The 72,089-nt window shown below is 33.0% G+C and overlaps 2 protein-coding genes, 1 long non-coding RNA gene and 2 pseudogenes across 3 annotated transcripts; 2 read left to right on the top strand and 3 right to left on the bottom strand.

Annotated features, from left to right (window-relative positions):
• Positions 1–11,676: 11,676 nt before the first annotated feature.
• Positions 11,677–25,404, top strand: LOC133173666 (peroxidase-like protein; annotated as a pseudogene).
• Positions 25,405–32,634: 7,230 nt separating this feature from the next.
• LOC133172889 (N(G),N(G)-dimethylarginine dimethylaminohydrolase 1-like) lies at positions 32,635–52,108 on the bottom strand (annotated as a pseudogene).
• Positions 36,239–37,772, bottom strand: LOC133173374 (uncharacterized). Its single transcript, XR_009719034.1, has 2 exons — positions 37,727–37,772; positions 36,239–36,384 (listed from the first exon to the last, which is right to left on the bottom strand). It is a non-coding gene; the product is annotated as an uncharacterized LOC133173374 (long non-coding RNA).
• Positions 40,170–41,072, bottom strand: LOC133173473 (uncharacterized). The gene has a single exon (XM_061308459.1). It carries the CDS (start codon positions 40,971–40,973, stop codon positions 40,170–40,172), a length of 804 nt encoding a protein of 267 aa, XP_061164443.1. The 5' UTR covers positions 40,974–41,072.
• Positions 52,109–56,516: 4,408 nt separating the features above from the next.
• On the top strand, positions 56,517–57,218 carry LOC133173607 (E3 ubiquitin-protein ligase TRIM71-like). The gene is made up of 2 exons (XM_061308585.1): positions 56,517–56,532; positions 56,648–57,218. Exons 1-2 carry the CDS (start codon positions 56,517–56,519, stop codon positions 57,184–57,186), a joined length of 555 nt encoding a protein of 184 aa, XP_061164569.1. The 3' UTR covers positions 57,187–57,218.
• The last annotated feature ends 14,871 nt before the right edge of the window (positions 57,219–72,089 follow it).

Here is a 72,089-nt window from a genome sequence, read left to right as displayed (position 1 = left end):
GAAGAAATCAAAGCAAAAATAAAATCTGTTTCTGATCGAAATCTGGCATTAAAAATACCACATAAAACTAGAGGAACTGTGAGCACTGAGATCACAAAATGATACCCCCGCCTCCCATATGTTTATAATGGCAAAGTCGACGTTTTTTTTTCTGTGTGAGATCCGAAATAAGTGTCCGATCAAAAAGTAAAATAGGGGGTGCAGAATGGCATTATGTAATAAAGATTCTGTGGAAGTCATATTAAATTTTAATCAGTGGTATAGGAGGAGTTACAGATAAGGGATGGGTACCCCTCCATATTATAGAAAGGATGACAGACTTCTCTCTACATACTGAAACTGATAGGAACACTGAATATTGATGCATCAGTACCAAGATGGATTTCAGCTAAATATATAACGTCAAAGCCTGTTTTCAATTTGTTTCAAAAAGTTTGATCACATAATTTGTCAATTGTCTCAGATTTCAATCCCCTAAGTTCCAGAAACATATCACAAACACAAGAAAAACAATAGAAATACTTGACTTTACTGTGAAAAGTTTATAGCAATGTATTTGTATCCAAAATTAACTTTCATGGTTACCAGGGAAACACAGTGTGGCCATTCAAAATTTGGGGCTATGTTTTGATTACTAGTAATACTATTTTAACTATCTTAAGGAAAGACATGGGAAATCAAGACTCTCAAATATTATACATTTATTGATTGGGTTCGGAGGCAACATGCATTTTGTTAGACCCAAGAATCAAAATGTTTGCCTGATACCGTTAAGCCAAATGTAAACAGTTTGGTTCGAGGGGTTGGCAAAACGCATTTTGCCGAAAATACAATCAATAAATGTTTTGTTATACCTTTTACGTTTTTTTTTTTTTTGGGGGGGGGGATCTTGTGTTGACCTCCATGATGTAAATTTCATTTTCCTGCACTGTGGTTTAAACTCTGTCAATTCCGTAACTATTCGGGCATCAACGAATGCAAATATGATATAGCTGATCCCACCCACAGTTTGACATAAGCAGTCCAATATATCATCGACAGGTCCGATATCATTCTCTGCGGTCTGACATCGATTTTTTTTTTTTTTTTTTTTTTTTTTTTTTGCACCGCTCTGTAAAACATTTGAAATTTTAGACTTTTTTCAGTGTAGATATAAATAGGAAGCAATTTTTAAAGGGATAACAAATATCTTTTTAGGCCCAGTAACACAGATTAAAAATCAGGATTTATAGATATATTCTAGTTTAGCCATGGAAACAACATTTCAGGTGTTTATAGTAATATCTTTGGGCTGCTTGAGGACTTTTAGTTACCTTTTAATCAAGAAACATTCTATCTTACTCACCTTGAATTCTTACCTGATAGAACCTAAAGTAGTATACAATAGATAGGCCAAATTTTTCCTCAAATTCAATTTTGTTCAAACTTTGATATTTTGTTCTAGGATACAAAATCTCTCTTTTTATATATAAAATGAAAGAAATTCAACCATACATATTTTGCCCACATAGTTTAATTTGAAATATGCCCTATCAGACCCCTGTAAGAAGATTGCGAATTCACACAGCCGACCTAAAATTGTGCATTATTTAAAAATAACCAATTGATCTATTGCAAACTTGTGTGATGCTGTTTATAAAGGCAACCTTTTTGTACTAAAATTTAGTAAAATATTTTGATACCGGTATATTTGAGTAAAATGTGATAAAAAAAAAAAATAGAACATACATATCCCGGGATTTGAAAATTCACATGTAAATATGCCACACGTTAAGTCCTCTTTAAAGGAAATGTATAATTCAATTTTTACAAAAAAAAAATCAACAGAATAATTGAAATAGAACCCAGATTAAAATACATGTACGTCTAAAAGAGGAAATTTGAACCAGGGGTTTCAAATATTTTGGCGATTTTTAATAAATCAAATGCAAAAATGTAAAGATTCAGTAGATGACGTCACTACAGACCTTTGACCTCTTTATATGACCCTGACCTTTATTGTACAAAAAGAATGGAGACTTCTTATAAATATATCCAAATATCAGGTCTCTACTATAAATGGATCAAAAGTGACTTTGCATTTAAGAACACACAGTCATATGGTATGTAGATGGCATAAACATGATCCGAAATGTAGGCTCCTGAATGGCCTATATATAGGATGTCTCTAATTTTTTCTTCAAAATATGGTGAAAACATGTCACAGCATATTAATTTTCTTACAAAGATTCTTGATTATTGACATTATAGTGAGATTTTTCTTTTTTCTGTGTACTTTATAAGATATGCAGTAAAAAGGATTTCACGGTTGTTGTGTACTACCTTAAGTTCAATATCATAGTAGGTCAAGTTTGATGAAGAAAAGAATATTGTTGCTATGGTTACCAAGAAAGAAAAATGTTCATTTTTGTTAATTTCATACCAATTTGAACTCTATGTGGTGGTTTTTTGCTTCCAGTTAGAGATTTTATGGTAGTCGGAATTGAAAATCAAGTTATCAATCAAAAAAGTTTGGGAATTTACATACAACGATACATGTACGTATCCAAGAGAACAATATATTTTTCAAGCACTGGGGTGATAAATGTGTTTGAGAAACAGTAAAAAACTAATCCTTTCAAAGGAGACATTTAAGCTGGTTTCTAACATACGAATGGAGGAAAAGGGGTGGTAACTATTAAAGTTTTTTTTCAAACTATATGAATCGTCTGTAAAATTTCAGGATACACTTACAGAGAGGAAAAAGGGAAACCTTGTTGGAAACATATAACTGCCCAGTCAACTTCATCATTTCCAAGGATCTATTTTGCCTCGTCGCGAAGTGTCACCCTGTTTTTTTGGGGTTTTTTTGTTTTTGTTTTGTTTTTTTTTTTTTGAGGAAGAATGTATTGGTTGTGGGACTGGCGATGCGTTTGTTTCTTAGAGTCTGTTTGCTGTGATGCATAATTGTCAAAAGTTCCTTGTTTCAATAATAACTGATTCATACGTTATATTTACTGTCTTAGAGTATTTATTTAATTTCAACTGTGACGTTCAATTCATGGTGTATTTTTTGATTTTCTTACAAACCAGAATAGAATGCATTGAACAGTAGACTGAAGTAAACTTTACAGAGTACATAATAGTATAGGGTTACAATATCCAGGTTGATCCCTTTTCTATTTCTTTTTCTTCTTTTGAAAAAAGTAGATTTTTTTGTATACAAGCATACAAGGTACCAACACAACTGGTCCGTCCTAATTTTTACTGACCAACCATTTACAGATCTGCAGCTAACGTTAATTACAATACAATACAATTCAATGCAATGCAATACAATACAGTACTTTTCAAATGTATTTATATCTTTGTAAAGAATATAAACTAAACATTGTTAAGAATAGTTCGTATATTTTTAAAAAGAAAAATGACAAGATACTTGAATTTTACGCAACAATATAAAACCTATTTTGAACAAACTTGAAAGGCAGTATCAAATGAATATTCAAACTATAATTTCCTGTAGTATATTATTACATCGCTTCATTCTAAAGTAATATTACAGTGGATAACATTTTACACATGATATATTTAAAATGAAATAGAAGCCATTTTTTCAAAATGACACTCCTACAATTTTATTTCGATTGCCATGAAACTTGGAACACCACAATACTACAACAAGATTTCTTAATGAAAAATGTTTCATATGGCTACTTAAAATATGATTACCTGTATATTTTTTTTTAATTTCGATGAACTTTGTTGACATAGTTACTTAAAATAGATTCTTTGAAATTCTTTAAAAATGCTACTCCTTCGAATGTTTGGGTTTGATTTCAGTAAAAGTTGGTAATAGTAAAGAAATCATCCGGATATATAGATATGTACATTCAAAACTTTTAAAGTGCTTCAGTTTGGAATTATCTCTTCTAATTTTAAAAAATGAAGGTGTAGAGCTACAGTCTTATCATATTTTTCTGGTTGCAAATTTATTACAATTTATGTTACAAATTTATTTCAATTTATTTCCCTCCTGGTGGCCTTTTTTCTATTCATAATGAAAATTGACATATATGTAATTTGTTTTTTTTTTTTTATTAAATGCCCTGTCACCCTATAATATTGTTGACGTGAAAACGGTTTACGTAAATAGAAGACTTCCTTTAAAATTGAAATACCAGAATATTAAGTTTTACACGCTTTTCCGTCCGGTTTAAATCAAAGGAGGAAGGTTTCTCGAAAAAAAAATGTAATCTCAGAGATTCCATTCACTATTTAGTTCTCAATATCTCCTCGTCTTTACAAGATTCTTTGATCCGCCTATATTCTAGCTTTTCTTCCTTATGGAGGTTAAAGACAAATATGATACTTCCCTGTCATCTAAATGAAAATCTGGACTGGGAGCAGGAAAAAAACACACGACATGAAGGTGTGTAAATCCTTCATATTATTTGTATTATTCAAAATAATTTGTGTTATCTGGAATTTTTTTTAAGGGTGGCTAAAAGTTACAGTATTTCATCTTTTTTGCTATCTCTATTAATGTGTACAATTACAAACTTATTTGCTAAAATATCGACTATAAAGCAAGAAAAGAAAACTACCGGTAGGTGTTTAAATTTTAATCAAAATTTGAATAACGAATAAAATTGGTTTTGAAGTCTGATTCAGCAACAGCATAGCTGTCCAATTATAACTGTTCATACTCTTTCCCCAATTATTTACTAATATTTCAATATGATCCAGAAACAAATTGTAATAATATTTTTATGTTAAGTAAAAGATATGTCTAAGACAGATCATTAGACATTTTAAGCGACAGGGAATTTGTTGATGAGGTGTTTTAAGGCACAAGTCCTCTCTTTCAGAATTAATCAAAGCAGCCTCTACTTCGTCAAATGAAGTAGTAAAAACGTAAAGTAAACAGAATACCTTTTGAATATAGACATTTATATCAGTATTTATTGGTTTTAGGGGATACACAAATGATTTTGAGCGTTGCTGGAAGCGTTTTTTATGTAAATGTTTATCGTTAAGTAGACTAGAAAATGCTTAGATTGATTGATTGTATGTTGTTCTAGATTTTCTCACTCATATAGAGACGCCATTGAGCATTGAGGGATCTTTATCACGCCAACGCCTACTGTGACACGGGGCCTCGCCTTTTAAGTTCTCATCCGAAGGACCCGCAACTTTCACTTCAAAGTTTGGCGAAGGAACAGTTGCTACCTATTTTTAATATATTCGATCAGTGCATACTATCTATTCAATATATAATACTAAAGCCAGGTACTCTTCACACATTTGCTTTGAAAAATATAGTCCATTCATGATCAGCAGATACAACATTACAACAAATGTTTAGAATATCGATGAGTATGTTATACATGGAAGAAAACAAAATTAACGTAAAATGATTTTAAGAAAATCATTTTATACCTAGAAATGTAGATAAGAAGTATTCTTATTCTCAGCCTTTTCCCCGAAAATATGTAGGTCATTCTTCGATTGACAATCTTTTCACCATTACTATACAATTTCTTATGATAGATAATGTTAATCATTAATTGTGTGTGTGTGTGGTTCTTGTTTCTTTTTTTAACTGTTTACTGACGGAGTGGTTATATAACAGCTGCAATCGCAACTTCTCGGGACTTCCCGACTAGCGGAAAAACGAATTTATATGCGATTGACTTTCTGATCGCACGTGTTGCAGATTTTATTTGACAAAATGAAATATGTCAGACAGGACACTAGGCTATTTGGTCTTGAAATCACAGATGTGTGCATTGTTTGCTAGTGACGCAAGACTGTTGACAGTATTTGCTACGGATCGAAGAACTAGTTTCATAACAAGTGCATTTTTTTCTTATACAGATGAGCTAAGCACAGTGAAAATTTGAGTAATTTAAAAGTCGAATATCTTGGATATGGGGTAACCCATATCCATTCTTGTTAATCGACTTAGGTCAGTCGCGGCCGTGATTCGAACGCACGACCTTCCGATCACGGAGCGAGCGCTCTACCGACTGAACTACCGTGACGGTCAAGTGCTTAGACAAACTCCTCTATGGCACCTGATCCCATCTCTGATGTTCTTAGAGGTCCGTGTGTGCTCTGCTCCCAGTTTTATTGTTCCAATGGTCTTTTGAGCTTGATGAGCTTGTCTTCAAATTCATAAACAAAGTGGGATTAGTTCCCAAGATTGGTATGTTGTTAAAACAAATGAAATGTAAGCAACTTCAGTGAAGTTATACAGGACAAATACTGGTTTTGTTCACTCGTAAAATTATGTATAGAAAACTGAGTATGTATGCTCATTGTTTGATTAATAAACATAAAAAGACTTATGGGCAATGTATTCACAACATTTTGCAGGATTTTGTTTATACGCAGTAAATTCATAAAGAATTCAAAATATCTTCCTGTTAATTGTATTTCATAATCAAAAGTCAGTTTCGTTCGTGAACAAGTAACTATCCATTTAGTTTTAGTTTTCTTTGTTTACTTTCATTCCTTTAGTTTATTGCAAAATCACGACAAGGCTTCCTGTTTCTAAGGTTATTACAAAAGCAAGCAATACAATCGTAAGATTATACAAAAATAAAGGGTGAAAATGTTATTAGCATTTAGCATTGCTTAAGGAGGAATGCCACACCAGAATTTTATTTAATAGATTTAAGACGTCCCTTTTAAACTATGGTTTCGGCATTGAAAGGCCGAAATTAGCTCTTAGCCATTTTATAAGATTTTGTTCCCAATTTTTCATAGAAAATGAAAAAAAAAGTTTTATTTGCAAATAAGATGCTTTAGAGTTAAAAATTTGCTGTTAATGAATGTATAATATGAATATCTAATAAAATATGTAAAGAAAAATAAAATACCACGGCGTATACGTGTCTTTTCAATTTTAGCAGGGGAAAATCATTTATGTCACATTTAGAAAAATCATTTTCGAAATCATTTGTACAATTTAGAAAATACTTTGTGCGAATTTTAAATAGTTGGTACAATTTACAAAAACTGAAGAAATACATTAATATGCAAATGATAATGCAATATTGAGTTATTTAATTCCTATATCCTTTTTTTCAGAAGTTCCCCACTACAACTTTCAAAATCGTTGGTTCGGGCCTATAGCTAATGATTGAAGTTTAGAGATCATATTGTGTAAGATCATGAAATAAGATCAAATTCAGAAAAAGTAGCCTGTAGTCAGTAATACCTTACGGACATGCGCAACGTTTTGTTTGTTGTTTAACCTCCCTCTCGAGAATTTTTCACTCATATGGAGACGCCACCACTTGCCGGTGGAGAGCTGCAAATTTTGACCTATACTCAGCACTTTAGGGCCATTGAGCAGTGAGGGATCTTTTTCGTGCCAACACCTATTGCGACACGGGACCTCGGTTTATACGGTCTCATCCGAAGGACCGTTCTCCACGTCCCACAGTGGGATTCGAACCCGCGACATAAGGATCAACTCCTTACTCCGCGACTATAGAGCAGACGCTCTAACCACTGCGCCACGCGGGCGACTGCGCAACGTAATTTTGGACTTTATTGTCTTATTTTCTGTAATTTAAGAGTTCCAGTAAGTTTTCGACTTTAATGATACTGTTTACCTCCTCTAGAACAAATTCTGAGGAAATTTCAGCTAAAATGATATATTTGGTAATTTTTGTATATTCTTTAAAGGTGCTTGGACACAGATTTGAAGTTAATATTTTCTCAAATTTTCTGTAAAATTTCATGACTTATATGTTGCTATAGCATTTCATACTAAAATATAATAAAAATCTTATTTCATCTCGAAGTTATTGAAACTTCAAATTTCTGGACGCGTTTGACTGACACATCCTTGCACTTTCACAAATTTTAATGTTATTCTTAATACTTAAGAAAAGTGGCAATTTTGTTGTGTATTAATGAAAAATATCAAAACTATATTCCAGAAAATTCAGAGTAGAAATGTTCGAAAGCAAAACCCACTCACAGTATTGTCAGTCCGTGCTCAGTGGTGTGTGCAGACTTTAACAATTGAACACACCCGGTGAATCGTAAACATTAACAATAACAGAGCTCGTGCCCTGTTTACAAAAACAGTTTACGTTTCACGGGTGTATTCAATTTGTTAAACTCCGTACACAACACTGAGCACGGGCTGACGATATTAGTGAGGGGGTGTGCTTTCGCACATTTCTGCTCTGAATTTTCTGGATTATAGATGTAATGTTTTTCATTAATACACAGCAAAATCGCTTCTTTTCTTAAATATTAAGGATAAAGATAAAATTTGTGAAAGTGCAAGGATGTGTTTATCAAACGCTTCCAGGAATTAGTAGTTCCAATAATTTCCAGATAAAATAAGTTTTTAATTATATTTTCGTGTGAAATGCTATTGCAATATATAAGTCGTGATATTATACAGAAAATTTGAGAAAATATTAACTTCAAATCTGTGTCTAAGCACCTTTAATGAAAAAAAGAAGGATTTTTATCATTTGATATCTTTTCAAAACCCCTGGTAATGTATGCTGATTTTTTGGCTATGAACATCTGATGGTACTATGATTATAAAGTGATAGTATCCTGGAAAATAACCAGTAGATTACAATTTTGTAAAGTACGTTGCCCATGTCCGTAACTATTCAAAAGTTCTATTTACTGAACACATCATGAAAAAAGGCTGTTCATTATAATCAGCAATATTGTTAATTGTTTATTTTTGCATGAACTTTTTTGTTGTATTTATTGTTATTACACCTTAGTCAAAACCTGGCATTTCTGTGTTTCAACGCAACCACGCTCCTTCACGAACGACTATGCCATCTACTTATATGTATACGTGGGTGAATAAAAAAAAATGACCACCAATTTGAAAGTTTTTGAAAAAAAATGAACTACCCATAACATATTTTTCACTTATATTATCATATTGTACATGCATTCTAGTTAAAATTCCTTAAGTTGCAATAGAATAGACAATTGGATAAAGTTATTAGCAAAACTTTATTTGAAAAAAGAAAATATCACTATATCCTAAAAGACTTTCTAAAATACATAATCAAAAGAAATTATAGTATCAGGGATATAAATGATTAGATCTAAACCTTGATTGAGTTTCTGCTCTTGTATATGTGGAAGAAATTTGGCTTTTTGATTGTTATTTTACATTATTTTTTCTATTCTGGTTTGAAAAGTTTTAATATGAAAGAAATATGAAAAAAAAAATCCCCCAATTCATTTTTTTTGTTCATTTAAGTCAGTTCTTTAAAATCAAGCCAAAAGAGAATTTTGACATACAAGTCTTCTTACAAAAATACTAGATTTTGAAGTGACCCTATGTTACATTATTATCTTGCACTCCTGACAACTGATATCGTTAATGGTAATCTAACAACCAAGCTTTATGATAAACGTGATGACTTTAACTTTTCAATCGGCAACTTCCCTTACTTATGCAGCAATATACCTTCATCACCTGCATACGGGGTATATATCTCTCAGTTGATTCGATACGCAAGAGCATGCTCTACGTATGTACATTTTCTAAAACGAGGTAAATTATTGACAAATAAGTTGATGAAACAAGAATATCAGCTGTCTCGTCTAAAGTCATCATTTCGTAAGTTCTATGGTCGATACAATGACCTTGTCAGCAAATACAATTTATCATTGAGTCAAATGCTGACTGACGTTTTTCATACTAATTGTTAGACCATTATTTACACACTGAATTGTCGACGGATTTTTCCGTTATTTCCCGATCATGACAAGGAGCACACGGCGAGTGTGACCGGTCGGCAGGGGATGCTCACTCCTCCATGGCACCTGATCCCACCTCTGATGTTTGGAGGTCCGTGTTTGCTCTGCTCCTATTTTGTATTGTATAATGGACTTTTGAGCTTGAATACTGTTCGTTATCTCCATATATTTCATTATGTAAAAAAAAGAAGAAAAAAAGAAGAAGATAAAATAGACATTTAGAAGATAAAATAAATTTTATAGTGTATTTTCCTTCACAGGACAAACATTGTAAGCTACTGAGGTCAACCAGAAACATTCTACTTATCAATTTTTCAATTTATTTATTCATATTTGATCAGTAATAATTCTAACATACTAGTATAAGATGCACTCCTGACCAAGAGCATGGGAGTCTTTAAAGTAGAATCGTGAAGCGAAAGTTATATCAGAACTTGTTCTGTTGTTACAGTGAAGTTGAGGTGGAATTACTTGAACTTTATAACACCATTTTTCAGTGTGTTTATTTTTCACATTTAAAAAAAAATCAAAGAGAAGATAAAAAATACATCTGAATTGATAAAATTGAAGAAGAGAAGAGTTTTAATAATAAAACTGTCAATAATTTAGTACAAAATTATTCAAATAGATCATTATTAATTAAAGAATGAAATATATGGATATAACGAACAGTATGCAAGCTCACAAGTCCATTAAACAATACAAAATAGGAGCAGAGCAAACACGGACCTCCAAGTCATTAGAGGTGGGATCAGGAGCCATGGAGGAGTGAGCATCCCCTGCAGACCGGGCACCTTGTCATGATCGGGAAAAAACGGAAAAATCCGTCGACAATTCGGTGTGTAAATAATGGCCTAACAATTAGTATGAAAAACGTCAGTCAGCATTTGACTCAATGATAATTAAATTGTATTTGCTGACAAGGTCATTGTGTCGACCATAGAGCTTACGAAAAGATGATTTTTAACAAGACTGCTGATATTTTTGATTCATCAACTTGTTTGTCAATAATTTACCTCGTTTTAGAAATTGTTCATACGTAGAGCATGCTCTTGCGTATCGAATCAACTGAGAGATATATACCCCGTATGCAGGTGATGAAGGTATATTGCTGCATAATTAAGGGAAGTTGCCGATTGAAAAGTTAAAGTCATCACGTTTATCATAAAGCTTGGTTGTTAGATTACCATTAATGTCTTTTTCAAGTAAAATATCCAAATATGAAACAGATGTGTCAGACTCTGTGTTATCTTTTATCTCAAGTTCACCGGGATATATCGTATCGACATAAAAATGGAAATAACCATTGTTAATTGACAATACGTCGTCGATATATCTAAATGTCGAGTTGAAGGCCACAGCAAGTGTTTTCTTCTTTTCACGTACAAGACTTTGGACAAATTCTGCTTCATATGAATACAGAAAAAGGTCTGCTAATAACGGGGTGCAATTGGTACCCATGGGTATTCCAATAGATTGTTGGAAGACCTGATCTCCAAAAACCACATAGATATTATCAATCAGAAACTCAAGCATCTTTATAATGTCAATTTCAGAGTACTTGTGTGTACAATCAGAATGTTTTTTAACAAAATAATTTTGCAAATGACCAATGACAAGGTAAGTAAATTTACGAGTTCCATTTTTATTGAAGAAGTAGCTGTCAATGATATCATAAAAGCCTGGACTTTAATGTATCGTGGGGAATGGTTGTGTATTAAGTTGAAAAGTCGTAAGTTTTTAAGTTGTTGATTTTGTTAAAATCTTGTGATTTCAAATTTTCCAGAAGTTCCTTGGGATTTTAAGTATCCACATCTGATTTACACCACTTCTCGAATATATTGTTGCACAGTACTCTTGAAGTTTTCCCTTCGTTACTGTTAATATCTTAGTGAGGAGTAAAGAAAGAAGCTTGGTTGAATATTTACTGGAACCCGCTATGAATCTTTGTTTGTAAGAATATATCTTAGCATGAGTAGAAGTCTTTTCATCATATAACTTGAATCTATAAAAATGTGTTGCACCCCTGATCATATAAATATAGACCTGAAACATAGACATACCCTGTAATTAATAAATCTATTTGGTAAAAATGTGTCTTTATTTTCCAAAATAAAAATCAGAAAATCATATACTGATAAAAGTTTTTTCATCCTGGGGAACAAAACATCAAATCTTGCACTCCTTACATTATTGGGTATGCACACATACTTGACTTTCATTAATGCTGCTTGTGTTTTATATAACTTTTTTTTTGTATATCAGCTATTGCTTTGCACTTTAAAATTCTTTTTTGACTTAATTGTCTTTCAGATTTTTAAAATTTATGTTTTTTGGCAACACTACATTTTTTTCTGTTGCACTCCTGACATTGTATAACATTTTTTTCAACATCAGCCATGACCACAGCTTGGCAAACAAAAGTTGCTATCTACATTTCAGGCTCAATACTTTGACTCAAGTCTATATTTCCACCATAAACCATTATTATTTATTTCACAGATCTTCAAAATATATTGAATTTTCAAAATGTCACAAAAAGGTGTTGCACTCCTGATATTTTTAGCATCATTTTTGGGCATAACTTTTTTGTGAATTGAGACATCAATGAGATACTTGGCAGGTATTTAGACACTATCTAAAGAAATATACCGAGACGTAGAAATTTATTCCCATTGTCTGTACTTTTAGTGCAGGTTCAAAATTATGGGTTTGGTCTTTTTTTTTTAATTCACCCACACTGTAGTACATTAATAAAAATACCAAGTAAAGTCGAGTAAAGGTCGTGCAAATAATACATGTGTATATGACGCTATCAATGTGTTATTAACATATCCTGAATTGTAAAAACAATTTCTCAGAAAAAGACGTCATACTTGATGATTCCAATTCATTTTATGATTTGCTTGAAGTCAAAAGGATACTCAATATTTGGTGAAAGTGGATTCTTATCGAAATCTCTTGGATTTTCTTGTTTTTAAATTCAAACAATTTGTTACTTGGTACCATAACACTTGATTTATATTTTATTTTTTGGATTTTAATTACCGGTATTTAATTTTTTCCCTTTTCCCTCCCCCTCTCATTTTTTCATTTTATTGTTCATCAATATAGGCAATTTTTCCCTGCTGTTCAGTCCATGTTCATTGTATATACTTCTATGTATATCATGAATAAAATAATTCTTAAATTAATTATTTAATATTTTTGCGTCGAATTTCAATAAAAATTCGGGGAGAATTGCAGCAATAAGTATGATTTGATTAAAAAGAAAATTGTTATAAATATGTGTATTATGTCTATAGGATATTTTCGGGGTATTTTTTGTGCATACAAATGCAGCCGACATGAATTCACAGCAAAAATAATACCATTAAGTAAATCTCAAAATAGCTGGTTAACTGAGGCATCAGAGATGTCTGCTTGCTTTTATGTGGTATGTGAAAAATTAAATTAGGATCCTAAAGTAAAATTTTTTTTACCAGAAATTCCAGAAATATTAAACTAAATGCTAACTTTTGATGACCTTATCCTTTGTACGATAAAAATTCCCTTTGATAACAAACTGATTACATTATACTTGATACATGATGTAAAGCTTTTAAATACTGCATGATCGTTACATGACAACATGTATTTTATTAAATTATTCGGATTTTTGGGGTATATTTTATTGAAATATCCGGAATCTTGTGATTAAATATTTTAGGTACATTTTAAAAAATTATCCGTTTTTGTGATTACATATTTTTGGTATAATGTATTAAATTATCCGGAATTTTGGGTACATTTTAATGAATTATCAGGGGTTTTTTGGTTTTTTTTTTTTTTTTTTTTTTTTTTTTTTTTTTTGCGATTACATATTTTGGTATTTTTTTTAATTGAATTATCCGGATTTTGGGGGTATATTTCATTCAATTATTTGGATTTTATGGTTTATTTTATTGAATTTTCCAGATTATTGTGGTTGATTATTTTGAGTGTATTTTAGAACATTATCCGGATTTTTGTGATATCATATTTTGGTTATATTTTATTGAATTATCCGGATAGGGCTGCCGTACGGTACCGCCATTTATCCATTGATTAATTGGAATGTGTTGTATAAATATGATAAAACTGACATGGAGAAACAAATTGAAAATATGTGCCGGATCCTCCTACTTATTGTTGCCATCCTTGGCATCCAAGGTAATTAATTCACTGTAGATTTTACTTATCATTTTCTTATCACTTTTATAGGAAAAAATCATAGAAACCATATTGTTAACCTATTATTATATTTAAGAAAAGGAGCGTTTGAGGAACATTACATTGAAAATAAAAAAAAATTGTGGTCATCAAGAAAAAAAATTGAAAAACTTAATTTCAAGGCAAAATAAACATTTTAGTATGGTTTATGTCAGTGGTGTTCTAGTTTGAGGAACACTACATTGAAATAAATAAGATTGTTCACTAAGGAATAAAATGAAAAACTTAATTTCAAAGACAGAGTTTGAAGCAACATAAACATGTTAGGACGTATGTGTTATGTCAGTTGTGTTCTAGATTTATTCTACTGAACTTCATGCTTTGATATATATTTTTGTGGTGTGAATAGTTAAGTATCTCATCCAAACGTTCTCTAACCCGTTGATTCGAACTTCAGACATAAAAATTAATTGAAATGACGGTTCCTGTGGTAGGTTAACTATAAGCTTCTCCCAAAGAATTTGAAACACTGGACTTAGGATTAATTTCTAAATATTGCATTTCTTGAAAAGTTTGGGAAAATTACATGAAAATAAACCTTCAATAAATTTACTTTATTGCTTATTATTATTATTTCCCGTTTTTGATAAGTTTTAGAGATTGTTCCTATTAGGTTTTTAAAAAATAATTTATATTCTATAGAGGGCGATTTCTCAAACTTAACAGAAACAGAAAGTTATATCAGATATCGCAATACAGATATGATATGCTAAAAATTCATGTATTTTTGATGAGTTATCTTGTCTCTTAAAAATTCTCAGAAAGGAGGGACACCGTCCATATTCTGGCCTATCCTGGTTCAATCAAAAAATAATTTTTCACCCCAAACTTAAATTCTTCCTAATCGAGTTAAGTAGTGTTTCGACTGGGTGGTAAATTAAAATTCTGCAGAATTTTAGCATTGCAAAAATTACTTCCACTTTGGAAAAGGATACATCATTGTTCGTGATTTTCCGTTGCTTACCGTCAATAACGTAATTTAGCACACGTCGTTGTTCAAAATAAAAAAAAATCTTTGGAAATTACATCAACTCACTTGTGTGCTAAGAAAGCAATGGTAGAAATTAACTTTCTAAATTTATGTAAATTTCCGTAAACTTTGTAAAAAAAAAAAAGTGCTATACTTGTTTGTTTCAAGTTACATGTATCCTATCTGACTAAAATGGCTTGGAAATGGTAAACCTTTGTATTATATCACACAATATCTTGCTCTCTTCAACCGCATTTATTACTCATTCATTGATCCACTTCTTGTATATCATCATCTTTGCAAATATTGTTGGTTTAATTTTTCAATCCTCATTTTTGGCAGAATTTCAAGTCTTATTTCATCTTAAAGCAGAGGACGAAAAGGGTGAGTTTGAATACAATGTCTAGTTTCTTTTAAACATAACCATTATCTTTTGGAATTTAAATCAGTTACTGTAGATTATGAAAGGTATATGTATATAGGTATATGCAGTGGTCTAGTTGGTAGTTAATATCAATGTATTATTTGTATACTAATAATAGAATTATTATTATAACATCCACTATTTTTAAAAAAAAAAATTAATGCAGTCCAATTCAAAAAAAAAAAAAAAAAAAAAAAAAAAAAAAAAAAAATTAAAAGACGTTAAAAAGTAATTCTTTAATTACACTTCTGTTATTTTTCATTCGAATGAGGAGGCAAAAAATCTATTGGTAACTGGTTATTGGTTGTAAATAAACATATTGACAGAGAGACATGCGTTACACAAAATACACTTGTAAGCTAATTCTGTTTTTTAATCAGATGAAAAAAAGCTATATATTTTAATTAATTTTCACAGAGGAACAGGGGAGGGAAATCTGCGATACGTCACCACCGGAATTGTCATGTAATTCTGAATACAAATACAGGTCTGCGGACGGATCTTGTAATAATTTAAATCATCCAGACTGGGGAAGAAGCTACACAGCGCAAAGGCGATTTCTCCCATCGGAATATGACAGTGGTAAACTTCGGTTTTATGTGTAAAATAATCAGTAGTTCATATAAATTTTCTAATGTTCCATGAAATCTTTAACTGTTGCTTCAATTATTTAATTCATTTGAAAGATTGTAACTCGCCTCTACAAAAAGGATACAGGAAGATGCCACTACCTAGTTCTCGTGAAATCAGCAACCTGCTATTCCAAAACAGAAATTCAACAACCGATATGGATAAAAAGCTTAACGTTCTTCATATGTCCTTTGGCCAGTTTCTTGATCACGACCTCATACTGACACCCCTCATCAGAGGTAGTCCTCCCTCCCTTCCTCTTCTCTCTCTCATTGACACACCTAATTAGAGCTCTCTCTCTCTCTCTCTCTCATTGATACACCTAATTAGAGCTCTCTCTCTCTCTCTCTCTCTTATTGATTCACCTAATTAGAGATAGCTCTTCCTCCCCCTCTCTCTCTCATATTAACCATTGGTTAAATCAATAGTGTATAAGTTTTATTTTTCAGGAACGTTTGCCTGCTGTGGAGAAGACAGAGATAGCGACCTTTGTATACCCATCACTATTCCTCTAGGGGATCCATTCTTTAAGGAAGACTGTATGCCTCTGACACGATCGGCTTCACTTTTCCAACAACGTGAACACAAGTGTACGTACAAAACTGCAATAGAGAAATATATTTTCTCTGTAAATATTAAAATGATTTACAAACGTAGATAATCAAAGACTACAACGCTCAGCTGTACGAAATAGATGTATTCTAGAAGTGTTTATCCCTAGATGCATCATTACAGAAATTTGATCACGATTCTGTTAAAAGGTTACTTGTGAATAAAACTGCTTCAAAAACATTCACCTGATCACTCACCTTAAAAAGGAGGTCAGATCCAGCTTTTGAAGCAAGCTGGTAGTGTGCATTACTAGAGGCATCATACATGCAAATTTGAATACCATAAGGCATAAAGCTACTTAGGAATGGACCTGTTCAAGAAACATTTACCTGTTCACTTATCCGAAAAAGATGTTCGTGAGATCCGGCATCCGAAGAAAGAATGGTAGAGTGCATCCCTAAATGCATCATCCTTGCAAGTTTAATCACCATAGGGCTTATAGTTACTCGAGAATGAGACCTGCTCCAAAACTAAAAAAAGCCTGCTCCAAAACATTAATCTGGCCATTCAAATGGAAAGACTAGGCTTTTTGATATATAGAGAACTGCTTCTTCTATAATAATGGAAATCGGAAATTTTCATATTTTGTGATTGGTCATCTATGAAATTACGTCGTTAAATTCATTCTGGTTCTACACACAAGTAGTGTAAGGTTTGATATTTTAAAAGAGTTCCTCATTGACAACATCTATGCAGTCTGGAGATCAGGTCTTCCATCAATTTGTTGGAATTGTTATAAGCACTTATTGTGCTCCTTATTAGCCGACCTGTTTTTTACATTACTATGAAGAAGAATTTATTCCAAAAAAAATCTACATGAGAACAAAAAAAAAACTCTTGCTGTGGACTTCACCTTGATAGACCGAAGAGATATTGTCTAATAACAATAGTTACTTTAATTAATATTAGGGATGGCAATTTGTAACCGGTTAACCGATTACTCGGTCGGAACGATAGTAATCGATTAGAAAATCTGTAATCGGTTAATCGGATAAAAAAATATTTGTTAATATGAACACATTTTTAAAAAAATTATTCAAAAAAAGAAATTTTCTGCAGAAAGGATGATCATCAAGGATTTAAGGATGAAATTTGGACGTACATGTAATTATGAATCTCCTGATTGAGACCTTTGCGTAATTGGTCAGTATATGTAGTGTTAATTACTATGAAAACACCATGTCGTTACCCCGTCTGTCCTGTAATTCTTTAATGATAATAGTTGAATCATTGAGCACTGTGAATTGGTGTGTTTGTCGTTTTCATTTTTCAATCCAATTTACATGTAATTATTAAACAATCATTGTTAATTAAGGGCTATAGGGTTCACACGTACTTACAATGTAAGAACTCTTGTGACATCTGCTCTGGAAAATTCTCAAAGATTTCTTAGCCTTTTTTCATGGTTTTCTCATTTTTTTCTTGTCCACTGAAATTTGAATATAAAATATATGTACCCCTAGGTTTCTGATCCAGAATCAAGACAAATGGAATGTTTTAACTTGTATCGTCTTATTTGGGTCTATTTGTGTATATGGACAGGGCTACTTGAAAAGCAATTGTCAAGAAAAAGTGCATTTTGATACGATTAACCGGTTAATCGGTCGGAACGTCTTGCGGTTAACCGATTAGCAATTCTGTAATCGATTGCCATCCCTAATTAATATATTGACAAGATACATCCAAGTGAAATCTAAGTGAAAGACATGATAGATTCTGCCTCTTGTGTTTCATAATTGGATATTTTACTTACTGTAGACGATATATGACAAACGAGATAACTTCACTTTTCCATTGTCAACTTTTCCTTTTTCATGTAGTAATATTCCACTATCACCTGCATATGATGTTTATGATTCACAACTTATTCGATATGCAAGAGCATGCTCTGAGTACGATCAAATTTTAAATCGAGACAAGCTACTGACAAATATGCTGTTATTACCGGATTTTAACAACCTCGTTTAAAGTCAACATTTCGAAACTTCTACGTCGTTATAACGACATTGTTTGCAATTGGGTCATATTTTGACTGACATGTTTCATGCAAGTCGTTAGGCTAGTAGTTTTACTTAATATGACTGAGAATCATTTCGTCTACCTGATTAATACATAGGGCTCATGATGGGTGTGGCCGGTCAACAGGGGATGCTTACTCTTCCAAGACACCTGATCTCATCTCTGAAATTTCCAGGGGTCCCTGTTTTGTACCCTGTTTACAAATATTATTTAAAAGATTTTTGAGATCGATAACTGTTCGTTATCTTCACTTTTTTTTTATTGGAAAAACATTTTCTCCAAAACTTGAACCTTAGACACTGATGTCGATGGTATAGATAAAGCCCCCCCCCCCCCGACTTCGTCGAGTTTAGCTAAAAAAAGAAACATATATATTTTGCTTATATGCACCGTAGTCCATCTATCGTACCTGAAGATGAGGAGAGACATACTTCTGTTAGTTTTTAAGTCAAGCTGGGGAAAATATGTTAATCATATCATACAAAGCACTTGCTTGGTATTAAGAAAAAAAAAACCTTTTCATAGTAATTTCAATTCTTCCTATGTATAAATATTTGAAATCAAATACTGCTTTTTTTTTACATCAAACATTTTTTAAAGTATTACTAATTGGATTTTTTTTAAATCTAAACATTTTTTATCTATCTATCAGAAATGAATGATTAAGCTTTTTAAAAAAAATGCTTACCATGTGTACAGATGAGTTCATTCAGTAATCTTGTAGGTTGTCGAGAGCAGATCAATGACGTCACTTCCTATATTGATGCATCAAATGTATACGGTTCTGATATGAATAAAGCAAATAGGCTTAGAACTTTTCAGAATGGTAAGTTTTCCTCTTTCAATTTTTCCTCTGTTCATATCAACACATTAGTATGCCATCACCATTTGTTCTTTTAATACTTTCTAGTTCTTGAAAGGCTCAAGATAGTCGTCCAATGAGTTATGAAATATGTCCATTATGAATAATAAGGGAGTGTATTAAAAACTTATTGGGCAGCTTCAGATAATTTATTGAATTGAAACAAATACAACACAGACACAAATAAATATTTTTTTAATCAATCGTTTTAACACGATTTACAAAATAATGCATTCTATATGTAATCTATATTCCATGTCACATATACACAAAGAGAATTTTTTATTTGTTCCAATGCTAGTATATGATGAACTGTATGTTCAAAGTCACAAAAGCTAGAACAGAAAGCTGCATTCGTCTCAGAACTCAAATTTGAATGAAATATTTTTTAATTCTATTTGAACCTTATTTGTACCAACCACAATCTAGAGGACATCACCTATCATGCTTATTGCCATTGCCCCCCCCCCTTCCCGTCAAAAATCCGTCGTTCCTTCTTTCTCCCCCTAAATTACTTTGCTCACTTTCTTCCAGAAAACATCGTTTGTACTTTTATAGGAACGCACGGATGTTTGGTACACTGTCTTTGCCAAATTTGTTTCTGAATTCAGCGATAAAGAAAGATTATTGTTTTACTGATTTCTTTATCACTCATCATCATGATATCCTTAAGCATGACAGCATCAACGTTGGGTAAGGTTTTACGTACTCTCTGCCAGTCATCACCCATTTAGATGTTTGCTGTGTTTTCTTCAACAAGAATTGATTCAATTATGGAAAACTTTCCACGTTCACGTTATTTTCTGCATCTTGATTTGTCGGGACAAAAGGTTCAAAATGTCAGAAAAATTGCTGAATTTGAATTACCATATCTAAATTGGATTCCGAAACTTCATAAAAATGCCTACAAATAAAGATGCATAGCGGTTTCCAGTAAATGTTCAACCAAGCCTTTTTCTTTACTCATCACTAAGATATTAACAGTAATGAAGGGAAAACTTCAAGAGTACTGTGCAACAATATATTCGAGAAGTGGTGTAAATCAGATGTGGATACTTAAAAATTCCAAGGAACTTTTGGAAAATTTGAAATCACAAGATTTTACCAAAATCAACAGCTTAAAAACTTACGACTTTTCAACTTTATGCACAACCATTCCCCACGATAAATTAAAATCCAGGCTTTTTGATATCATTGACAGCTGCTTTTTCAATAAAAATGGAACTGTAAATTTACTTACCTTGTCATTGGTCATTTGCAAAATTATTTTGTTAAAAAACATTCTGATTGTACACACAAGTACTCTGAAGCTGACATTAAAAAGATGCTTGAGTTTCTGATTGACAATATCTATGTGGCTTTTGGAGATCAGGTCTTCCAACAATCTATTTGAATTCCCATGGGTACCAATTTCGCCCCGTTATTAGCAGACCTTTTTTTGTATTCATATGAAGCAGAATTTGTCCAAAATCTTATGCGTGGTAAGAAGAAAACACTCGCTGTGTCCTTCAACTCAACATTTAAATATATCGACGACGTATTGTCAATTAACAATGGTTATTTCCATTCTTATGTCGATACGATATATCCCGGTGAGCTTGAGATAAAAGATACCACAGAGTCTGACAAATCTGTTTCATATTTGGATGTTATACTTGAAAAAGACATTAATGGTAATCTAACAACCAAGCTTTATGATAAACGTGATGACTTTAACTTTTCAATCGTCAACTTCCCTTACTTATGCAGCAATACACTTTTATCACCTGCATACCGGGTTTATATCTCTCAGTTGATTCGATACGCAAGAGCATGCTCTACGTATGTACAATTTCTAAAACGAGGTAAATTATTGACAAACAAGTTGATGAATCAAGAATATCAGCAGTCTCGTTTAATGTCATCATTTCGTAAGTTCTATGGTCGATACAATGACCTTGTCAGCAAATACAGTTCATCAGTAAGTCAAATGCTGACTGACGTTTTTCATACTAATTGTTAGGCCATTATTTACACACTGAATTGTCGACGGATTTTTTCCGTTATTTCCCGATCATGACAAGGAGCACACGGCGGATGTGATCGGTCGGCAGAGGATGCTCACTCCTCCATGGCACCTGATCCCACCTCTAATGTTTTGGAGGTCCGTGTTTGCTCTGCACCTATTTTGTAATGTTTAATGTACTTTTGAGCTTGAATACTGTTCGTTATCTCCATATATTTCACTGTAGTCTGTATCATAGTTGTGAATTTTGAGAAAGAGAATCTATAGAAAGAATAGGAAGAAAAAATGATTAATTCTGCATTTGATATTTTGATTTATTTCTGTAATTTCATACTTAAAAAAAACTATTTCAAAACATAAAAAATATCATAAATACTTATCAAAACTATAATTATATTCATATGGTACTAACTGGAAAGGTTTTTTTTTTTTAAATGGGATTGAATTCATCTATTAATTCATTTTATCTTTATGAAATAACAGGGTGAGCAGGATATTTATCTAAATTATCAACTTCATCTTCAGTTGGGTTGGACAAGTTAAATTTTCAAAATTTATTCTTTTAAATATTATAATGCACCGGTAAAATACAGTTACTAGTAATTTCAGGTAAATCTCAGATGGAGATCAGACTATAATTGCTATCAAAATATATTTCACATATATTGTTCTATACCTAATTATCAAATGTGTGCAAAATGGGAACACACCTTTCAAACGTACGCTTGGGTACATTGGAGAATTCGAAAGAAGTAATGACCGTCTATACAAACGAGGTAGTAGAGAAAGTCGTTAGTTTTGGGGTGGGAGAGGAAAGAATCTGTTTTAAGTTTCTTTTTCTTTCCATTTTGAGAACTCAATTATAAAAACACGTGGAATTTATGGTAATGTTGGTTATAATCTTATAAGCCTTATTGTGTGTACACAATGGCCTTTCGGCTTACAGAAATTATAAAAGTTTTGTCTCATAAGGCAAGTCCTACCGTGTATATCGGCCCAAGCGGGCCTCTAACCAGCTAACAGTTCTTCTTTCTCACAGAATGAACAGTTTTCGGTCTATAACCTTAACTAGAGCTACACTTTTTACCTCCAAGAATCCATTGCGTTTACCCAAGTTTCTGACTTCTGAGAACTACATTGCTTGTCTTCAACCCTATCATATAATACTGAATACATATACACAGTTTTTCTTTTTAATGAGAGTAAAAAACAATCTCGTGTAATATTTCTGGATACTATAGTAATATATTCTGGATTATACTGATAAATATTGTTTTAGGTACAATGCGTCAGAAGAACGCCGGCTTGCCAGATGGTGTCACAAGCAAATGTGTTTATGATGATACTAAACATGAATATTGTCCAAATGCAGGTAAAAAAACTAATGGTGTGTTATAGTAAACATAGGAGAAATGTACGTGTTGATTGTATTATATGATTTACCTGTAATATTGCACATTTCATTTTAGGAGATGTTCGGGTAAATGTTGTACCTAATCTTTAATCTATGCACCTTCTGTTTGTTAGATATCACAATTACATTGCAAAGCAATTGGCTGATATCAATCCTTTGTGGAGTGACGAAATACTTTATCAAGAAACTCGTGCTATAGTGAGTGCTATCACACAACATGTGGTTTACAGTGAGTATCTGCCGCTAGTCTTAGGGCATGACATTATGGAGCAATATAAACTCCTCCCTAAATCCAATGGCCATGACACGGTTTATGACGAGAAGGTTGATGCATCTACTAGAAATAGCTTTGGTGTTGCGGCCTTCCGTTTCGGTCATTCTCAGGTTACAAACCATCAAAAGCAGTTTAGTAAAACGTACTCTCGAGTTGTGAGCAAGAATATTGAAGACACCTATCATCACCCACATATGTGTGTCGAAAAGGAAGGAAAAGGAAGTTACGGTGTTTTAAGATGGCAGCTTGCAGAGGGTACTGCAAAAACAGACGGGTAAGAGAATAGTCACAGAAAATATTGCTAATCTAAATTTATCTCTCCATGCCTATAAAAATTTCTGGGTTTTTCAAGAGTATTCGAGAGTGGCGTTAGAGACAAGTTTTTCATGGACTCGGCCGGTAGGAGTTTGGATCTTCCCGCCATCAATTTGCAGCGTGGAAGGGATCATGGGATACCACCATACTGGAAATGGAGGAAATTCTGTGGATTGAATCACAAAACATTCTCAGATCACAATACTGCTGACGAACTCAAACTTAAAAACATTTATAGGTTTGTTTTTGCTTACAAAGTACATCAATTAAAAATTGATGGTCTAACTTTAAAAATTGTTTTAAACAAATAAGGACATTTTTATTGTAAAATTCTGTTGCTTAACGTACTAGCATGACCAATGAGGTTATACAAGTGTGTTCATATCCTATTCACATTTTTGCCCCTTGACGAAATTTTCTTTTTCTGATTCTTTTAACCGTTTCTTAGCATTTAATAATTTTTAGGCCTTAACTCTATGATTTTAATAAGTTAAAGCAAGTTTTTCGTAATAGTGTTATATTATAGTTTTCTTTTAGGCTCTTCTTTTTAAACATGACAAAATAAATAAAAAGTACAAAATTATCAAATGTCATGTTTCTGAAAATATCACAAAAGTTCCTGTACTTTACTGAACTTATTCACCTTAAGAACTTTTTGCATAAATTTCTTAAAGAAAACAAAAGAAAGAAAGAAAAATCTTATCATAAAAATTATCAATCAAAATCTAATTAAAGATTAAATTTTATTTACATAATTACAGTCTTCTAAAATTTTGATAATTTCATTCAGTATTTGAATATCAGGAATTTAGAAAATGTAGACCTCTTTGCCGGTGCTATGACTGAGAAGCACGTGAAAGGTGGAGTGGTGGGGCCGACATTTGCTTGTCTGATAGCAAAGCAGTTCATTCTGTACAAGAAAGGAGACAGGTTCTGGTACGAAAACGATGGCTATACAGGGTTTACTGAAGGTTAGTTAAAATGAAATCCCGAGAGATGCAGTTGTTTTATGTATAATAAAGATGGCTTCTTGTCGTCTTATGAAGACTTGAAACATTAATTACCGCAATTATGTATAAAAATGCTTTTTTGGGCTTTAGATTGGAAAATATGTCATTCAAAATATCTTAAAGCAGGGCATAAATTTTCTTGATATATATTCATATAACCAAGAAGTACGATGTCATTTAAATTCTTTATTGCTATCATATTCAGATAAGTATTTTATTCAGTGAATTTAATCCACCCTCTTCATACCTAACTACTGAGTACTAGTAATGCTAACGTCCCAATATCTGACAGTATTAAAGACTTGACCTTTCAGATTTAAAAACACTATGATATAAACTCTATCTAACGCATCTTTTTATATTTCTTGATTATCTCTCTCCAAGATTTTAGATCAGCTGACGGAAATAAAAAAGGTCACACTGTCGTCCATCATTTGTCAAACTATTGAGGTGGATGAAATTACCCGTCATGCATTTCTCGTAATGAGTAATACGTGAGTAAAGTCAGTAAACAATATATTTTTCTGTTCATTACAGTAAAATACTAGTGATACCAAAGTCATCTCATAACATACGCACAAAACGTGGATTCTAATATACAAGAAATAACAGTACTTATTGAATTTTCTAGATTGTTTAAGTGTGCTTATCTGTTAAGTGGAAAGGAATAGTATTCTTGCATTGACTCTTGTTTTTTCCCCCCAGAAACCCAAGAGTGAAATGTAACAACCTAACACATCCGATCTGGTCACCATGGAGAAATTTGTCTTAGGGTATTTCGCTTGCAAGGACTATAACAGTTAATACTAAAAATCAACTTCCCAATTGTTTTTAATTTGTTATAAATAAAGGAATAAGATTTTTTTTCATAAGACTAGCTTGCAAAAAACTGTGCGTAAAATGACAACGAGTGATAATTCCTCATACAAGTGGTAAAATTTTGTTTTTTGGATGATAAGTTAAGACCCTATGCAATGTATGGCAAGTATAAATTTACAGAGAAAATGAATTTGAAAAATATTTGTTTTTAAAAAGCAGAGAAATGGTAAATCATCTTCAAAAATTGTTGACTTATATAACAGAATAAAGGAAAATGCCAAAATATATTCGCTTCAATTTGTGTTTCATCAACAAGCTTCCTCGAGTGAGTCAAAGTTAGCGAGATGAAATACGGAGATAACGAACAGTATTCCAGCTCAAAGTACATAAAAACAATACAAGTCGGCAGTAGAGCAAACACGGACCTCCAAAAACATCAGAGGTGGGATCAGGTGCCATGGAGGAGTGAGCATCCCCTGCCGACAGGTCACAACCGCCGTGTCATGATCGGGAAATAACGGGAAAATCCGTCGACAATTCAGTGTGTAAATAATGGCCTAACAATTAGTATGAAAAACGTCAGTCAGCATATGACTTGATAGATTGTATTTGCTGACAAGGTCATTGTATCGACCATAGAACTTACGAAATGATGACTTTAAACGAGACTGTTGATATTCTTGTTTCATCAACTTGATTGTCAATAACTTACCTCGTTTTAGAAATAGTTCATACGTAGAGCTCTTGCGTATCGAATCAACTGAGAGATATACACCCCATATGCAGGTGGTAAGGGTATATCGCTGCATAAGTAAGGGAAGTTGACGATTAAAAAGTGAAAGTCATCATGTTTATCATAAAGCTTGGTTGTTAGATTACCATTAACGTCTTTTTCTAGTAAAATATCCACATATGAAACAGATGTGTCAGACTCTGTGGTATCTTTTATTTCATGCTCACTGGAATATATGGTGTCGACATATAAATGGAAATGACTATTGTTAATTGATAATACGTCGTTGCTATATCTATGTCGAGTTTGGGGCCACAGGAAGAGATTTCTTATTCTAATGTGTGAGATTTTGAATAAATTCTGCTTCATATGAATACAAAAATAGGTTTGCTTACAACAGGGCGCATTTGGTACTCATGGGAATTCCAACAGATTGTTGGAAAACCTGGTTTCCAAAAACCACATAGATATTGTCAATCAGAAACTCAAGCTCTTTTTGATATCAACATCAGAGTACTTGTGTGAGAGTACAATGAGAATGTTTGAATAATTCCGAACAAAAATATTAAAATAATTTTCAAGTGTATTTAATTCGTCCGAAGGAAGAACTTATTTGTCCACACAGATATATTGTTCGTCTGAGCGAAGAACAAACTTGTCAGAACTAATATCTTATTTGTCAGAATATATATATATATATATATATATATATATATATATATATATATATATATATATATATATATATATATATATATATATATATATATATATATATATATATATATATATATATATTTAGTTCGAATAACTATATATTTTTTTTCTGGGCTTCAATGGCACCGTACAATTGCCTTATATAAATTTATGTTCGGTATTTATAAATTTTGAAACAAGTATTTGGAGATTTTGGCAAATTTGTTAGAGTAAACAATTTTCTAAAATTACAAAATATATAACCATACAAATTAAAAAAATGTATTTGCTACAAGTGACTCAGGAATTTTCAATATGCTGATTTCAAATGAGACAGTTGGGAACCCTGTAACATCATTTATTTGACAGTATCCTGTCTCTGTTTTAAAGTTGATCGTACTTGGGGCATGCTCTGGTGTTCTTAATAAGTTGGGAGACATAAACACCACGTGCAGGCGATAGTGGATTATAACTAGATAAATACTTGTAAGTTGCCGATGGAATAGACGATTCAAAAGTCATTCCGTTTGCCATAGATACATTTGTAGTTTAGTTGTTAGTCGGGCATAAACGTCTATAATCAGTAAAATACCCAAATATGAAACAGATGATAAAGAAATATTAAGATAACAGTTTTAACCAATAGCCACTGTTAAGTATCTATTGTGAAATCTTTATTGTGTGCTGAGAACACAATAGATCATTTTCTTATAAGTTTCACATGTAGAAAACTGTCACCTACAAAAAAAATCATTTTCTAAGGGGTCTTTATTCGTCTTTACATTGGTCCAAGAATCATGGAGAACTGACTTTATCTTGATTTAGAGTTTTATTGTAGAAAAAACACATAAGATTGTACATGTTATCAAAATAGTCACCTGTTCATGTTTTTAATTTTTTATTTTCAAGCGTCGTCATAGGAAAATATGCATATACAGTGTATTTCCATATTTAAAATACATGATCTTTAGATAATGATCATAGAAAATGTTTTTCCAGTGTAAAGCTTTGACCCCCTTTATTGAGATTCGACGAATATAAACGAATGGATTTTTTGAAATCTCCCAAGGCTACAGAGTAACTACAATTTCCGAAAATCTAAGAAAGGTATATTTCAAAATAACTGTGAAATATGGAGATAATGAACAATAATCAAGCTCAAAAGTCCATCGAAACAATAAAAATTGGGAGCAGAGCAAACACGAATCGACCTCTAAATTTAAACATCAGAGGTAGGATCAGGTGTCATGGGGGAGTAGGTATCCCATGTCGACCGGTCACACCCGCCGTGTGCTTCTTGTCATGATCGAGCAAACAGGAAAGTCCGTCGACAATTCAATGTGTAAATAATGACTTAACAATTAGTATGAAATCTTCAGTCAGTATTCGACTTACTGATAGATTGTTTTGCTGACAATGTCATTCTATCGACAACAGAAGTTGCGAAATTGACTTCAAACGAGACTGTTGATATCCTTGCTTCATCAACTTGTTTGTCAATAGCTTGCCTCGTTTTAGAAATTGTTCATACGTAGAGAATGCTCTTGCGTATCGAATCAACTTGGAGACATCAACTCCATTTGCAGGTGATAAGGGAATATTGCTATATAAATAAGGGAAGTTGACGATAGAAAAGTTGAAGGCATCATGTTTATCATAAAGTATTGTTGTTGCGTTACCAATAACATCTTTTTCTAGTAAAATATCCAAATATGAAACAGACGTGTCAGACTCTGTCGTTTCCTTTATTTCAAGTTCACTGTGATACATATATTCGACATCTGAATGAAAGCAACTATTGTCAATTGATAATACGCCTTCGATATATCTTAATGTCGTGATGAAAGCAACAACAAATGTTGTCTTCTTATCGTGTAGATGTTTTTGAATGAATTTAGCTTTATATGAATATAAAAATGGGTCTGCTAATAAAGGGGCGCAATTACTCGTGTGAATTCCAACAGATTGTTGGAAGACTTGATCTCCAAAAACTCAATATATATTGTCAGTCAGAAACTCAACTATCTTTTTAATATCAACTTCGGTGTACTTGTGTGTTTAACAAAATATTTTTTGCAAATGACCAGTGACAAAGTATGTAAAGAGCCATAGCTGCCTTGCCGATGACACGGCCGACTCGAGAATTTTAAAGGAAATCACCCGTTTCTATTTATAGACATTCTTGTTCAATTGAAAGCCAACATATTTAATATCATTTGTGGACGTGTATTATATTTTCTTAAGTGCAAGTAATACATATAAAAGTCATTAACATGCTCATTACTCTAATTTCGAGACAAAAGGTTAAGAAAATATTTAACAATAAATCAAGGAGGTATGAATTTGTAAAATTTAATAAAATAGTTTAGAACTGTCTTTTCCCGAGATGCTTTCAAAGTGTAACGTGTATATTGGAACTTTTCGAAATTGTGTTCATTCTAAATTTTTTTTTTTTAAGTAGAATAGAAACGCCAAAAAAGAGAAAAATTTAAAAGCACATGAATGGAAAATACTGGTCTCGATCTCGGAATCGTAAGATTTTCAGCCCAGCGATCATACCACTGCGCCACGAAGTCATTGCTGTTCTAATGATAAATTTTAGACAGATTAGTAAATCCTACGGAAATGAGAAGGAAAATTGAATATATATTTTTATCATTTTCCATATTAAGACCATCTTTAACCAAAATTATCTAAATGTAATAAGGTACAGTCATACCCAAATAAAATTATTCAGAAGCTGTTTTTCTGGTTAAGCGTGGCCTTTGGCAACAGTTCGTAATAGTTTAGGTACCCACCTTGATATTTACTATATAATCCATACAAACTAAATAATTTTCATATTAATCGTATAAGAGAATTATTAATATTCTAATACTTTTATAGCATAATTTGAGTTTACTAATGTACTTGAGTTTAAATTCATTTAGAAAAAAGACTTTCTGGCACATGCATTGCACTTTGATATATTGCCTCGAGTCAAATCGACAACAAACTTTTACATCATGGACAATAGCCCGCTAGAGATTAGAATTATTCCTTTAAGATCAAAATCATGACGCACCTTCAGGCCATGGGCAATGTCATACTAAACTTTGAATCCATTATAGTCAAAAAGTTATAGTTACATAATGACTCAATTTTGACACAGGCAATCATAACAATAAGATATATATATCTCCTAAGAAATGTGGGGGAAGGGACTGAAGGCAATAATCTTTTTTTTAAAAGATTTTAAAGTTCGAAAGAAGAGAAAGAAAAAGATTTTTACATCGAAAATAGTACAGCATTTAATTTAGCAATCTTTCTTATAGTCGAAATCAAATTCCTCGGTGGAAAAAATAAAAAAAAAAAAAACACGGGCATAAGAAAACAGTGTTGTTACAAGAATATATCAAAGCAAAGCACCAGGGTAGTCCATAAATGGACAAGAGGCCCATGGGCCACAACGCTCACCTGAGTTACTTTGGCCCTACTGTTCTTCACCAGACCCCCTCCCTTGTAATACCACCCTACCCCCGGGGGCCATGATTTGAAAAATTTAGAATCTACACTACCCAAGGATGCTTCCACATAAGTTTCAACTTTTCTGGCCCAGTGGTTCTTGAGAAGAAGATTTTTTAATGACCCCACCCTATTTTTGTCTTTTTAAGATTATCTCCCCTTGTAAGGGGGGTTGGCCCTTCATTTCAACAATTTAAACTCCCCTTTACCCAAGGATGCTCTGTTCCAACTTTCGTCAAAATTGGATCAGTGGTTCTTGGTTGAAAGTTGAAAGTGTGAAAAGTTTACAGACGGACGGACAGACAGATGGACGGACGACGGACAACAGATGATCAGAAAAGCTCACTTGAGCTTTCAGCTCAGATGAGCTAAAAAATTGAAGAAAAAAATACAAAAATAAAATAAAAAATAAATGAAAAATTGATTCAATATCTTAAAGAGTAACTTCTCTGTATAATTCGATGTACCACGGTTACGTCTAGTATCGTGTGCAACGTTTTCATCGATCATCGAGCAGATTTTTTTCAGGATTTTCAACCAAAAATGTGAGAAGTTTGCTTTGCTGAACGTTTAGTATACGACACCAATACATGCAGTACATTCAACACAACTTTGGAAGGGAACGCTTCATGTTGCTCACCACTTTTAATAACCATGATCAGGGGAAAAACATATCTAATCTCTGCATTTTTGCTCATATTAAAAAAAATACACTTAACTCAAACCAAAAATTTAAAGTATGCTTTCAATGCAAAACGCAGGAGGTCGAAGATAGTTGTTGTTGTTTTTTTTTTTTTTTCCTTGTTTGTCCAAAAATATAACAATAAAGCTTGTATAACACCTTCCAAGAGACTGATATGGACTTTAAATATTGAAAGCAAAGAAGTTTTATTCTTGCATGGAAAATTTATTTCTGAAAACATTTAAAAATTTTATTAATTCATGAACATTGTTTAACAGTACATGAATGATCTGGATTTTTTTTTAATGAAATTTAAAACAAATGTATTAATGCATAAAATGAACATGTACATGCATAACCGTCTTAGTATCATTGAAACTTGACACGGAGCCTGATAAATTATTAAAAGGATGACGGGGTTCCTCACTGACAAAATCTGTGTGGTCTTTGGAGACCAGGTCTTCCAACAAATGTTGGAATTCGATGGGCACTAATTTTGTTCCCTTATTAGCCGACCTGTTTTTTTTATATTCCTATGAAGCAAAATTTATTTGAAAACTTCTACACGAGAAGAAAAAAACATACACTTGCTATAGCCTTCAACTCGACATTCGGATATATAGACGATGTTTTATCAATGTACTTCCATTTATATGTCGACTCAATATATCTCAGTGAATTCTAAATAAAAGCCACACCTGTTTCATATTTGGATGTTTTACTGACTATAGACGATAAGCGCTGACTGTCAACTAAATTGTATGACAAACGAGAATGAGATGGAATTCCAAAAGAGAAATCATCTTTACCAGTTGTCTTCAGTTTACTAGCAACAAAATGTTTTTACTCTGGATTTGCGAGTTGATTCACTTTACTGAGTGACTGCAAATAACTTAAGGAGGAGGTGACCCCCCGGTAGGAGAGATAACTCTAAAATTGATGAAACTTTCTTCTGTAAAATGTTTATCTTTAAACACGGTCGTTTTAAAGATTGCCACACACTGTAAACTTTTGCTTGAAATTCATTTTTTATCCCACCCAAAGGGTGGAATATTGTCAACGCTAGAGGAAAAATTTCCTGTCAGTAAGGAGGAGGTCATTCTTACAGAAATTAACAGTTTGAACTATTCAGCACTTATTTTACGTTTTAAAAGATGGTCAATTTTGCAGTTTAATTCAAGTTTCAAAGTTTATATATCTTATAATGCATGCATCAGAAACGATTTTTTTTCCCATACAGGTATATATTGCTGGATATATTTTTTAGTCTTCGTTTTTTTTTCTTTTCTTTTTTTTGTATGTTGTTTTAACGTCAATCTCGAGAATTTTTCACTCATATGGAGACGCCACCACTTGCTTGTGGAGAGCTGCAAATTTTATCTTATACTCGGCACTTACGGCCATTGAGCAGTGAGGGATCTTTTTCGTGCCAGCACCTACTGCGACACAGGACCTTGGTTTATATGGTCTCATCCGAAGGACCGGTCTCCACGTCCCAGAGTGGGATTCAAACCCGCGACGTAAGGATAAACTCCTTACTCTGGGACTCTAGAGCAGACGCTCTAACCACTGCGCCACGCGGGTGTTTTTTTTAGTCTTCATAAATAAATGTTAAATTATTATATTCCTTTCTAATTCTTTATGGAAAAAATTAACTTAGAACAGTTGTTGATCTTAATTTATTTGAATAAAAAATAAATTTATACAATATTTTGTGTTAAATCATACATATATAAATTTAAGATTTTCTGAACATGATTATTTATTTATGCATAAAGTTTTATATACAAGTAGTCTAGAACCAACAAACACATATATAAAAAGCAACAATATTAAAGTGATATCCGACAAAAAATCTATCTGGTTCATTGCTCCATGGTATATTTATATATTAAGGTACATGAAAAGTGTCTTAACACAATGTAACAATATTATAAAGAATATTAGAAAACTTCAGATCCCTGACTGTGCAAAAAAAAAAAAAAAAAAAAAAAACAGTAAATGTTTTTGTTTCACAACTCCATGATTTATCACAAACTTAAAAAGTGTCCAGGAATGTATACAATGATTTAACTGATATCAGAATTATCACACACTTAAAAAGTGTCCAAAGGAATGTGTACAACGATTTACCTGATATCCGAGTTATCACAACCTAACAAAGATAATTTAAACACAAAAAACTTACAAGAATGTTATCACACAATCATAGTGCCATTTGATTGCTATCTTGATGGACAACTGAGCAATACGATTTGACAGGGTTAAATGACATTTGTCAAAATTAACACATGTACAGTGTAACCACAATATTTAAACTTTTTCCTTTGAATAATTCAACAAAAACTTTAATGAGAATTATGAACACAATTTAACTGGTCTACAGCATATTAAACAATTGCTTTGCAAAATCCCAACAAAAATACATATAAGTAACACAAGCTCTGTATATTATTTCCATCTCAGATGGCAAGCAAAAAGCTCTGAAAAATTCTGTGCAACTGCAAAAATCGAAAATCCTATCAATGTCAAGAACAGGCTATCATATGAAGGAAAAACATGTCATGTCTATATTTAAGCAAATACTGTTAATTAAAGCACATCTAACATGTAACATAAGTATATAAATGCTACAACACATTTTTTAGAAATACAGCCATTTTCTCACATGAAGTTGATTTCTGAATACATGGTGACATCTCGAGAAGTAATAGTAGACACTATCACTTCTTAAGGAATAAGACAAGGTTGGATAATACACCACCAGACTTTTCTATTTCGGAGAGTTGAACTTCGTATTTTGCATATGTTATCTTCTCATCTAAAACCTACAATAAGTTTTATCTTCTTTAGTTTGATTTTATTAAAGAAACAGTTGGAAAACTAATAAAAATAATTTTACAAGCAATAATAACATTTCATTGGTTTATTCAACCTGCAAAAGTCATCAATGAACTCTATCTTAAAAATATTAGTTACATGCAAAACCATTTGTTAGTTTTCATTCAGAAATTAATTTTCTTTACTTAAATACCCTTCCAACACAGGCACAAAGCTCACTGATTGTGATGTCCATCTTGGTGAATGTGGAGTACCACATTTACATTTTTTTCCCCAGAAATATGTCAGTCATGCAATTTTTTTTAGTCATTTTAAATATACCTAGATCTGTCATGCAATAAATCTGCAAACAACAGTACCTTTTGTTCATAAATTTAGAGGGGAAAAATAGAAACATAGGTAATCAAAACTTATGAAGTTCATCTCGACGAATATTATCAAGGAGTGAAGCAAAGTCTCACATCAATAAAAGTTCTGGTAATGTATATTGTTAGATGAATCATTCATGCAAGTTTGGTCTAGATGGAACTTAAAGTTATTTGGGAATGGACCTGTTCCAAAAAAACTTCAACCTGGTCACTCATCTGGAAAATCAAGGTTAAATAAAGCATCTGAAGCATGTCTGCTAGTGTGCTTTTCCATATGAATCATCAATTCAAGTTTTGTCAACATAGGGGTTATAGCTAATTTTATGATGGTCAGACTCAGTATCTAAAGGATGTCTGGAAGTGTGAATCTCTCAATGGATCATCCATGCAAGTTTTGTCCAGTTAGGGCTTATAGTTACTTGAAAAAGAAATTACTGCAAATAATTAAATCTGGTCACTCATCTGGAAAATGTAGATCAAATCCAGCATCTGATCCCAAGCATGTCTGGCAATGTGTATCCCTAGATGCATCATCCTGTCAAGTATGGTCAGCATAGGGCTTGTAGTTACTTGGGAATGGACCTGCTCTAAAAACTTTAACCTCGTCACTCATATACATGTAGTAAATCTAGGTCAGATACAGCATCTGAAGTAAATCCGGTAGTGTACATCCACAGATGCATCTTCCATGCAAGTTTGGTCCAGGTAAGACTTGCAGTTACTTGGAAATGTACTTGCTCCAAAACATTTAACCTGGTCACTCATCTGGAAATTCTAGGTCAGATCCAGCATCCAAAGCATGTCTAGTAGTGTACATCCCTAGATGCATCATTCATTAAAGTTTAGACTAGTCCATGTAGGGCTTATAGTTACTTGGAATGGACTTGCTTGAAAACTTTAACCTGGTAATTTATCTAGAAAATCTAGCTCAGATCTAGCATCCAAAGTATGTCTGGTAATGTGCAACTCTAAGTGCATCATCCATTCACATTTGGTCAACATAGGAATCATAGTTAATCTATTTAGGAATGGACTTGCTCCAAAAACTTTAACCTTGACAACGGGGGGTATAGCGTAAGTTCATTTTGACTGTCGAGGTGAGCTTAAAATGAGAATTTGAAGTCCCATAGCCAATCCCTGCATTGGCAATAAGGATTAGCTAATCCTTGCCTTGATGACAAAAATCAACCAATCCATGCCTTAGTAACAATAATACCTGTTGATGGAAGGGTGGAGATTATATGTTTGAACTCGGACACATTCATTCACAATAAACAACAGTTCTGAATGGTCCCCCCCCCCCTGTCTGAAATAGCTCTTTTTGGGAGACTGGAATGCCATCCTCTATCAATTTCTGTATAACCTATTTCAAGCCGAAAAAGATATTTCATCAAGAACCCATAGTCAAAATCAATTTGATACCACTTTTAATTGCTTGACTTCATTGCTTTTCTAATCAATTTCCTTAATATCAATATGTATATATGATGCTGTTTCACATCACTTCATTCAAATGTCAAGATTGATTTTGATCACCTAATCGTGTTTTTCAAAAAAAAAAAAAGCTAAAACTTTTAAATGATATTTAGGAAAAGTGTGCCACATATGAACATTTATTACATTTTTAACATCGAAATACTGTAATTGAATAAAAGAGATATTTTGTCACAGTGTGAAAGAATATTAGAAGTGCTGCAAAACTCTCAACTTTCTTCCCTTCATGATGGGTGCTGTTAAAAAAAATACATGTACTCTCTAGACTGTTATAATACAGTCTGAAAGTAAATAAAGCATCCTGACACAGAAATTAAAACTGCCGAAGTTTCTCCAAATATGTTGCTGAAATATGTTTACAAGTTTTCAATCTCACAATCACTAGTAAAACAGGATTTTTAAAAAAATTTTTACTCATGCTTCACACTCAAAAAATATCAAAATATCATGTCCCACTTGTGAAATAAATTCCATATCCAACTACAAAACATTGAAATCCTCCATTTATGTTCTTAATTCGTTTCACTCAAACGAACATAAATCATTTACCATATAAAACAACGCATTATTTATAGGATAGGAGGCGAAGCACTCAGATTTATTCACACATTATAATATACATTATCAATCCTCATGTACCCTCATGTACCATCATGTATTCTCATGTACCATCATGTACCCTTATACCTCCATCCATATACATTCATCAAACTACAAAAAAAAAAAATTTAAACATCAATACATTAAACAAATCAGTCAATATAAATTATAAATTGTAATAATGGGTGGGTGGGTGGGAATAATGCCAAAACGTGGAATTGATTTAGAATCTGAGCCTTCGAATGGCACATTTACACAATATTCGCCCTTCAATAACATCTCTACTCATGTGTACTTGTTACTATATAAATAGCCAATCATTGTATAAATCCAACACCCGTATCAAAACAAACCCGCCTACTTTCCCACGGGTACAAATAATGCTTAGCACCCATGATAAATACATTTATGTTCTTAATTCGTTTCACTCAAACGAACATAATTCATTTACCATATAAAACAACACATTATTTAAAGAATAGGAGGCGAAGCACTCAGATTTCGAAAAGAATAAAGTAGAGTTAAGTTACAATAGGGCAAAATTGAATTATATACCCAGATTTTTTGAAACGCTCAATTTTTCTGACTTTGTTTCCCTTACATAACCATCTTTTGCTTTTTCACTTTTCCACCTGCCATGTTTTTTGAAAATTCTGTCATTAACTCCTGAAGCAGCTGCCGCTGTAGCGCCTCCTGACCTTAAACTGTGTAATCCAAACTTTTTCTTATCTAAACCAATATCCCCCAAGGCAGAAAGAATAATTTCCCTTGCTCTAGTATATGACAGTGGTTTGTTAGTATTTCTTAACTTAAAGGAACCGGCTTTTTTCAAGTATGTAATTTGTCTAAAAATAAACTCATCTGAGGAACTCTCTATTCCCGCTAATTCTAAATATCTTTTCAAAAAATTTACAGGACATGTTTTGGTACAAGTCTCTGCAATGCAAACATGAGAACCTTCATTATATTTGTCTGTTTTACTTTTCGGAATGAATATGGAGACATACTGATCTTGGAATGAGATATCGGATCGTCTGATGTTAACAATTTCCGAAAATCTAAGAAAACCTGAATATCCTATAAGGCAAATTGTAATGATTCGCAAATCTGGAAGACAGCTGTTTTCATTGCCATACTTTTCTGCAAGAAGAAATAAATGAAGAGGTAAAATAGGTTCCTTTTTGTGATCGGTTTCCTGCATTCTCTCAGTACCCCTTCTTTGACCTGTGTGACTAAAGAAGAATGACATGGGTTTGAATAACCTGCTAAATTATGAGCCCATGAAATAGCACTTACAGCTTCCTCTAGTTTGGCTGACGAGCAAAAATTCTGGCCAATGTGTACCAAATACATAGAAACTGTCATATCAGTTGAAGGTAAAAGTTGAAGGTTGAAGGTAAAAATGACAAACTCGAACAATGAGAACTACACACAAAAGTTATTAAATGCATACTTATATTTCTTTCTGGTATTTTCTGCCTTTCCTTTTAGACAGTACTCGGGTAGTAGGGCAGATAGTCTATTCAGCTCTGGGTTGTCGTAAGATCTGTTTTCTGCCCACCTTCCCTTGCGGAATATATCTGTAAAACGCATAATTGAAAACATCTATAAAAAAAATATCACTACCTACATGTATATGCATCGAAATATACACACATTTCATTATTCATGACCTCCGTATATAATGTTATTCATATAAAACTTCTGCAATATGCCTCTAGCATATCAAGACCCGATACCACTTATAAGATTAACGCATCTTCCAATAAATCTCTCTTGACAACTAATCATACAATATATACGTTTATAAAAACATCTGCAATGCACCGCATGCACCAGGACCAATAATATGTTAAACCTTCTGCAATGTGCCCTTGCACATCAGGTCCCATTTCACATTCTTGCATCTAATCTGATTGTCAAAACTTTTGAATAAAAATCCAGAGAACCAAAAATAGAATTCTTATTATCTCCTTGTTTAAAAATTCTGTAACCTTCACGAAACTCTAAAACCTCCTTTACAACGGGCATGGTTTCATTATACTCATCAAAAATCAAAGGCCAGAAATAAGAAGAGGGCCAATGTGGAACAATGATAGTACCTCTCGATTTAGTTCCAATCAAATGTAAAATGCATTTACCAATCAATGAAATGGGGGGTACTAGCCAATTGTTATCCCTTTCCCATGAAAAACTAAAACAGTCTACACCCTCTGTACCAGGATTCCAAAATAACGAATTGAATCGTTCTAACTTGGTATTTTTAAAATTCGCAAACTGGTCAATGTCAAATGGACCCCAAATACTGATCATAAATTCAAAAAACTCATCTGTTATCCCCCAGTCTTCGTAATCAATAATTTTGCTTAAATAATCTGCTCTGAAATTTTTATTTCTGGGTATCCATTGAGCGTCGATTGAAATACCGTTAGACAGACAAATCTGAAAAATGCCCAATGAAATTTCTTGTAAATCACTTTTCATACTCCCACTTTCAATGATTTTTACACAGTTTTGATTATCAGTAAACCATTTCACAGTTTTTCCACAAAGAACTTTGTGAAACGATAATAAACAAAGCTCTATAGCCTTTAATTCTCTCCATGTAGAACTCTTTTCTTTTTCAAACTCGCTCCATCCAATGTGAAAAACCTTTTGATCCAACTCTACTGTATGTGCTGCTCCAGCAACATCACTAGCGTCTGAAAAAATCATGACATGCTTTCTTGAATAATTCTGAAGGCTTTTGCAGTTATAAGATCTAACGTTCTTTTTCCAAAAATACATTTCAGGTAATATTGAATCTAAGATAACATGATCTAACTTTTTATCCCAAGAAACCCTATTCTCTATAGCAACGTGGCAAGCACGACTCATAAGTCTAACAACATTTCCCATAACCGGTAACATTGAAATAATTTTTCACGTAAACTGTGCTACAATTCTTGCAGAAACATTAGGCAATGCATTCAAAACTCTTTCTAAACAATTTTCTAAGCCTACTATTCTCTGTTCTGGTACTCGTAAACTAAAATCTAAAGATCTCCATACCAGTCCAAGCCATTCAATTTCTTGTACAGGGCTGAAAATTGATTTCTTCTCGTTTTTGAAAAAACCTGCTGAAACTAAAGACTGTTTAATAAATCCTGTAGCTGAAATACATTTTGCCTCGGACATAGCCAGAATAAGACCGTCATCCAGGTAAAGAACTACTTTTAAATTGTTTTTTCTCCAATAATTTACTAATGGCCTCAAACACTTTGTAAAAACATATGGAGCTGAAGTTAGACCAAATGGTAAGACAGTGAAACAAAAATAATTACCCTTCCATGAAAAACCTAAATATTGCTGAAAACAAGGATCGATATCTATGTGATGATATCCCGACTGCAAATCAAATTTTGTCATAAAACAGTTTATTTTGAAATATTGTATAGCGATTTTCCAATCTTCAAATTTTACTTTTTCTTTCCGTACGAAATTATTCAAGAAACTAAGATCTAAAATAAGCCTTTTCTTTTCGTGGTTTTCTGCTACGCTCAGTGGATTGATCATATATGGTTTTTCATGTAACTGAATTACTCTACCTGAGTCTATCAGATTCTGAACTGCTCCTGAAACAAAATCTTCATTCAACATAGCTGATTTATTATTCTCGAAATGCTTTGAAGGGGGGGGGTGAATTTCAAAATCAAGAGAATATTCATTTTGAATTATAGAAAAAAAACGAATCATAAGCATCTATTTCTTTCCAAAACTGAAGATTATGAAACAAACTTTTCTTGACTCTACCTTTTATTTGATTACATTTTCTATCATAAGAAATCAAAATTTCCTTGATACTTTTTGAAATATCGAGAATACCAGACCAGCTTGGACTATAACAATACTTATCATCATTGACCGCCTGATGTGCTTGCTCCTGCAGACCCTGTGGTGGATTGTGTGTAATTGAGGGGGCAGCGACTTTTCCAGTGTTCGGTCTTAAAACATCTGTGACACAAGTCTGAAGGCTGTGGGGTTCTCCTTGAACCCCCAAAGGCACGAAAGGGCTGACTGAGTAGAGGATAACCACCAAAACTACCAGAGGAAAGCTGCGCCGGGGACCCCGCCGCTGCTGACACCAGACGGCTGTACGGTGTAGGACGTCCCCTGCCTCGGAACTTCTGCCGCATGGCCCGTGACTCCGCACTTCGTATCTTTTTATCGTCATCAGAGTCGTCTGCATAATCGTTTTGTTCATATTCTCTTACGGTCTTCCAACCAGCTGGACTATTATCTGCAATTCTTATGAGTTTATTACGTTTCTGCAATTTTTCTTTAATCTCTTTAATGACGGATACAGCCGAACTGTCTTTAAGGATGATAGACAGATTTTCTAGGTCTTCAATTATTTCTTCGTTAAAAGTGTACTGAATTCTATTGCCTTCACCCTGAATACGTGTACTTTTACTTTCTTTAATCTTCTTTGACAGACTTTTAGCGTTAACTTTCTGCTCGGTCAGAAGTTTTTCAGATAGAGAAGCAAATTGAGAGTCAATGACGCTTTTGAATAAACTTACTGCATCGGCCAAGTCATTCACATTACTAGTATTCCCAAGAGTAGACTGAACCTCAGGAGCCCTTGAAACTTGTTGAGAGCGGCCTTGAGTTGGTGTTTCGTATAAAAGATTCAGCTCTGTGTCCTCGTGCTCGGACATTGTAACATGGATAAAACGTGGAATGATTTAGAATCTGAGCCTTCGAATGGCACATTTACACAATACTCGCCCTTCAATAACATCTCTACTCATGTGTACTTGTTACTATATAAATAGTCAATCATTGTATAAATCCAACACCCGTATCAAAACAAACCCGCCTACTTTCCCACGGGTACAAATAATGCTTAGCACCCATGATAAATACATTTATTTATTAATTCCTTCAGAATACAAAAATTATGGCAAAGAAATATGACATTAAATCTGTTTCTTTTTCAATGTGAAAATTTATGTTTTTAATCAAACTGTTACATTTCCTTTAATTTATTTTGTGTATTCTGCCTAATCTTTTAAAAATAGCACATTAAAACAAGAGAAATAACTCTGTACTGAAATCCTGTATAAAGTTGTCACATCTCAAAGTTTTGGAAAATACCTGACTTGAACATAAAACTTTTTTTGATGCAAAGGCTTTAAAATAATTTATTTGATTAATGAAAACTTAAAAATATATTAGTTCTACCAAGTGTATAGAGTTGTAAAATATTCTAACACTGCTTAGTTAATCAGTTAGCTATAGTGCAAGTTCTTACTCTGTAAGTTCTACCCAGTGTATAGATTTGTCAAATAAACTAACATTACTGAGTTAATTCGTTAGCTATAGTGCAAGGTCCTACTCTATAAGTTCTACTCAGTGTATAGATTTGTATATTATTTTTAATGTTACTACATTAACTAACTTTATTGTGAGTACTTACACTGTAACTGCTATCCCCGATTTCTTCCCTGGTTCTGTGTATCAGTCGGCCATTTACATACAACATGTTAGCTGCCTTATCATTGTCAAGTTTCAAAATATGATAACTGTACTGTGCCACTTGCTTGATTTGCTATGAAAAAAAACATTTAATTTTCATGTCATCAAAAATATATAATCAACAGTTTAGTATTCTAAATCATAGCAAATGTAAACTTCCTGAATATATCATTATATTCTATCATTTCACTTTATGATTAATTCCTTGTGAGAAATGGGAATACAGTAAAACACACTTATAGCGAACACACTTATAATGAATTGATGCTTACAGTGAAGTGATTGTCATTCCCTGTGAGTTTAAAACATATTGTAAACTTAAAGGGTATAACGTATTACGCTTATAATGAAGCAAAATTGTCCGTCCCTGGCACTTCCTTATAAGCATGTTTTACTGTACTGAGATTGTGTGCAAAATTATTCTAATCCAATGTAAAATATTAACTTGCTGTATCACATAGCGATGGGACATCGGTTAATTTTCATAATCGATCATCGGTTGGAATCGGTTACTGCTTCCGATGCAAGGGTGAAATGATACACCTCCTTCACGGTTTGATACGTATTGTATAATTTTGTCTCGGTTCGGTTATTTTCGATACGATATATTTTGATAGAAGGAAACAAATTCATATTGTTTTATGCTTTCTTTTTCTAAATCTAGTCACATATTTTACGAATTTTATTTGCAAATTGACTAGAAGAAATTGATAAAAATTATTTGACTGTCAAAAATTATTTTACAAGCTATCAGTCATCAAAAATTTACGTTTTCTATACTTATTTATATTAAGTAACGTGTTTTACCTTATGCCAAACCCGACTGAATAATGATCCCGACCGAAAAATGAACCGAACTGAAAATTAGAGATTTTGCACCGTGTATCAAACCGAGAAAAATTACCGCGGTGAATCGATACCGCAGTGAACCGTTTCACTCCTACAATTTTACCAATTAAAATTGGATTTCATAGTTTTGTATACAAAAAACAGACTATTACAATTATTTCATACTATTTCTTTAACATGAATATATAAAATGTATTATATATTATTTTCTTTGTTGTTTTGCTTCTTTTACACTTTCTAGGCCTAAAAAAAAATTATGTTTGTTTGTATCCTGTAACATTCCCAAAAAATCAAGGGTCGGTAGGTCGGGACTTTTCTGCTTATGAATAATAGGGTCAATCATCCTAGGACTGAATTATCCAGATGTTATATTTACAGTGGACACCCAATATGGCTGCCTAGCGGCAGAAAACGAACTTCAAAAAGTTGTGGGGGGAATTAATTATTCTTTAGATTTAAGCTAAATGTTGACTTAGTTGCATATTTTATATCTCAAATAAAAGATACAATTAATATTTTTGAATAAAAAGAATCAGCTGATTGATCAAACCAAAGAGCAAACACAGATTTGAGAGAAAAAAAATCCAACCAGGAGTAAACTGAAGGGGTCGGTCGGGTTACAGGAAACAAACATAATTTTTTAGGCCCTTTATGTGCACCTCTCGGTTCTTAATCACCTCTGCTTCCACTAGTTGGCTAGTATCAGATGCAAACACCATTATCTTTCATTAAGAAGAATTAAATTTTAAACCAGAAATGGATAATTCTGGAATGTATTGTACTAGAAGTATGTTTCCAATGATCAATTATGAAAAATTATAATCGATCATTGGAATCGGTAGCATTTTTTCGTCGACAATCGATGTTTTCTGATTATCGGTACAACACTAGTATCACATACTTCTTGATAATATTACAATTAATTATTTATATGAAATTCAAATGTGTATGGTATGCGTCAGAGAAAAATAAGTAATCCATTAAGAAACATGTTGGACATTTACGATATTTACCTGCATAACTCTGTTCGCATTCTGACTGTTACCCACGGCAATGATGTCCTTCCCTGCCATGGACACCAGAGATTTCAGCTGGACCTGCCCATCAATTCGGACAGGGGTTACATTGTATTCTGGGAAAGCATCCGCAACAGCTGATGCTCCCCGCTCATTTGTTCTTCTTCCCTGTTCCAGGCCAACAAAAATTTCTTTCCCTGAAACAAAATCAAAATTCATGAATTATAATGTTGTGATAATCAGCATGATTATCAGTCAAACATACATACCTGTAACATATAAAATCAGAATGGGGGAAAAATTCTTATGATGAAGAATTAAATTGGTTTAAAGATTAAAGACACCAAAATCAAAACATTAAGTTTAAGTTAAATGAAGTTAAATGAAGACTGTCAGTTTGAATAGTTCATAGTTCAGTTTTGCGGATCTGTGTTTTAGTCATGGTTGGTGACACTTAACTGTGAATAAAAGGTAACACAGACTTACCTGTGAACAGTACATCTCCTCCTTCCACAATGGCATCAGGGTCAACAATCTCCACAATACGAAATTTCAGATCTTTCAGTACTTTACGAATCTCTGCAACCTGAAATTAAATAAACAAGAATATTTCTGATCACATCAGAGGGAACAAAGATTAAGAAGATATGAGGCACATTGATTCATAATACACTACTGTAACAGAGACATGTAAGTGCCTCCGCTTGGGATAGAACCGGGACCTCTGGCATTAGTCCAGTGCTCTACCGATTGAGCTAAAGGGTTAATCCACTAGTCCAAGCTAGTAGGATGCTATGTATCTTACACTACCACATTGTCCCTCTCCAGAGAATGAGATGTCCTCATCTCTTTTGGAGTGCCGATGCCTGTGGGGTGAAGATCTGAGGGCAATCACTCTCACCCGCCAGAGAATACCCCGGTCCCAACGTGGGCATCAAATGTAACAGAGACATGTACAGGTCCAGCACAATACCCTGATAAAGGTATATAGCTTGATAAATATTATCAAGGTATTACACATACCTTGATCAAGGTATTTTATGTAATGAAAATACAAAAAAAAAATCTTAAAAAATTAAATTTAAGGACATACGCAACGTAGTTTGAACTTTATTGTCTTTTTCCCTGGAGTTGAAGAGTTCCAATACTTAAAGGAATTGTGTGCTACATTTGTATGTCTATATATGCTATTGTACACTTCTTCTAAAACAAGTTTGGATAAACAAAAAATCTAGAATATGTGTTTAGTAATTTTTATGTATTTTTCTTTGAATTATACAAGAATTTTCATCGATAGATATCTTTTCAAAACCCCTGGTAATGCATGCTGATTTTTTGTCGACGAACATCTGATGGCACTATAATCTTAAATTAAGAATATCTTGAAAAATTATCAGTAGGTAAGGTATGTTGCGTATGTTCTTAAAAGTCGAATTATGAGTTGTGGTCAGTGTATTCACTCGTGCATGAAAAGTACTCAGGTATCAAAAAGGACAGCATAAAAGAACGTCTCCTCACACGACATGCTTTTTACCGATTTCTTTGTGTTTGAGTACTTTACATGCATGAGTGAATTTACTGACAACAATTCAGAACTCGACTTTCAGTATTTATTTTTTTAGAATTTTTTTTGTATTTTCATTACATAAAATACCTTGATCAAAGTATTTGTAATACCTTGATAAAGCTATATAGCTTTATCAAGCTATATACCTTTATCAGGGTATTGTGCTGGACCTGGTGTAAGTGCCTCCACTTCGGATTGAACCCTGGACCTCTGGCATTTGTCCAATGACCAATGCTCAACCGATTGAGCTAAAGGGTTAACCCACTAGTCCAAGCTAGTAGGATGCTGTGTATCTCACACTACCACACTACGACAATGTAAACAAGGCTTGTTGTAGGCCTATGACCAATACTTTTGGAAATATGAACTCTTGACATTCATTAGATCAATATTCACCAAAAATTTTGTAAATCAGACCTAAACATTGAAATAGTTTTGTTTTCAGTAATTCATCATAAATTTGTTAAGCAGCAACTCGCTTACACTGATCAAACTGTAGTCATTCTTCATGAGTCATCGAAAAGTATGATCGTGTCACACGCGTCACCCCCACCCCTTTTTCCACCTCTTTTAAATTCAGATTCTATGAAGTGACTTACCTCTCCCTGACGTGTAGTTTGTCCTAGCCTAGTGATAAGGGCTGTAGCACCGATTACGACAGCGGAATCGTCCACAAAACAGCACTCGGGGTAGTCCTCTTCCTCTTGAAGTTCGATAACTCGTACCTCGCATTTTTTAAGCGTCTCGATCAGTTGTCGATGCTCTTCTCTCGCCTTTTCTACGTCAATCTCATTCTCTTTTTCATATTTATTTAAGTACTGTTGACCACTGTATTTAAAACTGTTCGGAATTCTTCTTACAATCGCATAGTTATAATTAAACGCCGACGTCGTTACTTGTTGAAGCTCACCATGTTCTTTTCCCCACACAAACAGGAAGTGAACGGGAAGTGACTAAAAAATGCAAACAATCTGTACTTAACGTTGCGTCATTGATCCGGAGGGCATCGCAATAATGTGTTTTGACAAATACCTGTGATATACAGATTACAGATTAATATGTTTTACGGTGTAACCGATGGGGCGAGCGCAGTTGTACCATCAAAAAGCTATAGCCTAGCAGCTAAACACTTGTAATTCCAAAACACTTAGTACAAGTAGAGACTCCTGGTTCTCTTGTATACTTGAATTTTTGAATATTTTAGAAATATCAAAAAATGCCTCCTCTTTGAGTCTATCTTAATTCAAAATTGTCATCAATTATCAAATCCGCAAAAAGTTTATTTGCTCTTGGTTCAACTCTAAAGAAAAAAGACCGAGAGAGCTAAACAGACCCCCCCCCCCCCGCCAGCTTTACCTTGCAGTTGACCTATTAATATCTCCAGAACCCCCAAATAATTAAAAATTATCCCTATGTTTACAAAAAGAAAACTTGTTGTAGTCTACGGTATATAGGATACCCCCCCCCCCCCCCCCAGCCTGTACCTTTCGTGTACAGGGCATTCCTACGTATAGGGGGTGCCCTATAACGAAACCAGTGCTGGTGCCCCCCTCCCCCTCCCAACACACACATAAAGACACGTACTCACAATATATACAATGAAGGAAAGAAAAGAGGCAAGTTTTATTTTATTTCAGAACCCATATATATTGGGACTAGTAAGGCTGTCAACAAAAAATGATAAATGTATATGCATATTAATTAGGTGGGTAAGATTTCTCTTTTATGCATGACCGACAAGAGCACAAATATATATGATTATATATACATGTATATACATCGGAAGGGAATTTTTACAGGTTCTAAAATATACCCGGTAGATGGAGAGGAATATACACACAAGTCTATGTATATAAATATTGTAAATAAATCCAAAAGGTTGAACAAAATGTAGTAACTTAAGGGTTTTCAACACAGTCATGATAATTTTACATATATTTTACATATATTGACTGTTTAATATTTTTAATATGATTGTCAGATGTATTTTTCCCCCAAACTTTTTCCCTTTACCCTTTCCTAATAATTTGAAGGAATTGTCAGAATAAAATTCATTATTTTATCAGTACAATGTACAATAGTCCTATTATTAATAAATAGCCAAATTAACAATCAGCACCTCTTTGACTTTTTACTATTTACACTGGATATTTTGGAAATATTTTAGTCAGTATAAGCTTAAGGACACATCACTTGCACTAGTTAGAGGATTTGTGTACATTTCTCTCCTGTTTTTGACTGTTTTAAAATAGCATGCTATTTCAATTTTTCCCTTGTGTATCTATCTGTAACAGAGATCAGAGGGTATAGGTACTCCTACAAGTTAAAGCTTCAGTTAACCTCCCTTCACTCCTTATATACCTCGCTAATGTGGTGCCAAGTGAAAAGCATCTTGCTGGAGTAAGGGGATAGGATGTCCCTCTGTTCTGACCTGACCTTACAGTTACTTCATAATAATCATTTGCCCTTAATTTATCAGAATGTGACAGATAAAGCATCTGAATTTTCTGAGAAATCCAAGAAAAAATTTTACAAGAGATTCAGTGTACTGCCCTCTCACACAACTGCTTCAGTAAAAATCATATCTAACAACAGACCACAGACATCCTTTGTTCATCTGATAGGCATATATTTTGAAAATGGAGATAATTTTTTAACATGTTGAACTGAAATGTTAAATTCAACCATAGAAATATATATTCCATCAACAGATCAAATAAAATCAATAAAATAGTGTTATACTCATATGAATAAACATATAATAATCACTATTAATATTGCTATCAAACAACTATTTTTTTTTCTTCAAATTGTTTAGTATAGTACTGTGTATCTATAAACTATTGCACTTAATATCATATTAAGAATGTACAACACACCTACCCCAAAAATTTTCTGTAGTTTAATTTTCGCTATTTTTGTATATCTTATACATGACAATATCTACTATGTGTATGTACATTTTGGTCAAAATCGTTCGAGCCGAATTTGGACAGGAAGTTCCTAAAGTTACCCCTCCCCCTTTGGCTGATAACGAGTACAAATAAAATTCAACCAACTAACTATAAAATCCCTTATTCTAAAATATTTAAGGTTAGCCTAGCTGTCAAAATTTGCCGAATCGTTCGTTTAACTATTAAACACACAAAGTCAATTTGTAGAGGTACACTTCGAGAAAAACGATTTTGAAGAATTTAAACTGAAAAACTATGGTTCATATTTGCATCGAAAAATGCGTGATTTTCAAATGAAATATTTTTTTATGAAAAAATCTGTCGTTTAATTTTGAAAAAAATAATTACTTCTTGTAACTGATGATCAAAATGTTCTTGATAATTTTTTGAAATTTTTTTAAACGACGCGTTTTGAATTTATAGCGGAAAATCTCCCCTCCCCCTCTCTCTAAGTTACGTTTCTCACAGCGTCTTTCAGACTTGGGACGAAAGCAATGCTATGATTCTACAAATACAAATAAAAATTCCTGGCTGGAAAATAGCTTCAACTTAAAAAATGTAATGTACATTATATTTATTACAAATATAAAACTTTACATCGGCATTTAAATGAAGATAAATAAGCAATTTCTGAAAATTTAAGACCCCCCCTCCATTATTCTCTTCAATGCAGGGCATTCGAGCTTCAAAAAAAAAAAAACATCGGTTACGTCTGCATAATATATATAATTGGCATATTGAACTCCTGAAGTGATGTCCTTCATTCGTGTATACAGATTAAATAATAATATTGACTACTAATATTTTTTGTTATTCTAAATATTATTTTTTTTTATATTCATATTTAGTAAAACTATTTTTCTAAGAATTTTATGACCGCGTGTCCGGTTTGGAGTTCATGCACACAGGTGCAGTTTCAAACCTTCATATGACTTCTACTTGCATTGAATATTATTTTTTAAGTGAACCAACAGTAGAGTATGTACAACTCTCTTGTAATGAAAATGGAATATATGTACGTATAGGTTTTAAATTCTGTTTTCAAACGAGAAGGTGACCCCCCCCCCCCCCGATATTGTATCCTTCCGTTGTTTTAATAAATGGAAATGATGTGTTCGTCCATATTAACTTCAACTGTACCAAACTGTAAATTATTTATCAATATTAAAATTATTCATGTGCCTGAATCATCTACAATGGTATCATCTACATTGGTATCAATCGTTTTGTTTAATTCGAGGAAATGCGAACTGAAACTGTCAACAGTAAAAGATTTTCTCAGTGGGGTGCAACCGTTGTATCAATTTCAATAAATAATTTTTCACTGTTAATACTTACTTTAATTTGCATAAACTTTGGATTTCAGTTCCTTGCACACTGTAAATGTGTCTGTGTATTTGTGAGGGAAAAACATAATTCTTCGGAAAACAGGAGGAATAACTCAGCTAAAGGGAGGAAAGACATACACCTCATTTTTAGAGTTGTTCCTCTTTGATCAGTGACCTTCTGAAAATGGTTACTCTTTTTCATTTTTTTTTCCAAAGGAAAGAAATATTAATTTTCGTAATACGATAATATTTAGACATACCGGTAATATTTATTCTCAATGTTATGTGGCCGATTGTAACGGGAAAAAGCAATGTAGAGTAGCATTAACATTTTTAGATTAAAACATTGCCTTTGTGTATATCATAGAATTAATTAACTAAACTTAAATTAAAGAAGGAACCTGTCTTTTTTTTTTCTTTTTTTATGGAAGGGGGAGAATTATTTCAATTGCGTAAATGATCAAGGATAGGATTTGGTATTCCTAAAGAAACCACAATAAAAACCTCTATTTTTTTTTTTTACATTAATTACATCGGGATCCTATCGCTCGTCATTTTGACGCTTCGTAATTAATAGCGATTCTGTGTAAACACTTAAACTTCTTTGCCACGCATGGTCACCGATTTTGATGAAACTTTACACATTATTACCACTTGACACCAGAAACATATATCAAATAAAATTTTGTTGCTATGTGTCTTGGTTGCCATGGTAACAGCCAGAAAAGTTGAAAAAAATTGAGATTTTCAGCTACTTTAATACCTTAATAAAGACTAAGAAAAACAAACAAACCATTCTCCTAAAAACATGACACCTTGTTGCCACTAATGCTATAAAGAAACTATTTAGAATTTATCTCTAAGTAAGTGGTAACCATTGGTACATTTAAATGCATTTTAGATGCTGAAAAATGCTGAAAAACGCTCAATATTCACAAATGATAGATGTTACAGGATCAAACTCAATCAACAATCTAAGAAAAACAATGAAAAATATTTGACCTTATGTAATTAGGTATTGGCAATATCATTCTAAAAATAACTTACATGGTTTCCATGGTAACACAGTGTCACCATGCAAAATCTGTTGCTATGATTGGGTTAATGCTACTATCTTGAGGAAAAACAATAGAATTCATGACTGGCACATATACATCCTTAGGACCTTGCAACACCGACAACATAAGAAAATTGGGATTAATTGTTACTTTGCAGTGTAACCATGGAAACAACGTACTAGTTGTTTAAATTGATTTTTTTTTTTTTTTTTTTTTTTTTTTTTTTTTTTTTTTTTTTTTTTTTTGCTGCTTTAGGAATTTACTTACCTTTTAATTAAGAAACATATTATTTGACTCACCGCGAATAGTACTTATCTGGTAGAACTAAAGTTGAATATCATGTATTGATAAAGTTTGTTGAAAAATACAACACTATTGCTATGGTTACCAAGAAGAGAAAATGTTCGATTTTGCTAATTTTATGTCAATACTAGACCCTATGTGCCAGCTTTTTGCATCCAGTTAGAGATTGGGTGGTAGTCAAAATTGAAAGTCAGGTTAGTTGTCCACATATATCAATCATTAAAGTTTTGGGAATCTACATACAAGGGTACGTATCCAAGGAAACAGAGTATTTTTCAGATTTTTATCTATGTTTTTTCGCCTTATTTCCATAGCAACACACTATTTAAAGAATTGAAATTGAATTTTTTGAAATGTTAAAATTAGGGTTACACCAACGCCTTTAAAAATTGATCATCAGTTATATAGAAATGTGCTTTTTAAAAAGATTGAATAAGATTAAAACACTAAGAGAGTAAATTTAAAATCCCTTCGTGGTATTAAAAGCATGGCAACCATTGTCAACCTATAAGAAATATGTTTTGTCCTTGGTATATGTTACAAGGATCTCTTGTCTATTATTTGCTTGCATTTCAACCTATAATTGTTTTTATTCTTAAGTGTATGACTTCATAGAATTAAATAAACAAAATTATTACTTTTGAATACTTTGTTTCCATAGTAACGTATGTTATAGTTGATTTACCAAACATGTTTATCATGCATTTAAAACACCAGGCCTTCAACTTTCAGAAACAGTCATTGCTACTTGTTTGCTTTGCTGCAAACGTTAACTGTGGGACTCTGAACATGTTGAAAAATGCCATTTTCAAACTTTAGGACATGTTGCTATGGTAACCATAACACGTAGCAACCAATTTTTGCCTGATTTGAGTTTACGGTATCAAAGGCTTTTATCATAGAGAGTTTGGAGAAATTCTGAGACTATGCGTGCAACGGCTCCGATATAAAAGTTCAAGTTATTACAGAGAATGGCTCTTAACGTCAAATTTAACGTTATGTTAAACGTTTTATTGAGACCAAAGAGTTATCGCCCCCAGTGTGTTGTACGTCTTTAAATGCTTAAAAAGATTGTATTTTCAATGAGAAAAAACAAAAAAGTTATCGAAAAACTTATTCAAGCTATAAAATTAAAAATCTGATTTAAAATGAACGTACCACAAAGAAAGTAACTAGCACAATCATGACTGTGAATTTTCACCGTTCACGATCCAAAGCGAAAGCGGAAGTTGCAATGCGCATGCGCAACTGTGAAGCAGCAGAAAAATTTGCCTGACGAATGTACAGATTTCATTCCGAATTTTCTCTGATCTTACACGTTAGTCTATTGAGCTCGCTTCGCGCCGCTCGCTGCGCTCCCTATTACTGCATCTTTGCTATGGCATATGTCAACTTCGCTCGTTTCCATTTGTATTAATAACTGTCCATTTGTTTTGTATATCATACAAAATTATGTATGCTATAACATCAGGGACGTATATATACTAACCTACTGATTAAACATTGCAGTTTTAATGATACTTAATAAACATCTATATCCATTAGTGTTCAAACGCCGCAAACATGATGATGGGCAACCTATTTAGTTCAAATCTTATGAAACGTTTAAAATATTTCCGGAAAAAATATATACATGTACTTCCATATTTCAGTCTTCAAAAATGAGCTCTGGTTCTTCATCATGGCAGGAGAAAAGAAACAGACATGTTATTTGCCGAGAGATGAAAAAAAGGTTCATATAATAGGTTTTTGTTAGTATATAGGTCCCTGATAACATGAATATTTTATCATTTTACACAGTATAAATGGAGAAAAATCTAGTGTATACGTGACAAATAAAAAAAAAATCAAAATTGTATATTCTACAATAGATCCATAAATGAAAAATTATAAAATCAAAGACTTAAATATTAAATTATACAATTAGGCCCTATTATTCTTTTTTTTTTTTTTTTTTTTTTTTTTTTTTTTTTTTTTTGGTCAATACGATGATTTAGCCAGCCGAGGAATACAAAATTCATCGAGCCCGAAGGACGAGGTGAATATTGTACTTCGAAGGTGGCTAAATTATCGCACTGACTGGAAAAAAACCGTGTCTTTTTTTTTTTTCTTTTTTTTTTTTTTTTTTTTTTTGTTATTTATTTATTTATTTATTTATTTATTTTTTTGTTTTGTTTTGTTTTGTTTTTTTTTGTATTTTGTTTTTTGTTTGTTTTTATGAAGTCCTAGTGAAAAAAGCGGGGCAAAAACAAAACTAAACCAAAATAATTAGATCAATCTCATGATCAAAGACTGCCACATCTGTTTCATATTTGGACGTTTTACTGACAATAGACGATAGCGCATCAAAAACCATCTGCTAGGTCATTGCTTTTATACTAAATTTGACTACGGAGTATTCCGTCTACCTGATCAATACGGCGGCTCACGGCGGGTGTAACCGGCTTGGATGCTTACTCCTCCTAGACACCTAAACCCACCGCTGGTATTTCCAGGGGTCTGTGTATATGGCCTGTTCACGATTCGCTTTGTCTAATATTTATGAGATCTCTAATTCATTCATGAATGCGTAGACAATTCAGTGTGTAAGTAATTGCCTAACAATTGGTTTGAAAAACGTCAGTCAGCATTTGACTTAATGATATATTGTATTTGCTGACAAGGTCATTGTATCATCCATAGAACTTGCGAAATATCGACTTCAAAAGAGACTTTTGATATCCTTGTTTCATCAACTTGTTTTTCAATAGCTTGCCTCGTTTAAGAAATTGTTCCTACGTAAAGCATACTCTTGCGTATTCGAATCAACTAGGAGACATAAACTTCATATGCAGGTGATAAGATTATATTGCTACATAAATAAGGAGAGTTGAATATAGAAAAGTTGAAGTCATTACGTTTATCATAAAGTTTTGTTGTTAGGTTACCATTTACGCCTTTTTCTAGTAAAATATCTAAAGATGAAACAGATGTGTCAGACTTTGTGGTATCTTTTCTTTCAAGTTCACTGGGATATACCTTGTCGACATATGAGTGGAATCAAGTATTGTTAATTGATAAAACGATGTCGATATATCTAAATGTCAAGCTGAAGAGCACAACAAATGGTTTTCTTTTTTTTTTTTTTCAAGTAGAAGTTTTTGAATAAATTCTGGTTCACATGAATATAAAACCAGGTCTGCTAATAAAGGGGCGCAATTGGTGGGAATTCCGACAGATTGTTCAAGACTTGATCTTTAAAAACTACATAGATATTGTCAAAAAGAAACTCAACATCTTTTTAATACCAATTTCGGAGTACTTGTGTGTACAATCACATGTTTTTTAACACAATAATTTTTGTAAATGACCAATGACAAGGAAAGTAAATGTACGACTTCCATTTTTATTGAAATAGCAGCTCTCTATGATGTCAAAAGTCTGAGAACTTAATGATGGGCTATTAATATGATGTAAATTTTTTTTTCTAGAATTCTAACTTTCATTTACAAAATAGAAGGTAAATTAAAGTGCTTGTATAGAAGCTGCTGGCCCTTGTTGTTTATTTGAAATATATGCCCCGATATTCTTTAATTAAGTGAACCCTGGGTTTCACCAACATAAATAAGACCACAAAGGGTACATTCTATTTCTATTCCGTAGACAAGAGTTTGAACACATTTTATTGTATAAATAATATACAAATGGTTTGAACACAAGTTCTAACAACTTACGAGGTTCTCACCATAAATGGCTACAACTGTCAAGGTCTATATATAGAAAAAAAAATATTGATATACAAACATGTTTGTTTTAAACATACATTAATTACGTGATAAATATAAAACTAACTAGACTTTTAGTGTAAGGCTGTTATAATTAATTGAATCTGCCAGAACCTCTTATAAATTTTTGTACAGATTGAAAAATATATTTATTGATTTCAACATTTTGTGACTCATCTCCCCACAGAAGTAGGTGACAATCAATAATATTCAATTTAGTGTTTGGTTTAATAAGACACAGTAGGTTTCTAAATAGTTCCTCTCTAGCATGTTGATATTTATTACATACAAAGAAGAAATGATATGGTCTTCTGGTGTACCACATGAACAATTAGGACTCTCACTAATGTTTCTTTTATAAAGATCATAATTTAAAATACAATTGTGTCGTAGTTTAGTATGTATGATACTAAGTCGTCTGTTACCATAACAGAAATAAGGAGGGGGTCTGCTGGTTTTTTATGTATTTTGTTTTTGAAACTACTAAAAGTTGAGCTGTTTCTTGTGGTAATACTTAAACTATTCCATTGGTTTACTGTATCAGGAACAAAAGATTTCGTATATATTTCGAGTAGACAACAGTAGATTTGCAGTTCAAATTTTCCATGTTTTGGTATAATTTAAGCTCTGTCCAGTAAAATTTCTAGTAAAAGAACAGCTTGTACTCAAAACATCACAGGTTTGACAGTTTTTGACAGAACATTTGTAAATAGAAGACACGAGATCGGAAAAGGAATCTTCAAATATATACAATTTCAATTATACCAATCTTAAATTCATTTGGAGATAGGTTCAGTTATTTGAAGAGAGGAACAATTATTTGATTTATATCTATTTTCAAACAATTTACCTATCTTCAAGTCGATTGTACCTATCTCAAAATGAATTGAAGATAAGTTTAATTCAGTTCAATAAATCTTTAATTCATTGTGAGATAGGTAAAATTGATTTGAGAATAAAAATATAATATAATTGATAGATTGATTGTTTGTTGTTTAAAATCTCATTCGAGAATTTTTCACTCATATAGAGACGTCACCATATGCCGGTGAGGGGCTTCAAATTTAAACCTATACTCGGCACTCAGAGCCATTGAACAGTGAGGGTTCTTTATCGTACCAAAGTTTACCCTGACATGGGACCTCGATTTTTAAAGTCATATATGGCGTTTTTTTTTTATAAGTTCAGACGAACTATAAAATTAAAAAGATTTTTCTATTTGTTTTATTGCTTTATATAAAGATAGGACTTTCCTGTAAATTACACAATTTAAATCAATCAGGATTCAAAGATATTAGAAATTTAAAACATTAACCGATTTATTTACCGACTCCGCATTTAATTAACAGACAGTTTAAAATCAATTTAACTATGGAAACATGAGGTTATTCAAGTTCAAAGTCGGTGAAAATTTTAATTTGAATGTAAATAACATGTATCATGTTTATCTACACTCAATCTCGTATTTTTATTTTTTAGCTCAGATACGCCACATATAGCTTTAAGGTCTCATCCAAAAAGACCCGCGACTTTCACTTCTCGTGCCGAGCACTTGGGGAAGGAACAGTCTACCGATGTTAACGTCTTAGGTTTTAAGCGGCACGGCGAACGAAAATCGAACCAAGGCCTCCCGATCACGAAGCGAGCACCCTACCACTAGGCTACCGTGACCGATTTAACAGAATTGAAGACAGGTAAGAAAAGCAAGAATTAAAGATAGGTATAATCGATTTAAAGATAGATGCAATGCAATTAAACCTACACATAATTGGCCTGTAACTATCTTCAAATCCTTTGTGGAGATATTTTAATTTACCCATCTTTAAGGCAATTTAAATAATTCAATTTAAATCAATTGAAATAATTCAATTGAACCTATCTGTAATGGCACTAAAGAGGTGTAAATCATTTAAACCTAGATTGAATTATTTAAAGATAGGTGTAATTTTCTTTACACTGATTTGTAATTCATTTGGACCTATCTTTAATTTAATTGTACCTATCTTCAATTGCAGATCAAAAAATTAAGACATTACTCACATTTACGGGGTGGACACCTCGCGGCCTCTGTGTCAATGCTAACAACGATGTACTAGTTTCCATGTTCAGGCAAGGTGAACCAGACAAGGTTGTTCGATATTCCGGAGTAACTGTTATTCAAGAATTCTCTCGAGATTCTCAGGGAAACTTCCTCTTTCGGGATGCCTCTTTTGTTTGCGAAAATACAAATACAGACATTTGCGTTAGGGATGTAGAAACACGCTGCGTTGTTGTCGTCAAAAGCACAGGGGTCCCTCGATATAAATACAGCGGGCGTTCCCATTCAAAGTTTGAGCCTGGTTGTGTTTCATGTGATGGCCAAAGTCACATTCTGATTGCAGACAAAAATCAGCACTGTATACATATAATAGACAAAGACGGAAAATTCTTATCGCTCATCAACAAGCATTTTATTAAGCTTCCCGTAGGAATAAACGTGAGCGAAGATAACACACTGTATGTGGCTGAGCGGAAGTCTGGGAAAATCAAAGTCATAAAATACCTGAGCGATTAGTTAGGCATTGTAATCCTTTTAAAGGGTTGTGAAAACCGTTATTTTTTTTTTAATTCTTTGATTGAAATTTGGATTTGACAGTGTTTACTTCACTAGAAACAAAATATTTGATTATAAACAAAATATCTATACAGATTTTAGCTCACCTGAGACAAAGACTTAAGGTGAAATATCCCTCTGCTCTATAAACTTCATCAATTTCTTTTTAAATTCCCAACATTGATTTTCACCAGCAACAATATCATTATATTCAAATGGAAAATAGTTTGAAGTATGAAGCATTGCTTTCTTTTTCAGAAATGAATATTATGTCTAATCACGATATGAAGAAAATTTGATATGGTGAATAGAAAGATCAATAATTTATCTCAACATAAAATTAAAAATATGAGATATATATATGAAAATAATATTTACTGTCATACCTATTTAATTCATATTAGAAAACACAATGAAGTGTTGCTTTTTAAATCAGAATATCGCATTGTTTTTTGTGGTTGTAAAATAAATGCATCCATCTACAAGAGTTATCTTTCCATCTAGTGTAGTTATCTTTCTTCAGAATATGCTTTGAGAGAAAATATATTAATAAATTGATTATAAAAATTCAGCATCTAATAGAAAATAGAAATCAATATATGTAACATAGTTCAAATTTGATAGAAGTGACTGTATAATTATCCTCATTATTAAACTCTGGTAAGACAATTCATTGGATTGCTTGGAATAATTTCTTTGGAAAGTTATCTCTCTTATCAGAAGACATTACACCTTAAGTGAACTTTTCTGATCAAAATTTGTCCGTTGTCGGTCGTTGTCTAAAATCTTTTAAAATTTCACCTTCTTCTCCAGAACCAATGGACCAATTTCAAACAAATTTAACATAGGGTACATGTATCCTTGAGTAAAGAGGATTCACTTTTGTTCAAATGAAGGACCACACCCTCTTACAAGGGGAGATAATTACGATTTCGTGAAAATTCGGCGGCATATTTAGAAAATCTTCTTCTCATGAACTGCTGGGCCAGAAAAGAGAAAACTTAGTTGAGAAATTCATTATTATCATTATCATTACAGATTCAAATTTGTTCATACCATGACCCCGGATGTAGGACAGGGCGACTACAGGGGGCAAAGTTTTACATAGGAATATGTAGGAAATATCTTTAAAATTTTTCTCAAGAACAGCAAAGCCACTAATATAGAAGCATCCTCAGGTATAGTGAAGATTCAAGTTTGTTCAAATCAAGACCCCCGGGGTAAGATGGGACCACAACAGGGGATCAAAGTTTTACATCGGAATATTTAGAAAAAAAATCTTTTAAAGCACAGCATAGCCATTATTAGTTAGTCATATTAAAACAGAATCATCATCAGGTAGATTCCAGTTTGTTCGAAATTTGACCCTCGGGGGTAGAACGGGGCCACAACAGGGGATCAACGTTATACATAGAAATATATATTGGAAATATCTATAAAAATCTTGATCTCAAGAACAGCAAGCTCATGATCAATCATTTTTTTATGGAATTATCCTCAGGTAGTGTAAATTGATGTTTGTACAAAACATAACCCCTGGGTGTAGGGTGGGGCAGATATGGGGGATTAAAGTTTTACATAGGAGGAATATATATGAGAAGTCTTTAAATATCATGACCCTCAGGACTAGGGTTGGGCCGCGATGAGCAATCAAAGTTTCACATAGGAATACATTTGAAAAATTTTAATAGTCTTCTTTTCAAGAACAGCAAATTCATGATTTGTCATATTTATATGGAAGCATCTTCAGGTAGTGTAGATTGAAATTTGTTCAAATCACGGACGTCACGTGCCTGCCTTCAATAGATTGATTGATAGATTATTGTTTAACGCCGAGTCGGTAGTATTTCAGCCATATATACATGCGACAATACGAAAAGCAAAATTTGGACGGCAACATAAAGGTGACCACGACATTATTATCCAAATTCAAAGAAAAACTCCTGCCAGCGCTATTTTTGCTTTTAATTACCGATTTGGTAATTTGGAAATGGTGCCATTGCTTAAAATGGCACGCAAGGTCATCGATTTTAATAAAACTCGCTCAATGTTAAAGTTTGATACCAAAACATATATACCAAACAAAATCGTGTTTCTATCTGTCTAGGTTGCCATGGTAACGAATGGAAAAGACTGAAAAAAAAGATTTTCAGCTGTTTTGATCTTTATTGAGCCTTAGTAGAGACTAAGAAATCCAAAATAACAACTCTTCAAAAACATAGCACTTCAGTCGCCACTTATGCTATAAAAAATTATTTAGAGTATATTCTTAAGTTAATGAAACCCTGGATATATTTGACATACATATTTTAAAAATGCTGAAAAACGGTCAATATTTACTATTATTATACTTTCATGTTAAATACTATAATCTGATTGGTTTAGACGCATTTAACAATCCGTAATATTACCCTCAGCGTTAGCAACACAGTTGACAACGGGTAACATTACGAAAATGTCACATGCGTTCAAATCATGCGCGTACGGTTCACCATAGAATTCTAAAACGTCAGTTGTGCGTTTGAAAGAAGCCAAATAAACGACGTCAATAAAAGCTTGCGTCCGATATAGTATACTTGAAAACAACAAACGACAGACGAAACATCCTTGCGAGTGCAAACTTTAGATGATAAAGGACTTTTTGAGTAGCAAACAAACAATAAAGAGGTTGGTAAATCTTTTCCGAAACTTTCTTATTGAGAAAAATAGAAGCGGTGAGTTTGAAAGCTTTCTAAGCGTGAACTTATCGACGATCTCCGAATTTTTTTTATGACATCCAAAATCAATAAGACATTCAGTATAATAAAATAAATAGTGCACGTTTTTGAGGGTAACAGTTGAAATTGACAACCCTCGGAAAACCATTGTCAACCGACGCTGACGCGTCGGTTGACAATGGTTTTCCTTGGGGTGTCAATTTCAACTGTTACCCTCAAAAACGTGCACTATTTATATAATGTTAGGTGTTTAAGTATAATACAACTAGAGGCGGAAATATAGGGAAAACATGCGGTTTTCGGTGATTAGGAGATCTTAAATAGAACTTTTTCTGTGAAAATATAAAATAAACTGCTTCTCCATCCGTACGTGGCGTTACTTAATTGAACGACACTCGTAATTCTATATTTTACACAAATTACATGTATAAAAATGTATCTGTCAAATCGAGCATAAAATGCTCAGGTGAACATGTAGCCCATGGGCCTCTTATGTAAGAATTTCATATACTAAATTCATGACAAGTCTGAAATTACAGAATTTAATGATGCAAATTCTGTTCAAAAAGAATTTTTGAAAGATTTTTATTTTTAGAAAAAAAAAATTAAAAGAGGGGTGTACATTTTTGGCCCTTAATTGGAACTTGTTGATCGAATTTATTGCCAAAACAGCAAATATTATTATTTTAGTGCATAGCGTTTTTTATGAACTTCGAAAAAAATTATATGCAAACATGACAACTTTCGGAAATGAATGAATTGTGCAAACTTTCAGTAATTGGGTAGGAAAAACCCTTTCCGAACTCACATTTGTCAAAATCAGTCTCCACCCACAATTAATATTTTTTCCTGCCATATTTGGAAAAGATAAAGTTATGAAAAAAAATTGCAACGCAAATTTATGTAAAAAATAAAATTGTATTAAATTATAATTACATGTATAATTATTTTAAAATTACACCGCGTTTGGCGGGCTCTTTGCCATCTTTGTTTTTTGACACAAGAAATGTTATAAGGGGTCAACCCCCCCCAACCCCCCGGAAAATGCGGGTGGTTCCTCGACCCGAGTGGTTAAGATCCAAAGTGGTTAAGATCCAAATACGTGTTCGACTCGAGTGGTTTCGTTCCGAATCAAAGAGATATACAGTTTATAGATAATTTAAAATTCTTTTATTCAATTTCTTGTCTGCAAATGTAAACTTATTTTCATACAAATAACAAATTCTTGAATCTTTAGTTTCTCCTTCACAGCAGTTTTTGAGAGGATTAAAGAACTATGTGTGAATGTTATTCCGAACAAAAACCAGTGGACTAACACATATTCACATATAAATATAATTTCTAGCATAATAGGTTCAATTTCTGATTGTTTATATCCTCCTTTTTCCGAATAGGTGTTTGAAAACGTAAATAATATAGATTGTCGTTAGTATTCCTTAGATGTACAAGTATTACTCTATGTATTATATGTCGCAGTAAGCGCTGAGCAAAATGACCTCTCAATACTCAGTGACCATTAGTTACAAATACATGTCTAAATCTACAGGTTTCCACCGGCGGTTAGTGGCAACCCAAGATGAGTGAAAAATTCTCGAAGAGACGTAAAGCAATCAAACAACCAAAAAACGAAAATGTAACATCTATGGACGTTAGTTGATTATAATACTATATTCACTTTAAACTGGTCATCTTTCAGGAATATTAACCTGATCACTGAACTGAATTAATAAAATGCACGCTTCTCTCGACTCTCTTACAAGTACCGTCTAGTGATAACTGTCACTGATACGAACAGATTCTGCAATAATCTCACAGATTCTCTCAGATATTGTGTAAGGTAATGTGACTGAACATTTATTATATACAACATCTACAGATACCACATGAAGTTATCGACCAGTTTTTTTTTTTACATCCCTGCTGGGGGGGGGGGGGGGAGGGGGGTATAAATTGATAGGAATGTCCGTCCTCACTTCCGTTACACTTGAGATAGCCATCTCCTCGTTAAACCACTTAATTTAATTGCAATTTAATGAAACTTTCACGAAATCTTTTTGACATATATAGTCAGTGGTATTGCGCATCATCCACACAATTCATGTCACACTTTTTACAAATTCTTTCATTTCTTTCAAGGGTGGTTTTCTGTCGTTTGGTGTTTATAATTCTCTCCCAACTTTCACTTTCAATTCTGAGATTATTTGCGCTTTTTCTAAATTTACATTTAATTTTTCTTTATTCAAAACTTTTTAAAAATAAATATTTCAAAACTTCAATGTCAAAACTTTTTTTTAGAAATATGTCATAAGTTTACCCGACAGACAACCATCTTTTTATAAACCAGTGCATATATGTATAATTTCGAAAATCATCTCCAAATTTTTTTTTAGATCTTTCTTTAAACTTAGATTCTATAATTTAACAGTGGGAGTAAGGAGCTAAGGAGAATTACATCAACCTGATAACTTGAAATGAGGTCAAGGTCAATTCGCTCTTCCGTACGAAAGTAAGCTCTAGGGAAAAGTATACAATATACATAGATATAACAAAGGCTAAGTGGAATGGGTGGAATACGCGTTTAAGATAAGCGAAGACAATGATAGAAGACGCCTATACAGAGAAGACACTAAGTAAGTAAACACAACTTATTTTACCCTAGGGGAAAACAATCGCAAGTAAAACTTTTAAAGAAGGAACCACATAGCTCAGGTCGTCTCTATGTATGGCCACCTTTTTGGAGCTACACACAATAGATACATACACGTAGGCGCAATAGATGCTAACTTAGACAAGTGTGATAATAAAAGACGATGTTTGTTTTTTGTTTGTTTGTTTGTTGTTGTTTTTTTTAACATGTATTTAGCAAATATTATGTATGATTAATTTTTCTTTAAATAAAAGGAATATAAGCTAGACTATGTTTTGTGTATATATGTATCTCACAAATTTTATGTATGATTAATTTTTGTTATTATATCTTGAATCACTATTGGTTAATAGACTATCTTCAATTAAAATAGCATTCGTTGGGGGGGGGGGGGGTTCAAATACAAAAACATATATGTATTGTGGCATAATATGCCCCCCTACATACATGATAAATTATGTTAACATGCGAGACATAAACATGCAAAATAGTTATTCATTGATTGATTGTATGCTGTTTTACGTCCCGTTCGAGAAATTTTCACTCATAAAGAGACGTCACCATGTGCAGGTGAAGGGCTTCAAATTTAGACCTTTACTCGGCATTCAAGGCCATTGAGCAATGAGGGTTCTTTATCATGACACGGCGCGGGTCCTCGGTTTTAAAGGTCTCATCCGAAAGACTCGCAACTTTCACTTCAAAGTGCCGAGCGCTTAGCGAAGGAACTGTTGCTTTTTTTATCGACTTAGGTCAGTCGCTGCCGTGATTCGAACACACGACCTTCCGATCACGGAGCAAGCGCTCTACCGACTGAGCTACCGTGACGATGCAAAATGATCATGTCTACTTGCAAAATAATTAAGTGGACATGCAAGTTACCAATCTTTTTAGGGAGTCTGATTTTAACATTGGTAAATTTACTTATTTACGCCAGTATCTGACATCATTTGTCCAAGATGCAACATAATCATGTTGTCATGATACTTATTTATGTCAACATGCGAGTTAGTTATGTAGACATGTGACTTATTTTTGACAACATGCAAGATATGTATGTTGACATGCGAATTAATTATGTAAACCTGCAAAACATGTATGTTGACATGCGACTTATTATCTTGCATGTTGACATAAATATCTGGCATGTTAAGATATAACTCAAATGTTGACATAATTAAGTCGCATGTCAACATAACTATGTTGCATGTTCACTTAATTAACTCGCATGTTGACATCAATGTCCCATGTCTTCTTAATTAACTCGCATGTTGTCATAAATAAGTTGTCTACATATTAAGAGAGCATGTCAGTAAGCATTGAACTTTCTATGGAAAGTCAAAAATATGATTTTTTTAAAGAATAGTGTGTATGGATTATTTCTGTCACAAATAACAAGAAAAGTACAAAATTAATGATTTCAACCATAATCACTGAGTCATATCCAAGGAGAAACATTTCCTTAGTTACCAGAACAATTTTTCACATTCAAAAGGGGCAAATACTGACATATTTAAATGTATTTTTCAAACAAATGTTCTCAAAAGATGGTTTAAAACTACCCATTTTTTAAAGATGACTAAATTGATAGTTCTACTTTGCCTGATTAAATTGGATTAAGTTCTTCTGTTACGTTGCTATGGCAATGGGAAAAAGCGACAAGTTTAGCATTGAAAAAATAGCTGAATTTAAGACATTTTTAAAAGGCATTTGACAAAAATCCGTACAACTACTTATAAACTCTATAATGAAATTTTGTAACTGTTTGATTATACAAAAAAATTAAAAAATAAAATTGGGTAGACTTTCAAAAACATTGTTGCCATGGAGATTCAAAAATATGCAAATTTGGGCATTTTTAGATGATTTCCTGTAAACAATTCAGATTACTAGAAGTAATTTGTCCTTTCAGAAACAAGATATCCTTATTCCACATGGGTGCAGTTGTAACAGGAAATGAGTCATGCACTACTATGACCTTCCCCTCACTTTGACCTTTGTCCACAAGGTCAAATTATTCTGTATTATATATTCTATGTCTAAAATCTACATGGTTCTTGATATTTTGAACCTTGCTCCAAATATTTCATACATTGATGCACAGTGTATACTGTTAGACAATTCAAGAAGATAAATTCATGCTCTACTGTTGACCTTGACCCCAATGCCAAGGTCAGTTAATTAATTGAGGTCAAACTTAAAAATTTTATCTGTCATGACCTGTTCTTGAAGTACATGTATTTGAAACATGTGCAAAGAAATGCATCATGAACGACCTTTAGTCAACACTAAATAATGATGCTTCAACATCAATAATGATTAAAATGACCTTGATGTTCCCTAAAATTTTCCTCCCCTGCACTACGTAAAATTTTAGCCCCATCCATACCTAGAGGTTGACAATCTGAGGGAAAAAAATAAAATCCACATAACTTGGGAATCTTTGCAAATTAATTGATATGATTTAGTTTGGTCTTGCTATTCTTGAAAAGAATAACTGAAAATGTGTACATGTATTCTCATTTAGTCTCCATTTTAGCCTCATCTTTGCCGCTGGGACCACAATTAGTACACAATGACACCTGTACTACCCAAGAATTCCTTGCATAATATGACAATCCTGGCTTCGCTGTTTTTATTTTTTGCCTGTATACTTTGATTCCCTGTTGTGGTTTCACCCTAAACCCAATGGCCATTATTTGATATATCAGGAAGCTTTCACATCATCTTTTTCTTAAGATTATGCAAATAATATATATGCAAATATAAATTACCCCACCCTTTTTTTTTGCTTTCCCTCATTATCTCCTCCTGGAAAGGAGCTCGGCTATTTATTTGAACGAAATAACCCCTTTACTGAAGGATTTTCGGTGTCAAGCATGGTCCAATGGTATTTTCAGTAAAATTAAAGATGAAAATGCAGAAGCGTTTAAGATGATGAAGACAACAACACAAATTTTTTAACAGAAAAGCCCATTAAGTACAGCTATGGTTAATGCCCCTTTAAAAATTTCTCCTTCAAAAGTTCCATAAATACACTACTGAAAGCACTTACAGGAGAAATCCAATGAAAAATCTATTTCATTTCCCCCCTCTTCTTATATCATTCAACCTCTTAATTCACATCAGATTGAACTAAACTCAATGTTTATTAAGACTAAAAATGATTTAACAAAAGTTAATTTGACCACATTCATTAAAAACATCCTTAGAATTCAGCCTAACACCCCCCCCCCCCTTTGTTTTTTTTAAATTAAATGAAAAAAATATAATTTGACCCTTTTGTAAAATATTCAATTTTTTTTAAGGAGGAGGTTTCTTTAATGTGCATGAAAAATACTTCAACTTTTGACAACTACTCCTTAAGAAAACAAGAGGCCCAAGGGCCTTAACGGTCACCTGAGTATAATACAACAATTTAGAAGTTAGATACACTGATAGATGAAGCTTTGTTGCCCTAAAGCAAGAGAAGTAGGAAGATCAGGATCAACAAAATGATTAGTCTAGTATTCAGTATCAACTCTTAAATTAAGTTCTAATCTGTCCCCCACTTAACACTATCACCATGCAGACTATTAACAAACTATTAGTGCTTCTGTACTATTTTTAAATCCATATTAAGACCTTTTGCATTGACCTCTCTTATGGTCTTTGAAGAACTTTTAATAAGATAAGTTATTTTTGTCTCATTTTTATTTATCTATTACTTACAGGTTTACCTGATTACTAAAACTAAGAAAATACTTTTTGAATTATATGATAAACATTCTTGCATAATTATCTTATTCTATTAACCTTTCAAATACCTTACTTACAGTGATTAATTATCAAAGGTGAATGGAAAAGGGGAATAACTTCTCTCAGTAGAATACAAATTAATAGAGCCCTGCCCAGGACTAGAATGCGTAGACAAATGGTCCAGATGTTCAAAAATCTGGTAGAAATACGTTTACTTATATCATTTAAACTTTTACTCAGTTTTCTTCCGATATGCCCAGAAGCAGAGAAGAATATCACAGGTACAATGCATTTTCACTACAGATTCAACAAAGCCTTACCCTAACACCAGAACCCAAGACCAAAGGTCAAGAAGTTTACAAATTTGGAAGAGTTACCCTCATCATCATAACTATGGACTTCAAAGAATTAACACTTTTCCACTATATTATCAAAAGCCCCCCCCCCCCCCTTGTTATGCCAGAACCCCTGACCTTAGGACCACAAGATTTAAAAATTCTGTACAAAGCTCCCATTTTCATCATAGCTAAGCAATTTATTTATCAGCTCAACGCTAAGGAGCAGACAGGATTAATTAATGATTAATTAATAGAATTAATGCTTTTTCACTATATATTCAATAGAGCCCCCCCCCCCTTCCTCAAGAACCCCAAAAACTGAGGCCATATATTTAAAAATTTTGGAAGAGGCATCCTTGCCTATCATAATCATGCACTTAGTTTGTTTAAATAATCTCCAGTAGCAGAGAAGAAGATTTTCAAAGAATCAATGCATTTTCACTATATAATCAATAGAGTCCCGTCCAAACACCAGAACCCCTGATCCTGGGGCCATGAAATTCACAATTTTTGAAAAGGCATCCTTATGCATCATAACTATGCACTTAGTTTGTTTAAATAATCTCCAGTAGCAGAGAAGAAGATTTTCAAAGAATCAATACATTTTCACTATATAATCAATAGAGCCCCGCCCTAACACCAGAACCCCTGACCCTGGGGCCATGAAATTCATACTTTTTGAAAAGGCATCTTTATGCATCATAACTATGCACTTAGTTTGTTTAAATAATACCCAGGAGCACAGAAGAAGATTTTCAAAGAATTAATGCATTTTCACTATATAATCAATAGAGCCCCGCCCTAACACCAGAACTCCTGACCCTGGGGCCATGAAATTCATAATTTTTGAAAAGGCATCTTTATGCATCATAACTATGCACTTAGTTTGTTTAAATAGTACCCAGGAGCACAGATGAAGATTTTCAAAGAATTAATGCATTTTCACTATATAATCAATAGAGCCCCGCCCTAACATCAGAACCCCTGACCCTGGGGCCATGGCTTTCACAATTCTGGAAGAGGCCCACCTCCTCATCATAACTATGTACTTTGTTTATCACCTTAATGCCCAGGAGCAGAGGAGAAGATTTTCAAAGAATTAATGCATTTTCACTATATAATCAATAGAGCCCCGCTCTAACACCAGAACCCCTGACCCTGGGGCCATGAATTTCACAATTTTAGAAGAGGCACTCTTGCTCTTCAGAACTATGTACTTAGTTACTTTATTTAATACCCAGGAGCAGAGAAGAAGATTTTCAAAGAATTGATGCATTTTCACTATATAATCAATAGAGCCCCGCTCTAACACCAGAACCCCTGACCCTGGGGCCATGAATTTCACAATTTTAGAAGAGGCACTCTTGCTCTTCAGAACTATGTACTTAGTTACTTTATTTAATACCCAGGAGCAGAGAAGAAGATTTTCAAAGAAATAATGCACTTTCACTTTATGATCTATATAGCCCCACCCTGGGGCCAGAACCCCTGACCCAGGGGCCATGAATTTCACAATTTTAGAAGAGGCACTCTTGCTCTTCAGAACTATGTACTTAGTTACTTTATTTAATACCCAGGAGCAGAGAAGAAGATTTTCAAAGAAATAATGCTTTTTCACTATATGATCTATATAGCCCCACCCTGGGGCGACAACCCCTGACCCTGGGGCCATGAATTTCACAATTTTGGTAGAGGGCTCAATGCTTATTACAATCATGCCAACAGTTTGACTGCTTGATGTCCAGGAGTAAAGAAGAAGATTTTTAAAGATTGCATTATTTTTGGTGGTTTTAGCCCCACCCCTCAGGCCCCAGGGGGGCAGGGACCATGAAATTCATAATTTTTGTTCCCCTTCACCCATAGATGCTATATGTCAAATTTGGTTGAAATTGGTTAAGCGGTTTCAGAGAAGAAGCTAAAATTGTTCAAATGTTAACACACGACGCACGACGACGGACGAGAACGGATAGCAATAGGTCACCTGAGTGACTCAGGTGACCTAATAAATAAAATCAGAATGTTCTTCCAAGTCCTCAATTTTAACTTGGAAAATCTTAAGAACCAAAAATAGAATTTTAGTGGCTACTTATTCTTGCAAGTCCCATTTTCTAATAGCGCAAAAATACAAAAAGAATTTTCATAATTTTTCAAAAGTCATTATATTAGATCATTTAATATTCAGTTTATACACATATGAGGCTCAAAAACAATACAAAAAGTCCAACCAAGTCCAAGTTTTGCCTGTTGCCTGTGATTTGAGCACATACATGTATTAACTGTCTACATCATCCAAAAAATACATAACACCTGCAATCCTCATTTCCTTCAGATTCAGTTCTGGGGATTACCGGTATGTGGTTATTAGACAGATATCTGATTTGGAACATGGTAAAACAATAATGGTTCCGGTCAAGATATATTTCCTCCTTCTTTAAAGGAACAGGGTGTCATCTTCAACTATTTATAATAGCTGTAAAAATAACAAAAGTTTATGTATTACTACTGAATAAGTGATACAGTAGTAGATTAACACACATGTACATCCTATCTTCTGTAAATGTTGCATTTAGAGTAGATTAACACACATGTACATCCTATCTTCTGTAAAGGTTGCATTTATGATATATGCATGTAATTTCCACCATGCTAGTCAATGTTAATAATTGCATGTAGCATGAACCAGTTACATATATGTAGACAAGGGAACAATTCAGATATATGAACAAGCTGCAAAATATATACAGGAGTTCTGGATTCTGGAGTGGGGGTGGGGTGGGGTCAATTTTCATAGACATTTACATCACTTAATTCCTCCTTCATATGTATGACTCTTTTGACCAAATAATGAGGTCTGGTTTCCTGAAGATGGAGGGGTGGTATGATAATTTTATTGATTATTTTATTATATACATTTTATAAACTTGGGAATTGTACCCAATAGTTCATTTTTTTTTTCAATTCAAAAGTTTTATTCACACTTTTACATATCGGCTTGGCCAAGATCAGGTGCCCATGTTGGTTGCAGATTAACAAAAAAAATGAAGTCAAATGAAATGTATTACGAGTATGTTCTATGTAACACTACATCCTTTTGGCAGATTGTCTGAAATTTCTGTCCATTTCTGTCAAGCGGTTAAAAAGATTTTAGTCTTACTATAGCAGAGACCCAAGTGGGCTACGGACTATACATATTCAGACATAACATTCATTTCTATCATATTCAACTGAATAAAAAAGTATAAGTCAAATACAAATTCTTCACAAAATATTGTCTGAGCAAAAAGAATCACATAATTCATTTCCATTTAAATGTTACAGTATATAAAGGACATGGGTAAATTTGTTAATCTTTGAGCGTTTTTCTACTCTTAATATTTGGACATTTGAAATAAAAATACATTAATGTACTTTCAATTTTTCTAAAGATACTGTATATGGGTATGAAAATTTCAAACTTATTTGGTAATACTCTGAGAAAAACTGTGTCAGATATTTTTAGATTGACTATTTTAAGACCTCGGGCAACGGACTATACATATAGTATTTTCATTTAATGAGAGACCATAGAAAAATGGTAGCTTTTTCAGTAAATATTTGTTGAAATTATCATCTTGGAGTTCACACATGTTTAATAAATGCTTTCATTTGGATATTAAATCAATTTATACAAAATCCTGTGAAATTTAACAAGATAAAACAAAAACTTTATATAAATTCACAATAAGAGTAAAATTTAAAACATGATTGTGACGTAAACCTTTTGTTTGTATTGTCCATTCTATAGCTTAATGTTGAGCTAACTCCTCAAACAATCCATTAAGTTACCTGTAAGTGTCCATTCTTTTTGGAAAACTGTCCATTCTTTTAAGAATGGACAGTTTTTTTCAAAAAGAATGGACAGTTAAAACAAAGAGAATGGAGAGTTACAGGTAAACTTTGGAATGTGTTCAAGAGGGAAACAAAAACAAATATACTAAATACTTTTTAATTTACATGTAAATAACAAAAAGAACGCGGAGACTAAAGTTATTCCAGAACACAATGTCTACACAGCATCCGCTCGATTTTACTCTTTTAAATCCATGAATGATGCACATTATTTCAATACCTAAAACTTAATTTTCACAAAACTTGAATTCAAATGACACAATTTCGAATTCACATTTGATTTAAATTTCGGAAAAATCATTCCCTCGGGGAGAATTCATTTTCAGATAGAAGTACGTCTAGTATTAAATCCTCCACCCAGAAAACAGTTTGCACTATGAACACTACACTGCTGCAATTAATATTTCGGTAGAAAATAAATAAAAATGAAACATTTCCCGATTTGATTTGAAAAACATTTCAGGTCGAAGATTGGCTCATGGCTAATCCAGCACTCAGAACACAATTTGCATCTCACCATTACACTGCTGCAGTTAATATATCCCCAAAAATAGAATTCAAATAAAACATTTCCAGGTTTGATTTGAATTTGATCATCTATATCTGTCGTCGAAGTTCATTTTTGGGTCAAAATTTGGCTAATATTTCTTTTACTCTTCCTTTTCTGTTTCCAGATCCAAATATCACTAATTTTGTGCATATTTTGGTTTATAAGATTTTCATTCTGTCATATACTCTCTCCATTACAGGAAAACATGTATGCCTTTACAACGCAAACTGTAAACTGATTCTGAAGCATCGCATACTTGTATAAATACTAGTATCCCACAAAATCGCCCTGTAACTGTCCATTCTTAAGACAAAAACCTTTTGTTATTTGCATCTGGAAACACAATGGCTATTCAACAAATTGCTCTGCATCCCTAGCTTACCTGTGACTGTCCATTCCGTAAACAATGAACTTGCCATTGTATGTTTGCTACCTGTCATTTTGTACATTTTATATTTAATTTTCAAAACAAAGGAAATCATGTTTTAAGTAAGAGAAAGGCCTCAATCTGTCCATTCTGTGAGAGAAAGAACTAATCTCGGGCCTACGGCCCTCGATTAGTTCTTTCTCTCACAGAATGGACAGTTTTCGGCCTTTCTCCTTTACATAAAAAGTCAGAACAAAATAATACTTGTCAGAATTACATGTTATTGGTGTTTTAATAATAAAATATTGTTTAAAACCATCTAAAGACCAAGAATGAGCTTTAATTTAGCATCTAAGAAGGATGAATTTCATGTGAGCACGGGGGCTACGGACTATACCGTTAAACATCTCTATTGTGGACAATACTTAAAGAAAATATAACTGTTTAATTAAATTTTGCATTGGGCATTTTTTTTTTATTCATTGGTTTTCTATAACAGTTCACACTACTTAGTTTGAGTATTTATAATACCATACTTAAAAATCAATTGTCTAATGTACTATGTACTTTCAATGCCAAATGAAATTCCAGTTCAACTAATTAAAGCATAATTGGTGTTCAA

This window comes from Saccostrea echinata, unplaced genomic scaffold (genome assembly GCF_033153115.1).
Source record: "Saccostrea echinata isolate AGI-Se365-2 ecotype Australia unplaced genomic scaffold, CSIRO_AGI_Sech_v1 ptg000056l, whole genome shotgun sequence".
NCBI lineage: Eukaryota > Metazoa > Mollusca > Bivalvia > Ostreida > Ostreidae > Saccostrea > Saccostrea echinata.
This window is presented reverse-complemented; position numbering and strand designations above follow the sequence as displayed.

Excerpts from the sequence above, each read along its gene's own strand:
- LOC133173473 (XM_061308459.1), bottom strand. The coding sequence starts at position 40,973 with ATGTCCGAGCACGAGGACACAGAGCTGAATCTTTTATACGAAACACCA.